Here is a 72,089-nt window from a genome sequence, read left to right on the forward strand (position 1 = left end):
TGAGCTACCTTTACCTTGAGCTTCAGGCCTAGGGCTTCATTAGTTAAATCATCTCAGAGGTAAGGCACGTGTCACTGGCCACAAACTTAACAACAAACATCGGTAGCATACAATCCCATCACCTGAACTATTTTAGATATTATTACGGTAAATATGCTCTAAACCTTTGAAATAGAAGCCAATAACTTTGATAGATTGCAGCTAGTTTATAATATAACCTTGTGTTTTAGCACCCCAGAATAATTTACAAGCATGGTGAGGTACATTTATTTCTTCAAATCATTGCCTGCTTTGCTCTCTCCTTTGCCTGGAAAGTTTACAGAGTTGATTGGCTATGTATGGTTGTTTTGTTCTCAGACTTGAAATACAGAAGGCATCAAGATTCTGCCAAGAAATTTCACACCAAACTAAAAAGGTAGAAGGATGAAAACTAAGTAAGGTCAGCTTTGTTCTGTTGTACTCATTGTAGATCAGTGCAGTTATATGCTGGATAGTGAATGAATCTTGTGAATGTGTGAATGAGTGAGTGAGTGAGCGACTGAGAGAATGAGTGAGTGCATTTATAAAATGATTCAAAATGATCACTTTTTTCCTCAGATTTCTAATCTGTGGAACTTGCAATATATGGTTTCACTACATGTGAGGTAGCTAGTGGTAAGTATGAGAAGAATTTTCACTCCTGCAGCCTTTTTATAATTAGGTAAGTGGGGTGTGTGGTGCCCCTCCATGAGCCTTACTTAGACTCCAGGGATCGCATCCCCCAGGGATGCATTTCATTAAAAAACAGGGGGGGGGGGGTGCATGGCCCCTCACACCGAGCCCTGAATAGGCTCTGGGTACCCTGGGTACCCTATCTTCTGAGGATGATATACTTATAGGAGGGGGCATGTGGCCCAAGTCTATTAGCTGGCCACCAGCCCTGCAGGACCTCGTTCCCAGGGCCTGACAGTGTACCAGGGAAACATCCTGGGGGCATTAAGAAAAAAGAGCTGCATGGGCCTTTGGGCTCCCTCCGCTGTTTCCAACGATGATGTTTTTTTAAACTGTGAGTATCACAGGTGGGCACAGGGTACACAAAAAAGCCAAAAAATTGAATAATAAATGAGTGGAGCAGGTGCCACTCATTTAATATTCACTGCTCCGGCAAGGAGCACCTCATAATACAGTGGGGCTTTTCAAAAGTACATATTTTTGCCCTAATGGTGCCCCTAGAAGATGTAGGGGCACTAGCAACCATTTTTAGGTCTCGGGACCATCCGGTCGGCAGACCGGAAGTCCGGAGATTTAATGTCATTGAGAAGAGGGGCTTGCACCCGCCCCTCTTCGCTCCTGTTCTCCATTGGCTGGCCTCTTAAATGCTGGCCAGCCACTGGAGAAGAGGTCCAGTCACTCCGTTGAAGCCCCGTCTTTTTCGGATCGGGGGGCGTGTTTTTTCGTTGCTTTTCGCAGGGCGTGTTTTTCTCTCCTCCAGCCAATGGCAAGAGGAGAGAAAAAGAAACACGCCCCCGAATCCGAAACCGAGGCTGCGTTTCTCCGAGGCAGTTCTTCTCTGCCTCGGAGAAAGGCGGTGGTGTCCCGGCGTTGCTCCCTCACCTTAAATTGATTGACGGGACTTGCAGCTCCTAACTCATTGTACATTACGCCACTTAATCTTGGAGAGAAATGTTCGTAAAAAAACTGCACAGCACACATGGCTTCAAGTTGAGGACGTGCTTTCCGATCAAGCAAGTACGGCACTCCGTCCCTATGCATTTTAAACCCCGTTTTAAGGAATAGACGTGGTTTAGGGATGTTCTGTTTTTTACTACAGCCAGCGCCGCGCGGGCATCAGCCGCTCTGTACCCCCGCCCCCTCCCGCAGAGCGGCGTCCCCTCCTACTGCAGCCCGCTGCTTCCCACGCCTGCCCAGGCCTCACGCCCTCCCTGCTCCAGCCAGCGGCAGAAGGGATCCCGCCGGGAGAATGGGCTCTCACACCGAAGCCATGGAGCTGAACGGCAGACACGGGGGCCGAGAGGACTTGGACACGCCGGAGGAGGAAGAGGTACGGGTATGGAGGGAGCGGGAGCCGGGGGGTGGTGGTGGACGGGATCCAGTGCATGGTGGGACAGGAGCCAGGGCGTGGGAAGAAGCATGCATTTATACGGCTAATCTCTTTAAAGACACCTGATCGCATTCCCAAAGTAGCTTCGTTGTTTACAAAATCTGCCCCTTTGCCAGTGAGAGGCGAGCTCCGGCGCGAGACACACTTGTGGGTGGATATTGGCACACCGGCTGCGAGAAAGAAAAGCTGGCTTGAAGCTATGATGACATTCGCAGGTGAAGCGCCCCCTCGCAGACACATTCCGGGTGGAGGATGATGGTCTGTGTGATGATGAGCGCGCTAGACAGTCTGTACACACAGCCGGAGCTCCGTGCACTTGTCACCGCGCTGCCAGTAAACTGCACCCTCTCCGGGACGCCTGCCTGCACGAGCGCCGGCACACAAGTGGCAGCGGGTCCTCTGCCCGCAGGACCATCTCTGTCTCGCTTTACAATGACTGTTATTTTCTCAGCCTCGCGGTGTTTTATTTTCCGCGGCTGTGCATGGCAGGAGTCTGTACCTGACGACACCGGTGTTTTGCCACAGGATGTCTGGTGTCCGCACAGCGCGCACTGCCTGCCGGGCATGCATTTTCTTATTTTCTCATAAGTTAGAGCATGAGGCGCCCACCATGGCACGTTCCCGGCGTTGCATTTGCGCACGCACCTATCTTCCCTCACCTTCACCCCACTCCTTTAAACTTGTTTGGTTTCTCCGCTGCGGCCGTGAGTGCATGCAATAAGAGAATCCTGCCTGCTCAGCTGCTATTATTCATCCGGATCCGGGATTCAGTCCGGTCACAGGGAAATGTGCAAACGTTGTCCCGGTGTAACTGGAAGACACTGGAACAGATTCAGCAGCGACCGCACAAAGTATGGGCACACCAGCAACCCACAGTGGATGAGAGAGGTTTCTTATTTCATTTTGAACTGGTTGCAACGCAAATGTCTCACTTACATGGCCACCTGTACTCCTCTTGGTCCTTTAGGCTAGGAGCTAGCTGGTGCCTTGTGTCTTGATGCCAGTGTCTAGGAGGAAAGCACAGACACTCAACCTGCTGTCTCTTCACAAGGGCTTAAGAGACAAACTATGATTGAGTGAGAGTCCGGGTTTTAACTTTTCCAACCCTCCGTGTACATGTAAGAGGTATACCTGCACTGTAAGACAACGAGGGTCACGGTGTAGGAGTCTCGTCTCATGCATGTTAGGAGGCAATGCATAGGAGAAACACAAAGTTAGGATTTAGAACGTCTGTGGGTTCTACAGACTATAGAGATTGCGAGTGCCTATACTAAAATCTATATTAATACTCAGAGCCGCCCTTTTTTGCAATTCGGAGTAATGAAAGATTTCGAAAAAAGTACAGTTCTTGCTTGCAGTTTCCTTTTAGCTCACTGATGTCTGTTCATAGCTCAGTGTGCTAAATATAATACAAGGATAGCACATTTAAAAATCTAGTTAACACAAGGGACTCTGTGACAAAAGGTGTAACCCCGTAGCTATCTACATAAAATACAAATCACTGTCCTGCATGTTGCACATTGTCCTTATACTGTTTTGGGGTGAGTCAAACCTGCACTACAACCACACAGATCTCTCCAGCTAGTGAGTTATCCACCAAAGATATCATACTGTTTCTATACCCTGGAAATAGCAGGGTACACTAACCTTTCTTCAGCAGGTTCCTTAACCCGATACGCTATTTTAAAATGCAGCCTGTTTGTAAGCAATTAAGTAAACCAGAACAGATTTACTGTCACATTTGTTGTCTTCCTTACAAATTTTTGTGTTGCAGTTTTTTTTATTAGATAAATGTATATTGACTAGACTATCAGACTGCGCCCCTCGTGACTCCCCCCCCCCCCCCTTTATGCTGACACACCTTGAACCTCAATGTATACGATTCCAGAGTACTTTTTATGTCTCGGCTGCGAAGGCTGCGCTTGCGCAGTCTAGCTCCGAGATTTAACAAGCATTTACAATGCAATGGTCTCGGCATTGGTAAAGTTAGAGCTAGTGGCATTGCTCATGACATTATTTTTGTTTATGTTTTTGTTTTTAAAACATTTAAAGAAACGGCATTGTCATGAGCAATGCCAATAGCTCTAACTTTAAAAATGCCGAGACCGTTGCATTGTAAATGCTTGTTTAAAATGTAGTGGGGGCCACGTTAGGAGTGCAGGAGGCCCCTAGTAACATTAGAAGACACACAAAGTCTTCAGGATCATTTAATCCAGGATTCCAGGAGAGCTTACCATCATTTCTTAAAGCACTGTGATCTGGAGCTGTATGCCTTTCAGCTGGATCACAGGGCAATCTTGGGGTTGCCCTTTGTGGCCTGAAAGATGTTAAAACAAGACTCAAAGACATATGTATTGCCCCCCCCCCCCCAAAAAAAAATGCTTTATTTAAAATAACTCAAGGCAATAACAATTAAACATTGCTACGAGTGAATTTATGAAATATATATTTGATGATAGTTTTAGTGACTTTTTGACAAAGCCAGTAGGTCTGCTTTAAATATGCTGGTCACACCCTGCTCCCATCAAAAACATATAAATTAATTGAAAAAAAACAAAGGGTAAAGTGATCTTATAGTTAGGAATTGTAATAATATCTTACTTTACATCTTTAAAAAACTTGTGCTCTTGCCATGCACTGCTAAATTCCACAGCTATCACATCACTTATGACATGTTCTGTGACATCATTGATAACATCACTGCAACATCTGAAATGACATTATTTTTAACAAGACTGTGCATGACATATAGTTACGTGAAAATATAAATTAAAACACACTGTTTTAAATTAACAAAACCTCTGAAATTCACCAGTTATAGTTCTCGCAAGTAACTATAACCCACGCCCCCATGCACAGTGTTGTCATCAATGATATAATTTCAGAATCTGCAGTGATGTTATCAATGATATCATAGAACGTCATGAGTGATATAATTAGCAGTGCATGGCAGAGACGTGAGTTATAGTTACTTTAGGGCATGAGTCATAGTTACTAGAGCTAGCTATACTGGTGAATTTCAGTGGTTTGGTTTGTATAAAATAGTATATTTTAACTACCGATCTTACCTAACTATACTGTCCCTTTAACGATTTGTGTTTTTTCATTGAATTTCTTCTAGGATATATGTATATTTGTATATCTATCTATCTATCTATCTATCTATCTATCTATCTATCTATCTATCTATCTATCTATCTATCTATCTATCTGCAGAAATAATGCAAGAAGAAGGGAAAGGCGCAAAAGGCAAAAACGCAAAAGCACTGAAAAAAACATACTGGCGCAAAAAATGACCGTGGATGAGAATACCATTGTCAACTTGTCTTCAATTACTCTCACTGAGGCAGAAAAACAGCTACTAGCATTAGGGTTGTCGTTCTGCCCTATCAGCGATTTTAACTACACTCGTGCCAGAGTTGACATCTTTTGCTTCATCCGTAAATTAAAATTGAAAAAGTTTTTTGTTATCAAAGAAGGGTTGAAAGAGACGCAATCCATACTGGACAATACCAGCGACCACAGCATGAAACTCCAAGCTAAGGATGTTTCTGCGTTATTGGTTTTTCATGACCTGAATGAGGTAGATTCAAACAATGCTTCAAGTAGTACTGACATGCTGCTCCTTCAGGAAAGATTATCAATGGCACAGATTAAGCAGCTTGGAGCTGGCATGAGTCCATTCAAGCCGAAGTCACATTTTATTCCGACTATGCCTAAGAATGCCATTGACATTTTTCATGAGGTTGTAACTGAGGATATTAAAATACTCCATCACCAAGTCAAACATAGGAGACGTCACAAGAGTAATCATGAGTTGCTATACACTAAGCTGATGAAGAAACTAAGTGAAAATCATGAAATAGTAATTACAAAATCGGACAAAGGAGGCAATATTGTCATCTGGCCTCAAAAATATTATAAAGTTGAAGCACGACGGCATCTTGACGACCAGTCCTGTTATAAAAGATCGGACATGAAAAAATATAATACAGCTAGAAACAACTTAAAATCAAAATTGATGCAATGGAAAAGAGATGGGTGTTTCTCACTGGAAGAATATCGTCTCCTGCATATAGAACATCCAACATTGCCCAGGCTGTATTTAATTCCTAAAGTCCACAAAACTACTACCCCTACCCCGGGCAGACCCATCATAGCAGCCATTGGGAGTGTTGGGGAGCATGTAACACAGTATGTGGACTATTTTTTTACAGGACTTGGTAAAGCAGCTGCCTATATATAAAGGTTGCAGGGGATTTTTTGGATACATTACGGAACATACAGTGGGCGGAGGATTTGTTGTTTATCTCTTTAGACATCGAATCCCTGTACACAGGTATAGAACATGATACAAGTTTAAATGCCTTAAAATACTTCCTGGATTTAAGACCCTTGGATTGTTACATCCATAACAAAATGCTTCTAGATCTAGCATTATGGTGTATTTTTAACAACTATTTTATGTTCGGCAATGATGTGTATCTACAAAAGAGGGGTGTAGCGATGGGGGCCTGCTTCTCTCCCAGCTATGCGTGCTTGCATGTTGGTTGGTGGGAGGAGCAGGTCCTCAAGCGTGCATTCCACTCTGATTACAGCAACCATGTTTTACATTGGTTGCGATACATAGATGATGTTTTTATTATATGGAAAGGTGATGAGAATAGTGCCTATGATTTTATTAACAGAATCAACAACAATACTGCCAATCTGAAATTTACTTAACAGATCAGTAAACAACACATGGAATTTTTAGATGTGAAAATCTACATAAAAAATTGAAGGATAGCAACAACTCTTCATAGGAAGGCTACAGCTGGCGATACAACACTCCATGCCAGCAGTGCGCACCCCAAGCATTTAATAAAAAGTATTCCATTTGGGGAGTTAATGCGCCTTAAGAGGATCTGCAGTACAGATGAGGATTTCACTATATGCAAGCAAGAGGCCTTAGAAAGATTTAGAGCAAGAGGCTATAGTGAGTCCATATTAACAGAGGCGGTTAATAAAATCGATATGAAATCTAGAGATTCTCTTTTATCCAAAGTGAACAACACAGAAAGTCCTGAAACTGCAGAAAGTGTGCCAAGACTAATAACCGCCTTTTAATAAAAAGGAAAGAACAATCAGGTCCATAATTAGGCGCAATTGGCCCATCATCATGACTGATGGGGTTATGGCTCCTAGTCTTCCTCCTCAACCTACAATTACATGTAGGAAGGGTCCTTCCATGACAACTCAAATTGTAAAGACCTATCCCGAACTAGCTGCGGCCAAACAGTGGCTACAGCCAAAGCAAGGGTTCACTAAGTGTTCCTCTTGCAGAGCATGTAAGTTCGGGGTAAATACTACCTCTTATTCGACTCCTTTTAGTCCGGACAAAGTTTTGATCAAGGGTAGTTTTAATTGCAAAACTGAGTTTGCAGTTTATGTTCTGACGTGCACCTGTGGCCTCAGATATGTGGGAAGCACCAAGCTACAGGTGCACATCAGAATATTGCAGCATTTACGGGCCATCGTAAATAATGATTCTACATACCCGCTGGCCCGGCATTTTAAACATATGCACAACAACAATCTCAGTTATTTGAAATACTTTGTCGTGGCAGCTATTCCCAAATCACGTAGAGGAGGCGATAGGGAAAAGTTGTTAAAGGAAATTGCAATCTAAAATGATATTAGAGTTAGACAGTAAAATACCTAATGGCCTCAAGAACACGGAGGACCTATATCACTTTCTGTAGTATATTGCATCCATAAGTAGACTTGAATATGAATTAGCACTGTTGTACATGTTTGATGAACTATAAGTAATGTCTATACCGCAGGGTTTTTTCGTCTTACCGGTTTTTTATTAGCTTTTTCATCAGGGTTCAAACCGAGTTACTAGAGTGGTTTTAGATTTTTTGTACTGTCAATGAGAAATAATTTTAAAAGCACTAGCACTTTAGAATGGTCATTTTGGATCTTATAGCACTTTTTTGACATATGGCACATTTTTGCAATTTTGCACATTTGAATTCAGCACAGTAATCGCTTCTTCGGTGCATTTAGGCAGGAAGAGAAGTACATATGAAGACTTGTATGCACATAGGTATGATTTTGCACATTTAGTGATCAACGAGTCAACTTCGCGAATTTTGCACAGTTAAGGTTTTTATAACAGCAATAGTTTCATGTTTTTATTCATATATTTATATATGTAACATGAATTAATGAAATTGTCAATCATGCACCGAGCCCACATATATTGATATTTATGTCTGTGGGTATTTGGATATGAATTTGGATTTTTACCTTTACCTGTGTTTTAATGAAGTCATTTTATTTAATTATAACATTGACAAATAAGTTATTGGATTTGATGAAAGTTTAACTTTGTTATTCATGATGTATGCATTTATGCAGTTATGTGTAATTTATTGCCTACGAATGGTGAACTTCACGAATGCTGACCAGATATGCTTAGAAAACAGACTTGTTTTTGCAAAGAAATTGTGCTGCCAGTATGTCTTCAATGTTAGTTATCACGTGGTGAAATCACTGAGCAATGCATATAAAATATGGCGAACAGCGTTTCCTATTGACTTGTGAGCAAGGGCACAAGGTGCCCGAAACGCGTCAGTTTCGAGGTTTTCAATAAATCTACATCTGCCTCATATCGTTGGATTCGTGTCTCTGTTCGCCGGATGGAAGTGCAGAGAGTTAAAGGTGTTTTACATATATATATATATATATTACCTACTGGCGGTCGCCAGTAGGTAGTTATAGTTAGGACCTAGTTTCCATAGGAAAAGCGTTTTTTCTTTTCCCAATAACTTTGGCGCCGGTTGACGAATCTTCGCGAAATTTTCAAAATTTGTGGGGCGCCCCAGTCAGCTCCTATATGGAAAGTTTCGGGGTGATTTGGCAAGCGGGGGCCGAGAAAAAAGGGGGGTCCCAAAATGTGTTTTCTACATGTTAATTCCCATAGGAAACTTTAGACACGACTACAGCCCGAACTGCTGAACGGAATTACACCAAATTTGGCAAAAAGGTAGCTCTTGGTTCAGAAAGAGACCTTATTTTAAATGGTGTAAATCCATTCAGTAGTTGCTGAGAAAATCAAAAAATAGAGGTAAAAAAATGCATTTTCCATAGGAAACTTTAGACATGGCTACAGCTCGAACTGCTGAACGGAATTACACCAAATTTGGCAAAACGGTAGTGCTTGGTTCAGAAAGCGCTCTTTTTTTAAATGGTGTAAATCCCTTCAGTTGTTGCTGAGAAAATTCCTAAATAAAAGTTTCGATATATAGAGGCGCGGTGGATCCGCGGACCCTCCCGACCATGAGCTTCATTCTAATTGGCTGTTAACACTCCAAACCAGGAAGTGTTGGCAGCCATCTTGTGACTCGGTTCTACCGAGTCACAAGAAAACAGAAACACTAACGCGCAAAACAAGAAAAGGGGGCAGGGTAGAAACACCCTGACCCCCTAGGCCTGCTCAGGGGGTCCCACAAGGACCCCCAGGGCCAAAAAAAGCATTTTTTTTATTTTGGGGAAATTCGTGGAGGATATCCCGCCGAAATTTTTTACAAAAATGAAGCGCGGGCTCCCGCGCTTCATTTAATTGAGCCCCCCGGGTGGGCCAGGTCCCGGGGGCATTTGCTAAAAATGTATGCGGGGGCCCTTGGGGGCCCCCGCAGCCCCAGGGACCGCCACTTCCCGGGGCTTGATTACAGAGTTGTGGGGGGGCATGCAGCCCCCCCCGTAGCCCCCTGCAGCCCTGGGGACCGCCACCCCCCCGGGGCTTCTTTTTTAATGAGTGGGGGGGCATCCAAGGCCCCTCCAAGCTCCGGGGACTGCCACCCCGGGGGCTTTTATTATTTATAATCGCGGGGGGCACACGGGCCCCCGCTGCCCCGGGTACCACCACCCCCTGGGGCTTTTATTTTTTTTTAAATGTACCTGTGTGGGGGGCTCGAGCCCCCACATGCCCAGGGGACCGCCACCTCCTCGGGGCACTAATATTCAAATTTGGGGGTCCGTTACGGACCCCCGAGCCTTGGGGACCACCACCTCCCCGGGGCTGTGCAATAGGTGGGAAGGGGGCCGCGCGGCCCCCCTCCTGGAGCCAGTGATGGCCACGGGGACTGCCACCCCCCAGGGCCAGCTCCTGCAGTGGCCCGGGGTGCCCACCCCCAGGACACTGCTGTTTGCAATGACAGGGCGGGTGCCTCGCGGCTCCCGCCCTGTCGCCCTTCATTGAAGCAAAAGCAGGGAAACCTGCTCTCACTTCAATGAAGCAAAGCAGATTGCTTTTCCACAAGGGGAGCTGCAGGTTAGCAGCTCCCCATGTGGAAAAGCAATGTCGGATCCTGCAGGACGCGGGGAGCCGGCAGGAGTGTGGGGGCATTGGGGCTCCCCCCACGTTCCCCAACGGAGAGGGCCAGCCCCGGGGTATGGGGTCCCCGGGGCTAGAAGTGGCCCGGGAGGGGGCCACGCGGCCACCCTCCCCAAAAAATAAATAAATAAAACGAGGCAGAGCCCCGGGGAATGGGGTCCCTGGGCCGAAAATGACCTTGGGAGGACCCCTTCCGTTTGAAAAAAAATCAAAAATCAAATTAGGGTGAGGCCCTGGGGGATGGGGTCCCCAGGCCCCAAAATATAGGAAAGGAAGGGGGCCACACAGCCCCCCTTCTAGAAAACCAAATAAAAAAAAAAACGGGGGCATCGCGCCGGAGGCCCCTCCCCCTCCCAGCAACACTATGCAAACACACCCTGTGGCTCGTTTTAAGTTGGGGAATTAATTCCCCTACAATCCTGAGGGTCCCTGGGGGCAACTAGCCCACCAGGTACCTCCAGTTAGCGCCACAGGGCTGCGTTGCAGAGAGGTGGTCTGAGGCCACGCCCCTTTTTACACCTCTCTGCAACGCAGCTCTGTGGCGCTTACTGGAGGTACCTGGTGGGCTAGTTGGACCCCAGGGACCCTCAGGATTGAAGGGAACTTAATTCCCCAACTTAAACCGCGCCACAGGGCGTGTTTGCATGTGGTGAAGGGAGGGGGCGGGGCCTGATGTGACATGTGTACAAACAGGCCCTATGGCGCGTTTTAAGTTGGGGAATTAATTCTCCTTTAATCCTGAGGGTCCCTGGGGGCCAACTAGCCCCCAATTTAAAACGCGCCATAGGGCCTGTTTGTACACATGTCACATCAGGCCCCGCCCCCTCCCTTCACCACTGTGCAAACGCGCCCCGTGGCACGGTTTAAATTTGGGGGATTAAGTTCCCCCAACTTAAAACTTAAATCCCCCGCAATGCACTGCTGATGACGTCACATATTACATCACTCATGACATGACATGGTCAGTGACATCACTGATGACATCACTGATGACATCTCAAATGACATCACTGGTGACATCACTGATGACATCATCCATGTGATAATTTGATGCATCTTCTCACACCCTAATATAACCTTTGATACACCCACTCTAAATTACAGACTGCCATTCTCAAAACCATAAACACTCCAACACCAATAACTACATACCCACTCACTGATTCTTAGGTTTACACACACATCCACTCATTCACCCGTACAGTCACTCATACTTATGGTCACTCAGTACAGGACTATCATATGCACTCATACACCTATATAGACGCTCACACACCGCCACTCATCCATAGAGGTACTCACACACCTAGTCAGTTATGCAAATAATTAGTCACACTGCCATCTATTCACCTATAGAGTTATACACACACCAGCTCAATTACTCATACAAATACTAGCACATTCTTAAGCTCTTATACAATCACTGATACAAGCACACACTCATCCATACATCCACTCTCACAATCACACACACTCACTTATAGCCAATTATATACTCCAACACACATATATACTGCCTTTCACATATGTAGTTACTCACACATGTACCACTGAGATATACATTCACTCACTAACACACCCAGACACACACTCACCCACCCATACAGCCCATCACAGATGCACCCTTGAAACCATGCACCCAGTGAATCACCCACTCACACATCTATGCACAAAGTCACACACACCCCACCCACACAAACACTCAGGCACCCATACAGATACTCAGACAACCAATCAATAACCCATATAGACACTCATGTAGCTATTCGCAAACCCATGCAGCCGCTTACACACCAACTGACAGACGGATACAGACATTCACACAGTTTAGTCACTAACCCATGTATTCAGTAAGATACGTTTACTCACTCGCTTATAGAGTCAGTCATGCACCTACTAAATCATCCATTCAGACACTTATACACTCCCTCATTCTTCAATACGCCTTTCCCTATATATATTAAACATATTTAAACTTTACAGAAACACACAGTCACTGGAAGATGTCATCAGTGATGTCATTTGAGATGTCATCAGTGATGTCATCAGTGATGTCACTGACCATGTCATGAGTGATGTAATATGTGACGTCAACAGCAGTACATTGCGGGGGCGTGAGTTATAGTTAGCTGAACTAACTATAACGGGGGAATTTCTCTGGTTTTGTACGAGTGAAATGTCCAACTAACTATAACTTTCCCTAAAACCTATGCTTTTTCAGTGAATATATATATATATATATATATATATATATATATATATATATATATATATATATATATATATATATTACCTACTGGCGGTCGCCAGTAGGTAGTTATAGTTAGGACCCTGTTTCCATAGGAAATCCGCAACATTCTATTTTGAATAACTTTGGCGCCGGTCGACGAATCCTCACGAATATTTCAAAATAGGTGGGGCGCTACGCTCCGCTCCTACCCTGAAAGTCTCGGGGGGATTCGTCAAGCGGGGGCTGAGATAAAAGGGGGTCCCAAAACGCGTTTTTCCCATGCATTTTTCCATAGGACCTTTAGACACAGCTACAGCCCGAACGGCTGAACAGAGTTCCTTGAAATTTGGCAGAGAGGTAGTCTACAGGTCAAGGAAGTGCCTTTTGTAGGTTTGGTGTAAATCTGTTCAGTAGATTCTGAGAAAATAGCCTTTAAATCAATATATATATCTGAGCCAGCTTACGGTGCGCTTACGGTGCGCTTACCGTACGCGTACGGTGACGTGCGCGAGCGCGATTCTGATTGGCTGTTAGATCTTAGTAAACATTCGAATCGGTCGAAACCAGGAAGCGGCGGCCGCCATTTTCTCTCTCGCACTCAGAGTGTGGATTAAAAAACAAAGGACAAAAACATGTAAAGGGGCTGTTTAGACAGCTCCAAAGCACCTAGCCATGTTGAGGGAGTCCCCAAAGATCCCCCAAGGCCAAAAACGGAATTTTAATTTTTTTGATAATTTCGCCGATTACGCTTACCGTACGCGTACGGTAAAAAATATTATTAAAAAAAAATTATCCACACTCTCCCCACCCCATGTGCAAATGGTGCCCGAAGAGCACCATTTGTGCATGGCATGTTACATATATGAAAAATTAAAATATTACCTTTCACAACGAAGCGCATCATATGTCCTCCATGTGCGCACGGTGCGCGAAGCGCATCGTGCGTACATGGCCCATCTAGCGTAACGTGGGCACGCGGTGCGCGTAGCGCACCGCGTGCCCACCGTGCGTGCACGGCACTAACTGCGTAAAGTGGGCACGCGGTGCGCAAAGCGCACCGCGTGCTCATTGTGCGCGCACGGTGCGCGAAGCGCACCGTGCGCGCACGTAACGAACTGCGTTAAGTGGGCGCGCACGCCACGAATGGCGTAAAGTAACTTAGCATTTAAAAAACCGTACAAATTCACTGAAAAAACCATAGGTTTCACACACGTTATAGTTAGGAATTAGCATTTAAAAAACCTTGCAAATTCACTGAAAAAACCATAGGTTTCACACATGTTATAGTTAGCGGAAATTTTACTGATAAAAAACCAATGAAATTCCCCCGTTATAGTTAGTGCAGGCAACTATAACTCACGCGACCGCAATCTTCTGCTGATGACATATGTGTCTTTATGAAAAAAAAATATTTGTAATATATGTATAGCTAAAAATTTATGGAAGAAGACATGGGCAAATAAGTGTCTAAATACAGTATTAGCATCAGCAGAGGATTGCGGTCGCGTGAGTTATAGTTGCCTGCACTAACTATAACGGGGGAATTTCATTGGTTTTTTATCAGTAAAATTTCCGCTAACTATAACATGTGTGAAACCTATGGTTTTTTCAGTGAATATATATATATATATATATATATATATATATATGTATATATATATATATATGTATATATATATATATATATATATATATATATCTCCTACTGGCAGTTACCAAAGTTGGTGATGCTATCGGTTTTGGATGAGCTCAAGCTTGCGGCCGACAAGAAGAAGCCTTGTGCATTGATCCTGCTGGACTTAACAGCCGCTTTTGACACAGTGAATCATGGCCAACTGCTGGCTCGTATTCAGAAGTTGGGAGTCTGTGGTGTGGCGCATCAATGGATCTCCTGTGTCCAGTAAAGGTGCACTGTATTGCAGTTTCGCAGGGCTCTGCGCTGTCCCCACTTCTTTTTAACATCTTTCACCAGCCATTGGTGGCAGCCTTAGCTCAAATGGACTGTTGAGTGTTTACCTACGTGAATGACACTCAATTGATCCTTCGGATTGACAGCTCCCTTCAAGCACAATCCTGTGTACAGAACATCCTTAGGTATACAGTAAACTGGATGACCGCCAACTCGCTCAAAGTGAACCCGGACAAAACAGAGGTACTAGCCATCACCATGGGAGGCAACCCCTGGTCTAATCTCTTCTGGCCACAAGAGTTGGGTACTCGACCCACACCGGTCACTGTCGTGAAGAGCTTAGGCACTAAATTAAACGCTAAGCTTACACTGTCAAATCAAGTGTCCACGGTAATAGGGACCTGTGTGGGCCTTTTGAGACAACTGAGGAAACTGGCACCCCTCCTATCAATCAATCAAATCAGTCTTTCTTCGCTTAAAAAGTACAACCATAACAGCATCCTAAAAGTAAAAAATCTTCACATTTCATCGCAGTGTATACATTAAAACACATGGAGATTTGAAAAGTTTCTACAATAAATGAGTATACATAAAAGACATAATACCATAAAAGCATAAAAACCATCACGGGAGATATTTTGTACATAAAGTGCCACATGCATAAAATATAATATGGCAGCAAAACTACAACCCTGAACATCATTAATCAATATGCATCCTATCTTCTTCATAGACAAGGGCCTCGAGGTGTGAATTGTTTTTCCTTATTCTAATTGCCGACTGAATGTAGACCACCACTGCATTACAAACCCTGTCATTTTCTAAATTGCAAATAAAATCAAAAGCAATTTTATAAGTAAACAATCTTTCCTTTAAAAATAATTGACGTGAAATGCTCTTCCTAATATGTCTATAAAAATCACAAAATAAAATAAAAAGTGCAAAGTTGTCTGATCTGATTTTTCATCGCAGGAGCACTTAGGGAGATTTTGTTTCCATTTACCCATTGTTGGAAAAACGGTTAAAAAGTGGGATATCCCCATTTTTAATCTTGTAAGATAAAATCTATGTTTTGTATTCAAGACCTGGATTAAATACCATTGTATCACTGGTCCAATAGGCTTATCGCAGTATGCCTTGGTCAACTGCTTAGCTTGAACTTCCCTTAGCCATTCCCTTGATTTTAGAAGTCCGGTTTTAGGTCCTTTTTACTATAATCAAGTATTAGCAAGAGATTGTTAAAATCAATATTCTCAGCGCATTCTTTTAAAAGATTATTAATATACGTCAGCCAGGATTTTTTTTTACCAAACTCAAGGGCAAGGCAATCCTTAATGATTTCCTGGGTACATTTTGTACCCTCCTTACTCCATATCCCATACCAAACAGTAAGACCTGCTACGCTTATGAAATCATTAATATAAGGTGTAGCCAGCTCTTTTTGCACACTATATATAGGAGTAGAGTTGGGGAAAGCTAGCATTCTTCTTAAAAAAATGCTTTCTTGAGTCTGAAGGATAGAATGGTTAGCCGCTCCCCAAAGCGCAGCATCATAGCATGTTCCAGTAAGGCACTTAGCGGCATATTCTCAAGGATCTATCGCCAAGTTATCGGCACTTTATCGCAGCCAAAGTTGCGATAAATTTATCGCCCCATTCAGAAGCTGGTGCTAACAGCCGATTCCACCAGTTTACCTGCGATAGCATCCGCAAAAACATCGCCACAGATGACCCCGGCAACTATCGCTAATGAGATGCAGAGTAGGCGTTCCTGAGCAAAAAGCCGCAACAACACCACACCTCAACATTCTCAACAACCAGCCAGATCGGTGATAAGACCACAGAACAGGCGATAAGGGGCGTTAGCAGCAGGAAATTAACATCTGCTCTGACCTGGTGCAAAGTCGGACGACAACCTGCACCAGAAAAGGGAGCCCAGCCCACAGCCACACCTGAAGACCAACAGATGCCATGGAGCCACTGATCATGCAGCTTGGAACCCCAACCGGGCCACAACACCCACCGCCACCAACCCCAGGACCGCCACCCCCCCTAGGCCCCAACCCCCAACTAACAAAGAGAGAACGCAGACAAAGATAGCAGACCTTCAGGAAACACACTAAGCCTCACAGACCTAACACCAGACAATGTCATTGCCCACTACAGGCTCAAAAAGACAACCATCCTCCGCATCCTGACCATCATTGCCCACAGGCTGACGGTACCATCACAGCGAACAACCAACATCCCACCTCAGACAAATCTGCTGGCTGTACTGCACCTGTTGGCCTCTGGTACCTCCCAACCAACTACCACCAGAGTTGGAGGAGTCTCAAAGCCAGCCCCATCCAAGTTCCTCACACCTGTCCTGGATGCCATCATCAGCTTGGTACCCCAGTACCTATACGTCCCCCACAATGCGCAGGAATAGCTGGAGACCAAGCAAGGACTATAAGCCATAGCTGGATTCCCGCACGTGTTGGGGGCAATTGACTGCACACATGTCCTACTTGTGCCCCCTGCTGACACTGCACACAATTACCACAACAGAACGCACACGCATTCCATCAATGTGCAGGCAGTAGTGGACCACTGGGGACTCTTCACCAATGTCGTCGCCAGTTACCCAGGCAGTGTGCATGATTCCTACATCTTCCGACAGTCCATTATCAACCAGCACTTCGAGGATGGCACCTATGGAATGCACTGCTCGTAAGTACCAAATGAACACACCACACACCTCAACTCCACAATCATGCAACTCACAACTCTGGCAATGCACATGTTACAAAATCACATGCAACATGCCAAACAACATGCCCACCCACAGACATGACATGACAACTTACTGTGGCAAACTGGGCTAGCCATGTACATGAGTCATCAACGGCATGGCACTTCAGCCACACAATAGCGAGATGTGGGGAGAGGTGGGAACCAGGCATGTGCGAAGGGGTCAAGTGACCCATGAATGAGAATGTACACATTGCCAAGTGTGGTGGAGATGTGCTGGACAGAGTGCAGTCCGCAGACCACAGACATATCCATGTCTACATGCACTGCTGGTGTTTGGAGTGTAGTGGACAGTGGACGCAACCATGTCACCCCAGTCAATGGGGTAGATCGCGGAAATGTAGCTTCTGATGTCCCCCCCTGTAAGCGTGTGCGGAGTGGGCTGGCCCGGCGTAACCAGGCCAGCGTAGGGGTGTGAATAAAAAGCATGTAGCTCTGTGCGTGTTTCTCTCACGGAATGACCAACGTGTCTGCCAGGGTGGCGCCTCCCACCGCGCCACAAGGCCGACGCCGTGAGCAGTGTTGCCTGCGATCCTGTGCGCCTACTGCACCCCGGGCCGCTGGTCCTTGAACTCATCTTGTCTGCCCCTGCGCAGGCAGGCCTCACTGCTCACCTGCCGGCGTGTGTCAAAGAGGGCCCACCCTGTGCCTGCGCAAGCTCCAAGCCCGAGGCCTGCGACCTTGGCAGCCTCCTCAGACCATCATGGCCTCCGCGACACAGGCCCGCTGTACTCCTTTCTCGTTGACGTACTCTACTGCTACCTCCAGCCTACACTACGGTCTAGTAGGTCCCACATTTGGAACTGAGTCTTGATTATACAATGGCCGAGTACACATATCAATGCAGAGTTTAAATCGCTATACTCCCTTCGATGTAGTGACACCAAGTCTGTGCATAGCATCCCAACCACACGTGTCTGTGGGCCCTTGATGACTATGCCTTCGGCCTACACTGCAGTCCAGCATGCCTCACACCAATCCATTCCAGTCCGTACCAGGCAGGACACCGCATTGTCAACCACAAGTCATCCCCGCATGCCATTTCAACGTCGTGTGTTAGAGTTCCAGGAGGAGCTTGCTTAACAGCGGTTGGCCCACGCTGACCACTGCCTCCGGCCTACACAGCGGTCAAGTAGGTCACACATGTGGAACTGAGTCTTGATTTGTGTATGGCAGAGTTTATATCATTGCACCCAAGGAGAGGTGTACGTGGAAGACGCGTTTGGGTCTGGAGGAAAAAAGGCTCATTGTTACGGAGGTGATCGAACACTGCCAACAACTGCTCTGGTGTCACTAACTGCATTGCGAGACAACGACACGTGGCTGTGGGCCCCTGCTGACCGCTGTCTCCGGCCTACACTGCGGTCGAGTACGTCACACATTGGGAACTCAGTCTTAATTTATTTATGGCAGATTTGATATCATTGTACTGGCCTCATCGCAGACTGCATCCCCTTTCAGCTCTGGTGCCACTACGTCTGTTCCCTGACATCCATGGACACTTTCTGGTTGAACTTTGGTGGCGACTGAGTCTATGGACTGGGGGTTGTCTTCATCATCATGTCGGTGATACTGACTTTATTGCAGAAATGAGGCTGTAGCATTCCACTCCTCCATTTGCCGTTTCCGGGTGGCTTCTGCCTTCTGCATCATGCCCTGGAGGACACCTTCCACTGTCCCCCGCAACCCTCTGCTACATTCCCCTTCAACATCGACGAGGACCGGCTCAGCTCGCGTGGCCCTATCTCACTGCACCGCAAGTTACCGTCCCGTGGCAGTGTGCCTGAGCCAGCCGCAGTGCATCCGGGGCCACTAACTCTGTGCAGTTCAAGTCATGGACCCTGTCTGATAGCATATTGGATGGCCTCTGGGTCGATGGACTGGGGGTCATCAAGGCCATGTGTCTGTGGCCCTGCGCTGTCCGCTGCCTCCGGCCTCAACTGCGGTCCACCTAGGCTCACACATCAAATCGAGTCCTGACCTGCCCGGACGTCGCATCACAGCAGGATGCACACGCCACCACCGCCAGGACCAACTGCAAACAACATGTGCCAGTGTCGGAAGTGTCTTACTGCCAGACTATCAGAGTTGCTCACACCTGTTGTGGATACCATCATCAGCTTGATACCCTGCTCAGCTCTTCAGGTGCCACTAACTCAGTGCACCACAACTATTGGGTGAACACTGTACTTTCTCCGGCTACCACCATGATGCTTCACAGTTGTTTCTCTTATGCAGGTGTTTTCTGTTTCTGCTTTAATTGTGATCTTTGTTCAAGTTGTTGCCAGCACCAACGACTCCATGAGGGCTGGCTTAGACTCACCCCACACACAGCCAGCAAAGGCATCAATGTACATGTGACCCTGGCAATAAAGGTGTCAAGCGCACGTGCCCGTAGCCAGTTCAAAGAACTATCTGAGTGTGTCCATGTGCTCATGATGTATGCATTAGAGCCCCGGGCCATACAACATTACATTGTGCCATGTACAGCGGACGCAGCCATGTCACCGCAGGCAGTGGGTGAGACCTTGCACATGTAGCTTTGTCGTCCCCCACTCAATACGTAAGAGTGAACTGGGCTGGCATATGCCAGTCCAGCGTGGGGGTGAGGATGATTAACCAGTGGCTCTGGGTGTGGTTCAATACTGGAAATGTGCAAAGGCATATGTCTCTGTCGCAGTGTGGGTCTCTGTTGAGGAGTGTAGGTGGTCCCTGATGGGACTTAGACACCCACGTATGTGATCTAGTTCGGCTTCCATGAGGTAGAACCCCACCCGCACCTGTTCGGCCACCCCCTTCTGGCAGTCTGACACCTGGCCTCTGAATGCGATATGTGCTTCTGTGGGCTGCTGGGAGCCAGCCGTGGTGATGGGTGCGTCCAGCTGTGTGGTCTATGCAAGGGGTGGGGTATCCTCGATGCAGCTGGGCTGCCCTGCTCCTGGAGGTCGATTGCCTAAGATGTTCATGAACTGTTGTAGGGCGTTGGTATCAAAAGTGTGGAGGTCCTCTTCAGCATCACTGTAGAGTTGTCTGGTCTGCTCTGCTGGAGGTGTTGTTTGTCCCTCTGCAATGTGAAGGGGAGATGCTTGTTGACATTGTGTTGGCATGTATGTTGACACATTGTTCAAGTTTACATACAGACTGCATGGCAATGTACATTGTGACTGTTTGGGAGGAGCGTACTTTTTGATGCTGGACAGGGGACATTTGGACTACATGACGTAGGTGAGGTTGTACACGTACATTTTCATCTCACAGTTTCCTGCTATGTCATATGTGATTGGCCATTTCCTACGCACAAGCGGACCCAGTTGTGTCCTCTGTTCTGCAGTGTAAGTGTTGCACTGTGTACCACCTTGTCGTCCATGTGGATGTGCTGTCATTGCTATTTGTGTGTGCTGCATTGTGGGAGAGTCGCCCCTGAAACTTTGATTTTGCTGCCCCTTATCCCTTGGAGGGGGTGTGCCTTTGAATTTTGTGCTTTTAAGGTGCTGTGATGTTGGCGACTTGGGTAATTAGTGCTCTTGGATGTTTTTTTTGCTCTTGTGTATTGTTTGCCTGCAGATGTATTGTTGACGTCAGTGGTTGTTTGTGCATGTGGATGTGTCAGAGTGTGACCTGCTCCTTTTTGGATGTGATCCACACTCAGCCACCTCAGTCTCGTGGCGTACACAATGTCATGGTGATTGTACTCCAGCCATGCTGCTCGTCATGTAGTGTCACTTGCATTGTCAGTGTGGCTCACAAGTACGCATCTTTGCTGTGTTTCGCACGGGTGCATGTGTGTGTTGTGGAGTTGATGATGTGTGGGGTGGGACCCCTTTGGGCACATGGTGGACGGGGGCCTACTTGATGTTTGTATGTGTGCTGCAGTGTGCCACAGGGATCAGGGACATGACCCAGGGTCATTGTGGGTGTGCGGTGTGCTACACGTCGATGTGCATGTGTGCCATTGTGCCCGCCAACCCCCGTCCCCCCAGTCCCTGTTCGTTATTCACCTGGTCATGTCAAGCAGTGTCGGACTCCCGACTCCTTGCACCGTCTCCACACTGATGACTGTGGCCACCATTTGCTCCAGCTCCTCCTGTGGCGCAGGACTTCCACCGCCATTCGCCGTTGCTGCCTTCCTGTTAGCAGCAGGTTTCTGCTTGGTTTGGCTCTTCACATCATGCCAGCGCATCTTGGCCTCCTCGACACTCTGACTGCATTCATGATGGAATGCCATTTTACCGTCTGTGTTGCCAATGACACAGTGGAGGTGACGGACAGTTGTTGTTAGTGTTCTGTCACCTCCGTGACGGCAATCCGGTTGTCATGCGGATTGTACCCCGTCTTCCTCTTTCTCATCTCCTTGGCCTTCCCCGACTTCAAGGCTCCTTGCTGGTGGTCTGTGAGGCTTGTGGGGTTCGCGTTGACCTGGGCACTCGGTCCAGGTGCATCCATGTTGCTACGCAGTTTATTTTGTTTTTGGTGTGTTTTTCTTATTCTGCTTTTATAGTGCATTTTCCCGCATGACGCGTGGGAATTGCAGGCCTGTCGCTGGTTTTTGCTGATTTTTGTATCGCGATCGGCCTCATCGCAACTTTTTTCCCGTTTTGCATTTTTGCAGTGTCGTGTTGATTTTAACGCGGTCATTTGACGCGTTATCGTGGGACTATCGCATGGTGCCACCGGGTTGAGAATATTACGTGAACACGGCGTTGTTTTCCCGCAATAGACTGCGATAGGCAAAGTTGCGTTAAGCTAATTTTGCAATGATTAACACAAGTTCTTTAGAATATCCCCCTTACTCTTATACAGGGTCAAAATTTCCCTGACCGGTTTATTCCTCATTTTTTTTTTTTTTAAATCAATCCGAGTAAATTTTAATTTACAATAGTCAACGTGGGGTCCCCAATGTCCATTCGCTGTGAATAACAGTCCTAGATATTAAAATGAATGTGTTGCTGCAATAGGAACACTATTTCCATGGTGGGCCCTAATCTTTGCTTTTCCTTTGCTACACACCATCATAAATGTATTTTTCAAATTAAGTACCAGGTCCTTTTACTGCACATATTCTGCAAATTTCTCAAGTAGGCACCATAGCCCATTAGCTGTTCTGGATAAAATAACTGCTTCGTTCGCATAGAGCAAAGAGGGAACAGCACGTTTACCAACTCTAGGGTCATCAGCATTTAACTTTTGCAAATCTTCATCTACTTCATTTATAAATAGGGAAAACAGGAGTGGAGCAAGAACACATCCCTGCCTTATATCCCGTGTTACTCTAAAACTGGTAGTGCACTCTCCTTCTGTCCCATATCGTACTCTTGTATTCAATCGTTGATATATTTGTGACAGGAATACATACCATCACCACTTTATTTCGATCATAAAAGATCATTAAAGTACACAACACATACATTGTACAATAAAGAAAAAAGGGTCAAATAGATAAACATAAATAAGATCAGTTCATATAAATTTTTTATAAAAACACATAAATTAAAGGAAATTATAGCATCACTTGATCTGTGGTGCTTATCGATTTTTGACAGATCAAAACCCATCATATAGTGCATTTTATTTGCTTTATCCAGAGTGCATGCCAATATCTGGACAAATCAAAAACCACAGCTCTGCGTGTATTCGTGCTCAAAATTCTTAGCACCTCTAAATAGTGGCCGGGGCCAACTAATTTACAAAGTGGCATTATCCATTTTCTCCTGAGGAATTTGCAGTTAAGGCAGAAAAATAGCAGATTCTTGATGGAGTCAGGGCTTGCGTTACAGACAGGAAAGAGGTCATCCGTAAGAACGTCCTTACACCAATTTTTACTAAAGAATTTCGTAGGTATGGTCTTATACCAATACTGGAAGAATAGTTTGCGGGCCAGGGGCGGGACGATTTCAGCCAGTGTGTCCTCGAAACAGGAGATACAGTTAAAATTAAGAAATTTGATAGTCAAACGGCCCTCTGCTTTTGTCAGGACTTGCATTAATATTGCTTCCCAAAACCTTTCCTTCAACTTCAATCTGGATACAGTTGCCAGGCTATCTGGGTCAGGCCAAAACCCCTCCATCCCAAGTCTCCTTAGTAGCTCTTTTAATACTCTAAACCAGGGAATCGAGGTGATTGACGGGGACTTTAATAGCTTAAAGAGGGGCTCCTGATATGGCAAAAGTTCATCCACAGTCCACAACCTGTGCCAAAACATCAGGAGTTTATAGCTTACTTTATGTGCCAGCTGCCTTTGCGCAAGATCCAGGAATAGAGGCACCAGTGGGGTGCTGGCAGGTAGATCTACCAAGGATTTAGGGAAGCCGATTTTCGATTGTGGACAGACAATTTTTCAAACATGTGCCCCACAGTTCAGCCCCATAGAGGGCACCACCTAATACTTTTGTGTTATAAATTTCCAGAGCTGGTGCAAGCTGTCTTGACAATGTTTTCCTGTGTATTTTGGTAAAATTTGCAATCTGATGTATAAGTTGCATCTTCACCTTCTCAATATGTGCTGCCCAATTAATTGTTAGTGTCAGGCAAACGCCCAAGTACTCAAAGGCATCAACACACTCCAGATTTCTATTACCAACTAACACAGGTCTATTTCTGGGCTTAGCTGCTTATTTTTTAAAGATCATGTATTTGGTTTTAGATTCATTTAACACCAGCCCTTGCTCGTTGCAAAACTCGATAAAATAATTTAAAAGCTGCTGTAATCCCTGTAGCGACTTGGAGATTAAAAGTGTATCATCTGCAAAAAGGAGAGCGGGTACTCTCTTTCTGCTGATTTTAGGGGCATCGCACCCATCTCTATCTAAAAATTTAACAACATCGTTGATAAAAAGAATGAATAGTGTGGGGGCAAGGACACAGCCCTGCCTTACTCCACACTGGACCAGGAAGGGATATGTGACTTGTTTACTCTCCTCCCACCCCACCTGTGCTGTGTTTGATGAATGTAATCTGATTAAAATATCTAAGAGATCGGTTGGTATGCCCTGCTCCTTTAGGATCCTCCATAGGTTTGCATGCGGGACTAGGTCAAAGGCAGACTGTAAATCTAAGAAAGCCACAGAGAACTTTCCTCCCTTAACTTACTCTTCCTTCCAGTAGATGCACAACAGGCAGAAGGTTTGGTCCAAGATGCTAGTATTGGCTCGAAAACCTGCTTGAAGGTCACTCAGGATACTGGACTCTGTGATCCAGTTCTGTATCCGGCCTAAGATTTGCTTACAAAAGGTCTTCTGCAGCGAGTTAATAAGACTAATTGGCCTATAGCTCGATGGTCTCGCTTTGTCCCCCTTTTTGTAGATAGGGACGACCTCAGCATTTTTCCACGAGGGGGGATAGGTGTGTCCGTAAAGATTGAGTTAGTTAGTAGGTTTATATAGGATCCCAAGAGTGCTACATCCTCCTTATAACAATCATTAGGGATTCTATCTGGTCGAGGGGCGAGGCCTGAGGTACAAGAGCAAATTGCTACTTGCATTTCTTCTATAGAAAAGGAAAGGCCTTCACCCTCCTTGCCCTCATTACTGAGCCTTTCACCTAAGGTATACAATTATGTCATTCGGTGCACCCATGAGAATCAGAGTTTGCCATAATTTTCTGCATGATTTACTAGGTCAAAGGCACTTGTGAGGTCAACAAAACAAAGATGTAAATGTCCCTTTTCTGCAATTGTGTATTTACTGATTATTAGATGCAGGTTAATACACTGCTCAATTGTCCCTATCTCCCTTCTGAATCATACTGTGATTTTGTAGGGATAGAGTTTTCAGCTGCCCATATTTCCAATCTCTCCAGAAGGATTCTACTCATCAATATTGACGTTGTGTCGAGAAGGGAAATAGGGTGATATAATTTAGTGTCACATCTATCGCCCTTCTTAAAAATCGGGACTCTAATACTTTCCGTCCAAATTCTCGGCACCAGACCACCTGCTACAGCATTAAACACTTTTTGTTAAATTGGGGCCCAGAGATCCATGTCCGTTTTAAAAATGTCTAGTGGGACCCCATCGGGACCTGGTGCCTTCCCATTGTCACATCTATCTAGAGCCAATGTAACCTCATCCAGAGTAATAGGGACCAGATTGGGGGAGTCAAAAGTAATACAATCTCTGTTGTCTAATGGTGCTGGGATACCATTAAGATCACTTTTATCTACCAGTATGGGGAATTCATTATCTGAATTAAAAACCTGTTCAAAGTACTTTATCCATTCTGAGGGCTGGACCAAGCTCTCAATTTTAATTGCAGAATAAGCTTTAAAATAAGAGTGGTTAATTGTCTTCCAGAATAGAGGGGGGGGCATCCTTTTTATTAGTGGCCTGAGTTAATTTCTCCCATGCCTGATCTTGTATCTTCCTTTTCCTTCTAGTAAGGGTCTATTTATATATCGCCCTCTGCTTTTTGATACTTTCACTATTTCTAGGCCTAACCTTAAGGGCATTTTTTAAAGTTTTATTAGCCTTGGCGCATTGGCAATCAAACCAACTAACTCTTTTAGGGACTGTCTTCTTATTCTTGATTTGTAGTCCCCCAGAGATTACAGAGGTAATATTACAGAAGGCTCCAATGATCTGACAGTCAGAGGAATTCCCCCTTGTTACAGATCTTGATATCATATTTACAATCGTGCACTAATCTATCCAAAAATCTGTTTGGATTAACACCAGACCATTTGATAGTGATGTCATTCTCTCCTTGTGTTGATATGGAAGGGGCTAAGCAAGGACCCTTCTGTGGAGTCTTGTTAAGTCTAACAGTTAGGAATAGCAGATGATTGACACTAGAGCAACTTTCTATCACCTCCATTTTCACTATCTGTCCTCGTCTAAATTCAGAAATCAATATAGGATCAATGATTGAGTACTGTCTTTGACCTTCGTCAGTTGGTAACTGGGGGTGTCCTTCTGCAGTCGACTGATCCAGTAATTCTAGGTTATATTTATACATTGCCCTATTAATAGAGTCACCATACAAATTACGTGGAAATTGGAAATAATTTTTACCAGACTCATTCCCATATCCACAATATTTCCCTTCTTGGATATCACATTTCTTACCATTAAAACCCCCAACCCAGATAAAAAAGCAATCACTTCTAATGTATGTTATAAATAAGTCTAGCTCCTTCTCAAGTGCCAATGAAACTCGGTTTCTAGTATTATCAAAAACATTATTGTAAAAGTTGATTATTACAAAACACTGATTGTCAATAGATAAAAACCACAATAATTGAAAATAGTGTGAGGCAGTATAAACTTTCTTAAGAGTTAATGGACATGTAACAGAAACTAAAACAGCTAGTCCTCCTTTGGCTCTTCCATTTCTGAGAAGGAGTCGCTGGTGTATCAAGCGTTGATAATCCATCAATATGGAAAGTTTCCATATGCCAAGTTTCTTGCAAGCAGAGGATTTGGCGATGAGTTATTAATTCAAGCCATGCTTCATCATTCAGTTTGTTTTTAATACCTGCAATGTTCCATGTTTCCAACATCAGGCTCTTAAATTGAAAAATTATTGTTGAGTCTGATACTTGATCAGTTAAAGTAGTGAAACAAGAATTATGTTCAACAACCTGATGTAGTCAGTTTAACTCACTGCATCTTCTGAGGGGTAAAAATCCATTGGTCAATGTAAGTGGTGTATACCGGTCCACTGGGGCTGATCCATTAACTGGATAGCTGGAATGTTCCATACCTGGTTTATAGAAAAACCATATTGGAACTGCAGTAATGGCATCGTTTTGAGGCCTTGTTGGCGTTGCCCCTCTAGTGCATAGCTCTTCAATCAATGCTCTAATCATTTCTGGATATCGAAAAGTTACGACAATGCAGTCCCCTTCACAGAGTTTTAGAGATTTCCCCACCCAATTTATTCTTCTTACCATGATGATATTTTGAGCAAGGGAATTCGAGTTATAATAGCAGTGTTTAGTGAACCAATGCACAACCTTGTTCTTCAAGTCCCCCCAGTCCTCTTTGGCCCCGTCTAAACTCTGTCACATTTTTCAAAATGATGGTGTAGGGTGTAGCCTCAGGTGGTAAGTGTAGGGATCTCTACTGGTTTCTTAATGATTGTTGGGTGGGAGGAAATTTGTTCATATTTTTATTTTTAGTTGTTGTCGATTTAGTGTCCATAATGTTTTTTCTTGACACGGTACTACTAGACCTGATAGGCCTGATGTGCCTGATAAGATGTCATTAGGCGTAGCTCGTTGGTTGTGTTCCGTAACTATGCTACCAATTATGGCCTTCGAATTGATTGCACTAGAGGATTTCTCAGGTAGTATTGAATCTGTAATTAATTTTACAATCTGGGCTACATCGCTCTTCATCTTTATAATTTCAGACAGTAATTTCCTTTCGATTGTGTCAATTTTCCCGTGTAATTTCCTAAATAAGGGTTCCAGGTTGTAAGTATAGTCAGGACTTGATGCACTCAGTTTCTTTCTTAGGCAGTGGCTGTTTATAAGGCTCTTTAGTTATAGCTTTGAATGGCTGTTTACTTTTTTTGCGGGGGAGTGATCAAGTCTGTGCTATCTGTTAAAACTGATATTTCTAATGGTATGGGTGATATGCAGGGTGCTTTACTAATATTTTGTGTTAAGACCCTTGTGCCCGGCGAGTTTATGTTTAATTCTGATTCCAAGGCTACTACGTCTGATCTGGTTTCTTCCGTAACTGCAGTTAGGGCTGCCTTTGTAGCTGCTAAACGTGCCTCTAAATTAACCATCTCATTGTTAATTAGTCCCATTGCGGTGTTTAAATAATTAGTTATAGGGGTGCTTAGTCTGGCGTTATTGTTTCTGCAGCCTGACGAGATGACTGCAAGTATATGTTTTCCCATGATTAAAAATGAAAAGGAAAACCACTTAAGTGAAACAAATAGAATACTCTTATCATGGCTCGGGAGTCGTGTTTAACAGCTTAGAGGGGTGGACCAGTCTCTGCCAGCCGTGGATGGGGACAGACGGGCCCGACTTGGCCCGGCTTTGCCCGGGCACACCCTGAACAGCTTTTAAGCACCTCCTGGCACAGAGGATGAAAGTGGGCAGCTCCTGCTGCAATGCCTGGTGGGACCTGTGGTCCCCCCAACAAAAGTGCAGATTGCAGCAATGATGGGCAGCTGCGCCGCCGGAGCTCTGAGCAGCTTTTAAGCACCTCCTGGCACAGAGGAAGAATGGGAGCGGCTCCTGCCGCGATGCCTGGTGGGGGCTGTGGTCCCCCCAATGAAAGTGCAGAGCGCAGCAATGACGGGCTCCTGTGCCGCCGGAGCCCTGAGCAGCTTTTAAGTGCCTCCTGGCGCAGAGGAAGAACGTGGGCAGCTCCTTCTGCGATGCCTGGTGGGGCTGTGGTCCCCCCAATGAAAGTGCAGAGTACAGCAATGAAGGGCTCCCCTCCTGTCAGTCTCAACTCTGCGCACTGTGGTGATGGCACTGATCATGTCGAGACTGGACTATGGCAATGCTCTATACGATGGGTTACCAGATAAGCTGTTAGGTAAACTGCAAGTAATAATGAATGATGCAGCGAGACTGATTTTTAAACTCCCAAGATGTTCACATGCCACACCACTTCTGCAGCAGCTGCACTGGCTCCCAATTAAGCAGCGTACCAGGTTTAACGGCCTTTGCACTGCAGATAAAGCTCTCTTTGGGCAGTCACTGGAATACATCAAGGACCTCCCAAGGAGTTACGTGCCAGGATGGGACCTCCACTCATCTGAGGCAGGCTTGTTGTCCTGCCCACGGTCTGAGAAAGCCACCATGGGCGGACGAGCCTTCTCAGTTCTGATACCCCAACTATGGAACAAGCTACTGGAAAGTCTGCGTAGGGAAGCCTCTCCCCTTCCATTCAGGAAAGAGCTTAAGACTCTGTTGTTCAGACAGGCTTGGGGACAAGATGAGCTCTGACCTGGTAGGAGCACTGACAGGTAACAGCTGGTAGGGTTTAGTTATTCTCTCATAAGCACTAAGAGACCGTTGGTGATTATACGCTATACAAATACCAATCCCAATAACAACAATAGATAGTTATAGTTAGGACCTAGTTCCCATAGGAAAAGCAATTGTTGTTTTGCCAATAACTTCATGAAGTTTTCAAACTAGTACGCACCTGAGTTGAGCTGCTGTCTGGAAAGTTTCAGGGCGATCTTCAAGCGGGTCGAGAAAAAGAGGGGGTCCCAAAACGCATCCCAATGCAATTTCTAATAGGGATTTTTGACACAACTACAGCCCGAACCACTGAACTGAATTACACCAAATTTGACAGAAACCTAGCTCTTGGTCCAGAAAGAGCCTTTTTTGTGATTAGTTGAAATCCGTTCAGTAGTTTTTGAGATATATAAGAAAAAACAAATTTGCATATCTAGGGAATCCTTTGTGGATCTATTGCGGCACTCTGTGAATCCACGTGCCAGCAGCAATGCCATGGTTGGCTGGCAGGAATCTAAGTGGAAAGTTGTGGCTGCCATTTTATATACCAAGACACAGTAATAGAAGGGGTCAGGGTAGAGGTACCCTGACCCCATGGGTGCAATATAATTATCTCTGAGGGACCTCTTTATAGGCAACAAATTCCCCAAAATGATTTATTTTCCATGCAAGGATTTGCAAATATGCCATGATGCAAAGCTTATCCCCACTTGTAGAATTTGTGAATTGCAACCCAAAAAAATTAACCCTGGGCGGACAACTACGCTACGCTCGCGAAGTTTGCGTAGTTTGTGCTACTTCGCGCTACGTGAATTGCACGTAGCACAGTGCAAAATCACGTAGCGTAGTTGGCATTTTTTGCTCACTCGCGGTCCTCAATGTCGAGTTGGCGACCGTTAGCGAGCAAAATGACATCCCGGCGAGACTTTTTCCTCGTTTGCGATCTGCAACATCAAGTTGCCGATCACGAGCGTGGTAAATAAACCTCCCGGCGAGATTCTCAACGTGGGGAGGTCAGGTTTCTCATTGCGAGTGGTTGCGTATGCTCGCAACCGCTCGCAATGAGAAACTACCAGTCTGCATTGAGAAAGCTGCCGCTCGAGTAAGAATCTACTCGAGCGGCAGAAAATGACCGCTTGCACTGGGCAAGATGCAGTTTACAATGATTGCACAGTGCGGACAAGCATCCGTCACTGTGCAATCATCGCGAACAGTGTACTACACAGTTCGCGTAGTGCTACGCGTATCTCGCGTAGTGCGAAGTGCACTTCGCGTAGCTACACGTAGCGGTACTAAGCTAACTACGCGAACTACGCCCAGGGTTAAAAAATACACTCACTCAGACACTAATGCACCCACTCACAGACCCAGACACTCTCACATCAATAGACAGACCCACTGTCAGACGCTCATGCACCTACTGGGAGACCCAGTCAGACACTCATGCACCTACTCACACACCCACACCCATTCACAGACACACATGCACCTAATGGGAGACCCACTCAGACACTCACACACCCACTCATAGACCCACACAGACACTTACACACCCACTCACAGACCCACACAGACACTTACACCCCCTCACAGACCCACAAAACCACTCATTCACCCACTTACACTACCTGAAAACTACTCACACATCCACTAATACATCCATACAGACACTCACACACCCACTTACAGACCCATACGGCCACTCACACAACCAGTCACCAACCCATACAGCTACTCACACACTCACTCACAGACCCATACAGGTACTCCTATACCCACCCACATACAGCCACTCACACACCTACTTACAGGCCCATATAGCCACTCACACAGCCCATCACCCACAAAACCCCTCACATGCCCACTCACAGACCTATGCAGTTACTCACTCACCCACTCACCAACCTATACAGCCACTCACACACCCACACTCAAAGTGTACAGGTTTCAGCAGGAAATAACATTTGAAAAACCTTCAACATTCACTAAAAAAACAGGAACACTATAGGTAGGCTCAGATTTCACATGCACAAAACCATAGAAATTCAGCAGTTATAGTTACTTGAGCTAATGCCCCAGCAGTGCACTGCTTCTGACCTCACATATTACGTCACTCATGACATGGTCAGCAAATTCACTGCTGGCATCACTGATGACAACTCATTACTGATGACATCACCCAGTGAGTGTAAGTTTTTTGGTAAATGTTCCTGAGATTTAAAGATATATACTAAGCTACAGCAAAAGTTAATTTACTAATCTTTCTGTACTACCAATGAGTGATACTATTTCTAACATTTGTCATCAGAGTGGGTGTGTGATTGTCTGTATCAGTGTGTGTGAGAATAACTGTCAGCAACGAGCAGAAAGAGGCAGAATAAAAGTCATGAGCAGAAAGAGGCAGAATAAAAGTCAGAAACAAGCAGAAAGAGGCAGAATAAATGTCAGCAACAAGCAGAAAGAAGCAAAATAAAGGTTAGAAACTAGCAGAAAGAGGCAAGATAAAGGTGAGCAATGAGCAGGAGAAAGCAGAATAAAGGTGAGAAACACAACCCTCCACACCACCACCTACATTGGAGGTGGCTGTGGGAGCAGAGAACAGAGGGGCACTGTAAGCCGACGGACGCCTGCTAACTCGATGCAGGAAGCGGTAAGCAGTGCCTTGCACAGATCAGGGGCCCCAAGCATTGTTAGCGGGGGCTTCGGCCAGAGTAATCAACTGACTTCCCCCGTAGATGGTCCGCCGCTCCCTCGCTGATCTCCCGCAATTGTCAGAGGCCTTGGTGCAGCGCCCGGCGGCCCTCAAGTATTCGTCAAGGCCCAGCAAATAAGGCCGATCCTAGGGCCTGGATTGGACCGGCAGAGCGGCAGAGAGTGCAAGGGGCCAGCAACCAAGCGGACAGGCGAGTGCAGCGGGCGCGGGCGGCCCCGTTGCTGGGGCCTCCTCCCCGATGGCGAATGGTAGCCTGGGGCCTAACGTAACAGCGGAGGGCCTGGCGGTGGGAACAGAGGCAGCGGGAAGCTGAGACCGAAACAGGAGCGGGACCTACGGGTGCACATACGGGGCGTTAGCAAGCTGGTTTGGCTGGCTTTGCGGTGGTGCGCCTGTGCTGTCCCCGGGGGCCCCGTAATGCCCCCTAATGGACGGGCGAAAACACGAGGGAGGCCACATCTAGCCGAAAAACGTGACAGGGAAAGAAGGCCTCTCATAGCGGGGAGAAGTGAACGGCCACTGGCGACCCACAAGGGATCCTCCATCACCAGGGCCCCTGCTAGCACTATTCCGAGGCAGATTCCAGGCATGCTCACCAACCGCGGACTGCAGGCCCCGTGGGGGTGCCAGGGGAGATTTCCACACGGTCAGACTGAGGGAGCCCTTCGGCCCAACTAGTAACTCCACGGAGGGAGAAACTCAACACACGGAGGAGTCCATAGGCACAGAATCTTAAGGGAAACTGTCTTCTGAAGCTCCCTAGCTAAGCTGCGACAGAGGACGAGAAGTGACGCACGAAGCCTTGAGGTGGTCAATGGGGATCCCTCTATCCAAACGGCAGCACAATAGACCAGTGATTCTACCACTATCACCGCCCCCATCCACTAGCCAGCTGACGGAGGGATCCCGCAAGCTGGAAGGACATCAAGTGCAGAATCACCCGGGTACTTACTCCCCACTACTTCTCCCCCTGCCACAACGGTAAAGGAATAGCAGTGCACGGAAATATTGACACAGGCATAGGAGGGGACTCATTACGCGTCGCGAAGCGATCAACTGGTTCTGCGGGAGCTGTCAACCCAACAGAAGCCATGTCAACACAACGGGGGAAGAAGGAACGCACTCTAAAGGAGATGCTCTCCAAAACACCCCAGGCCAACGCTGAGTACGACGAGGTAGATGCCCCTTTCTTGGAGACCTTATTAAACACACTCCACGGGGATTTCCATACAGTGAAAAGCGAAGTGGCGAGGGAGGTACGCGAGCTCTGGCGGGAGGGGGACACCCTTGGTGACAGAGTGGCAGCCATAGAATACCAAGAACAGGCTAAAGGCGAGGAGGTCTCCCAATTGCAGCGAGAGGTAATCCGTCTGAAGGACCAACAACTTGATCTTCCACCCCACGCTGAGGACCTCGAGAACCGCTCCCGGCTGAATAACATTCGAGTTTGTGGGGTACCTTCTGAAGCAGAGGGGACTGACATCACCCAGTACCTGCAGGGCCTGTTCTGCAAGATTCTGGCAGTCCCCTCCTCCGAGACGGGGATACGCATAGATCGAGCCCACAGGGTGGGCCTGCGGCGCAGACCAAATGCACCGCCACCAGATATACCGGCCTTCCTTCCGGACTACCCATTGAAGGAGCGCATCATCCGAGAAGCTAGACTACAACAGCCTGTTCAATACCAAGGCAAACACACTACTTTGTACCAGGATCTAGCGGCTAGCACCCTACAGAAAAGGAGAGAGTTTAAGGACGTTACGGCACATTTGCGAATGGGGAGGCATACTCCTGGGGGCACCCCTTCCGAATAATATTCAAATGGAATGGCATACTTCACCACATTCGCTCGCTCTCCGAGGCCTGCAAGCTTCTGAGACTGCCGCATCAGAGCCCGGAAACGGAGAATCTATCGAGTCAACGCCTGTCCCCGGCACGCTGGCAGACAGTAAGGAGAAGGCGATCTACGGGAGCCTCTCGAGGTCCTGATTCAGAGGCCATGGCGCAGGTGCTGGAGCAGGGTTTTCTGTTGAAAATTTATCGGGTTTTAAGCTCCAGTTTTGTCTATAAGTCGTGACTAAAATTATTAATCGATAATTATTGGTTTTGTGCGAAAACTTTGATTAACCAACATAACTAACTAGAGAAACTACACGTGGGAATGCATATATGTTGCTTAATAATAATGTGCAGGTTTAATTAAATGAATGTTGCTAAGTGCTGTTTGTTTTAAAGCACAAAAAGCTCTTGAATAACGTGTACTAATGCTTTATTGTGTTGCAAAAGGCTAGATAATTACATACACATAAGGGTATTAGTGGGGTTAACACTGTTTTATCATTATGCTGTGGTAACGTTGTTTTTGTCTCTTTTAATTAAGATGGTCCGTTTTGGCCTAGAAAAAGATGGCTGCCTTTTACAGCCTGCACTCGAGTGATCGAATTTTGATGAGAGGGCCTTACTGAACATGGTCGAGAGTCACCTGACCACAGCCTTTGCCTGGTTTTGAAAGTTTCCGTGATGACAGCGACTCCAGGCAGGCATCCAAATGTCCTTGGAGGAAAAGAAAGCCACAATGAACTTTGTGATTACAGCGGTGGCTTCGCTATGGTTCCGAGGAAATGCGTTTATGAAAGTAACTTTTGCAAAACTCGAGTTTCCTTCTTCCGTCTTTTTATTTTTGTGATTTTTCTGAGCGGAGGTTCTTACAAATGTTGCGATGCAACATCCTTTCCTGCTCGTTTCGCTTGGTGATTCAATGAACATTTAAAATTTTATATGTTGCTTTATTTTGCAAGTTATAATATAAATATTGTTAGACTAGGGAGGGTCTAAGGCCACTTCTTCCCAAACCTGCGTTGGTGAGGATCGATGCTGTGAGGACGGCGACTCGGGAGATTTTACTGAGAGACCTGTCCTGACCCTTTATGACATTTAGCTAGACTAGGTAATTATGAGAATAATGATTTGCTAATGATTGACTTTCATTTGAACTAATTTTAGATAAAATATAATTTATGAATTACAGTGTTGGTGGTTATTTCTTGTCGATTATTGAGTACTCTAATGTGATTATTTGTGTTTAGATCATGACTCAGGACGGTAACAAACTGATCACATTGACCTTACTGTAGATACAGGGTGTTTAGGAGTTTTCTCTCTCCAGGTTCAGTGCTGATAGAGTAATCAAGCGTATGTTAGTGAAATGGGCCCAAGTGTGTGATGAGTGCGTGTGCGTGTGTCTGTGAAATTACTCTATCCGTGGAAGTAGGGAGAATTTGTATGCTCTGATCTGCAGCACAGGAAAGTAGAGAAGCGCTTGCAACAGTCGTCAGATACGACCTCCCAAGATGGCGTTTGAGACAGAACAAGGGGATGTGCATATTTTCAGGGCTTGAGGGGCGGGCGGGGGGGACGGAGGGTCTTGCGAAACCACTCATGCCACAAGATACCCTGGAACACCTTTATTCACCACGAGCACACTGCTTTCTTAAGTGGACTCGGGACAATTTGGGGGGGGGAGTTTTTGCAGTTGGGGTTGGGGGGGCGGGTGGGGAACTGGTGTGCTAACAGGGGAAATGGTAACAGGTGGGACAAGGTCACAAAGGAGGAGGCAAGGATACATTTCTCAGCCAGTGGCCACGAGCTCAGGAGCAGCTTGATAATCTCCCCTTAATATGCCAGAATCAGAGTTAACCATCCTTACCCTTAACGTTAAAGGCCTCAATAGCCCCAATAAGCGACGCTCAATGCTGTCATACTTAGAAAACTCAGGGGTGGACATCTGCCTGTTGCAGGAAACACACCTATTGGCATGCGACTGGCATAGAATGAAGGCTAGAGCATTCCCCTATCAATACTTTTCCTCAACACAAGATAAAAAAGCGGTGGTAGCAATTTTTGTGTCACAACGCTTTGAGGGGTCAGTGGGGGACAAAATAGCAGAAATCAAGGGAAGGTTACTAGCACATTGGTTTTGGATTAAAGGTTTGGCTTTAACAATAGGGGCTGTCTAGGTACCAAACACAAGTCAAGAGGCATTTCTTAAAACTGCCTTGTCAGCAGTCTTAGAGACGCAAGATCGCTTCATACTGGTGGGGGGGAATTTGAATTTAGTAATGGATACACGCACAGATAAATCTCGCAGCCGGCATTCACAGACAAGGGAGATGTCCACAGAGGGCAAGCGATGGTTGCAGGAGAGGGGGCTTGTGGATCTATGGAGATCAGTATTTCCTCATACCTGGCATTTCTCCTATTATTTGCACGTACACCACACTTATGCCCGACTAGACCACCTTTTAGGCTCCACAGAGGTACAAGCGAAGGTAAAAGACGTCCACATAACAGCGACGGCACTTTCAGATCACGACACGGTGGTGGTGACACTGGAGGTCCCCCGGGTAGCTAGGCCAACGGGAGGATGGATGCTGCGGGAGGCTATGATATACAAACCAGTAGTGAAGGAGCAACTTCTTAAAAGCATCACGGACTACCTAGCGGTCAATGACACTCCGGATGTTTCCATTGCCACGTTATGGGGGCACTTAAGGCGGTAGTGAGGGGAGAATTAATCACAATAGCCGCTGCAGAGAACAGGGAACATAGAACGAAACATGAGGAACTCACGGCCCAAGTGCTGGAATTGGAGAAAGCCCATAGTCAGACGGGAGCGCCTAGAATTTGGCGCTGATTGAAGAACGCGCGCACCCTGCTGGCGGGGTTCAACTTGGATAGAGCCGAGTATGTGGTCCTTCGTCTAATGCACTCATACTACATAGGGGGGGACAAGGCAGGCCGTATGCTGGCTAGTAGATTGAGAGTCCAGGAGCTACAGGCCAAAATAAGGGAGCTCACGGGACCTCAGGGTACTAAAGTCGAAGACGATGCAGAGATAGCAGAGACCTTCAGAGATATTTATGCGTACTTATATACAGAGGACCCCCCAGCTGGCCCACAGATTGATACCTATCTTCAAGGTGCGCATACAACGGCGCTTAACCAACACAATGCGGAGACACTCGATAGCCCTATTCGCATTGAAGAGGTTATAGGAGCAATCTCCCGCCTCAAACCACTGAAATCTCCAGGCCCGGATGGATTCTCAGCTGGGTTCTACAAGGCATTTTGCACAGCTATAGCGCCAATACTCACCAGGCTCTTTAACTCTTTCACTGGCCCGGGCACAATTCCATAAGAGATGCTCACAGCATCGATAGTGGTGCTGCCCAAACCGGGCAAAGACACCGCCAAGTGCGGCTCCTATCCGTCAATATCGCTGCTTAATGTTGATCTGAAGTTGTTTACAGGCATCTTAGCGGCACGCCTAGGACCCCTTATGCCGGGTATAATTTATCCAGATCAATCCGGTTTTATACAAACACGAAAAAGTAGCGATAACACTAAACGCATACTCCACCTCATAGATAAAGCCCAATGCGCTAAGATGGACGCTCTCCTCCTATAGGTAGACGCTGAAAAAGTGTTTGACCGAGTGGACTGGCGCTTCCTGGACAAAACCTTGATCCACTTCGGTCTAGGGGAAAGGTTTAGAGCGTGGGTGCTGAGCTGTTATACTAAACCTACGGCCACTATCAGAGTGAACGGGGTAACTTCCACGCCTTTTGAGATACAGAGGGGGACCCGACAGGGATGTCCGCTGTCACCCCTCCTTTTTGCCCTATACGTTGAACCACTGGCTCAGAGAATCCGAGACAACCTGGAGATAGGGGGCATTCCATTTTGGGGAGAAGAACATACCATCAGCCTATTCGCTGATGATATTATAGCCTCCTTGGAATCTCCAGCACGTTCGGTCCCCGATTTTCTGAGAGAGCTGGAGGCTTTCAGCCACATCTCGGGCCTTCAAATCAACGTGGGGAAGTCGTCGATCCTTAGGTTTCAGGAACTGTGAAGTTCTTCCCCCCCACACAGAACATCATACGGGGGAATACCGACATATCCCTCCATCCCTTATTTGGGCATAGAACTAGCAGCGTTTATGGCCCAGACACTACATCTTAACTACTCCAAACTTCTTAAGCAACTTACAAAAGACTTAAACGACTGGAAGCGCCACTCGCTCTCTCTTCTGGGTAGGGTCGCAGCGGTTAAGATGTCCCTTCTCCCCAGGGTGCTTTACCATTTTCAGACTATCCCGAGCTGGCCACCCCCAGGAGCCTTACAAACGTTACAGAGGGCCATCAACCAATTTATATGGGGGGGAGAAGAGACCCCGGTTACGCAAAGACTTGAGTTATTTGAGGCTGGACGAGAGAGGATTGAGTATCCCCAACATCCTGGAATATTTCCACGCCGCGCAGTTGCGCTACTTTGTAGCATGGAAACGATCTGAATCTGAAAAAAGATGATTATTGCAGGACAGGGCACTAGCTCAAATAGAATTACGGAAGGTCCCATTCCTCAAACGAACGGATAGACCTCCTAATCTACGGGGCTCTCCCATCTCACGGACTGTACTGAGGGCATGGGATGGGGTGGCAGAGCGGCGAGGCCTGACAACATTTCCCTCCCCCATGACACCCCTATTTGACAAAAACGAATTCCCCCCAGGCACGGAGGTAAGGGCATTCTCAATCTGGAGGAAATCCGAGTGCACATCGGCTGGTCATTTCTTTGACCTAGAGGGCATACTCCCCTTTCAGGACCTAAAAGCAGAGTATGGGCTCCCAGAAACAGAGCGCTTTCACTACCTCCAACTCAGACACTGGCTTCTCCACGCCGAAGTCCATCCCAAGGTAGCAAGGAAATTAACCAAATTTGAGAAATGTTTATATACCTAAGATCCCGACAAGAAAATGATTTCCGAAATCTATGATATGCTTCGACCAAGGGCCCCCACAGAATCAACTGCGGGCCAGCGGTGATGGGAGAAGGAACTAACGAGCAAAGAATGGTCAGACATTTACTACCGCGCGAACCACACCGCCCGCAACACGGCTAGTAGGTAGGCAGCAGTTAAGGTGGCTATGTACTGGCATCTGACCCGACTCGCTTGCACAGAGGAAACCCAGTGTGGAGCCCACTCTGCTGGCAAGGCTGTGGCAAAGAGGGCACTCTGGTGCACTTACTATGGGGCTGTGAGGAAATACAAGACTACTGGAGTTGTATCCTATACGACATCGACCACCAATTCGACACTGCGATACTGCGCTTCCCAGTCTATATAGTGCTGGGCTTGCCCGACCCCCTGACATACCCTCTCCGATCTCGAAGAGGAAGACAAATGGGATTAGCTCTGGGAGCAGCAACCCAGAACATCCTATCACACTGGGGCTCCTCAACGAAACCGACACGCCTAGGGTGGCTACATTAAATTATGGTATACTATTGGAATGGAAGGCATACAGGCCTCCCTATCTAACGCTATGTCCAGCTTCACAGATTCTTGGCAACCACTGCTCTCCCTTCTGGCTCTAGACATGAACGAGATCACATGCCCTAAATATCTCCGACTCCTCAGCTCAGATGCACCGACATGACGAACGGAGGACGCCCACTAACTCACGCTCCATATGATATACCCTAGCACAATACCAGCGGCACACCAGTTCAGGGTAGGGAGGGGGAAGTTGAAAAGGGGGAGGGACTGGGGGAATGTTAATTTTGTTTTGTAAAAGGCATTGCAATACTAGATATAGCCATTCATTTAGCTCAGAGGCAGCTGATTTGGCGGCATAAAAGGGACCCCTTAATGGCTATGATCGAAGAGTGAACACCACCAGATGGACTGGGGCTTATACATGCTTATGGATAAAGTGCCTTACATATGCTTATATTGATTATTGAATGTACAGTTTTGCTGAAATTGCCAATAAAAACACAGTTAAACTTAAAAAAGGTGAGAAACAAGCAGAAAGAGGCAAAAGAAAGTTAAAACAAGCAGAAAGAGGCGGAATTAAGATCAGAAACAAGCATAAAGAGGCAAGATAAAGGTGACAAACTAGCAGAAAGAGGCAAAATAGAGGTCAGAAACGAGCAGAAAGAGGCAGATTAAAGGTCAGAAATTAGCAGAAAGAGACAAAATAAAGGTCCGAAACAAGCAGAAAGAGGCAGAATAAAGGTTAGAAAAAGCAGAGAGAGGCAGAATACAGGTCAGAAACCAGCAGAAACAGGCGAAATAAAGGGGAGAAATGAGGAGAAAGGCAACATAGAGGTCAACAATGAGCAGAAAGAGGCAAAATAAAGGTGAGAAATGAGCAGAAAGAGGCAGAAAAAAGGTTGAAAGGAGCTGAAAGAGGCAGAATTAAGGTAAAATACTAGCAGAAAGAGGCAAGGTAAAGGTGAGAAACTTACAGAAAGAGGCAATAAAGTGGTCAGTAACAAGCAGGATGATGAAGAATAAAGGTTAGAAACGAGCAGAAAGGCAGAATAAAGGTGAGCAACGAGCAGAAAGAGGCAAAAGAAAGGTCAGAATGGAGCAGAAAGAGGCAAGGTAAAGGTGAGCAACGAGCAGAAAGAGGCAAAATAAAGGTGAGTAACGAACAGAAAGAGGCAGAATAAAGGTGAGCAAGAAACAAAAAGAGGCAGAATAAAGGTCAGCAATGTGCAGAAAGAGGCAGAATAAAGGCCAGCAACTAGCAGAAAGAAGCAAAATAAAAGTGAGAATGGGCAAAAAGAGGCAAGATAAAGGTGAGAACAAGCAGAAAGAGGCAAACTAGAGGTCAGAAATTAGCAGAGAGAGTCAGAATAAAGGTCAGAAGGGAGCAGAAGGAGGCAAAATAGAGGTCAGAAACCAGCAGGAAGAGGCCAAATAAAAGAGGCAAAATAAAGGTCAGTGACGAGAAGAAATGGAAGTGATAAACGAGCAACAAGAGGCAAAATAGAGGTCAGAAACAAGTAACAAGAGGCAGAATAAAGACCAGGGGCGAACAGAAACAGGCAAAATATTGGGCAGGACGAGGAGAAAGAGGCAACATAGAGGGCAGAAGCAAGCAGAGAAGAGGCAGAATAAAGTTCAAAAATGAGCAGAAAGGCAGATTAAAGGTGAGCAACGAGCAGAAAGAAGTAAAATAAACGTAAAAAACGAGCAGAGAGAGGCATGGTAAAGGTGAGCGACGAGTAGAAAGAGTCAGAATAAAGGTCAGCAACTAGCAGAAATAAGCAAAATAAAAGTGAGAAACTAGCAAAAATAGGCAAGATAAAGGTGAGAAACTAGCAAAAATAGGCACGATAAAGGTGAGAAACAAGCAGAAAGGCAAAATAGAGGTCAGAAACAAGCACAAAGAGTCAGAATAAAGGTGAGAAGGGAGCAGAAGGAGGCAAAATAGAGGTAAGAAACCAGCAGGAAGAGGCAAAATAATAGAAGCAAAATAAAGGTCAGTGACGAGAAGAAAGAGGCAAACTAGAAGTGATAAACGAGCAGCAAGAGGCAAAATAGAGGTCAGAAACAAGCAACAAGAGGCGGAATAAAGACCAGGAGCGAGCAGAAACCGGCAAAATAACGGGCAGAACAAGGAGAAAGAGGCAACATAGAAGGCAGAAGCAAGCAGAGAAGAGGCAGAAAAACGAAGAGAAAATTAGCTGGGGAGCATCAAAACCAAAAGCAGCAGAGAGTAGCCCATGCAGGCAAGCTGGACAGGAGGGCAATCACAGGGGGAGCTGGCACACGGACCTGCTCTCATGTGCCCACTACTTTTTTTACAGCACACCCACTGACAGACTCACTCATGCACTCACACACCCACTCACAGACCCCCACTTACACACTCATGCACCTACTCACAGACCCACTCAGAGACTCACGCACCCACTCACAGACATACTCAGACACTCACACACCCACTCACAGACCCACTCAGACACTCACACACCCACTAACAGAACCCCTCAGACACTCACACCTACACTCACATTTCCACTCAGAGACTCTTGCACATTCTCACTGACCCCCTCAGACACTCTTCCACTCACTCACAGACCCACACAGACACTCATGTTCCCATGCACAAACCCACTCAGAGACTCACAGACCTACTCATAGATTCACACAACCACTCAGAGACTCACTCAGACAATCACACACACACTCCACCCACTCGGAGACTCACACATCCACTCACCTGCCTATACAGTCACTCACACACATGCATTCAAATATTACAGGTGACAGTTAGAAAATACAATTTAAAAAAATAAATCACAATTCACTGAAATCAGTGAAGTCATTTGAGATGTCATCAATGATGTCATCAGTGCTGTCAATGACCATGTCATGAGTGATGTAATATGTGAGGTCATAAGCAGTGCATTGTGGGGGCACAAGTTATAGTTAGCACAGATTACTATAACCACTGAATTTCAATGGTTTTGTACAAGTGAAATCTGAGCCTAAGTATAACATCCCTGTAACATTTGTTTTTTTCAGTCGATATATATGTAGTTATTACAATATTCTGCGCTGTCAATGCTAAAGAGATGAAGGGGTTACAAGTTGTTGAGGGGGTTATATTGAGATTGGTGATTTTGAGCTATGAAATAGGCAGTTTGCAAGCTGGTACTTCATGGTTACTATATCTACCACTTCTTGAGCCACCAAATCACCTACCATTACTTCATTATGTAATTTACCACTGCTTCAATCCTCCTGCATTGAGCGTCATCTACATTGACTACAAAAATAAGCCTTTCCCTATCAACACCTCTACCATTAGGTTTTAATACAATACAATTACATTATATATATCCTTAACCTAACCCAATGACAAACCCTAAGTGTAAATTAAATTACATTAAATTAAATTAAATTCAATGCAATGTATTCAGTTCAGGTCAATTCAAAAGTAACCATGCCCTTATCCTCACCCTAAACAAGTCCTAAATTAAATTTAGAATTAATTACATTTTCAGGATCGCTTGAAAGAGGAAGATGGCATGGGGCATTCTAATTTGGAAGTTCATAGTCATCTCCCAGAATGACCAGTTGATTTTTTCTGTGTTTCCAATATAAGTGGTAAAGTGGTGCTAGTGACAATCTTTCGTCACATTCAACACTGTATTAAGGGTGGGCGGAATTTGCGAAATTGACTTTCGCAAATTATCACGAAATTGCACAAAATCTCCGCGAGCATGCAAAACTTTCGCGAAGATGCGGAGATTGCTTTTCCCGCCCGTTCGCGTTGTGTTTTTGCGTGCTCGCGGGGAAATATATCTCCAACTTGCCCATGCGGTCGCTAATGGGCGCGGCCATCTTGCTCGCGATGCTTATTTCCTGTTCGGGATCGCAATGACGTGTTCGCGATCGCAAACCCTCGCGGGATAGCGCGACCAGCTACCAACAATCCAACATCTTGTGGCGTGCGCGAACGGATAGGAAAACTCGTCGGCGAACGCAGGGACCCGGTAAGTCGCGATCGCGCGCGCGAGAATGCATTTTTAAAGCACGAACAAGAAAAAGACTTCAGTTTCGCGGCAGGTTGCGAAAGTTTTGACATTTTCGCGCTCTCCGCGGAACGCGAAAATGTCAAAATATCGCAAATTCCGCGAACGGAACAAAATTTACCGCCCAGGCCTACACTGCATACGTTTTGTTGAAACTAGCATTCACAAAAGGTCTTGAAGCTGAAAAGGTAACTTTTTAATTGACTTTAATCCGGGGACGGAAACTAGGGTTTCCTGGAGCCATACTTTTTTCATCTAACCTCTTGGTAGCAAGTACATGCCATCTTTCGCTCCCTCTAAAAATTGTTCAGTAGTCACTTACTTTTCAAAATGTAAACTCAGCTAGGAATGTCCGCTGACCCCCCCACCTTCAGCTTTCTGCTCAATAAATTAAAAGTTTACCCACTTTGTTAAATGTATTGCAAATAAGCTCAAAAATACGAGTAGAACGTAAACCTCATTACTAACTCTCCTTGCTCTATAGACCACACATCAATCATTTTATCTATCTTGTTTATTAGGTGGGAGGAGCAGGGTCTATTTTTCTCAACTTATGGGAAAAAAATGTTATACCATGAAATACGGAAGTGTATGTAAAGGTTTTTGAGTGCTTATGAATGTTACATGTGAAGCCATTTGGAATTCCATATGATCATAGGTTATTAAAGTTTCCATTTTGGAATGGAAAGCGAAAATGTAGTTCAGCTGCTCAAGGGTTAACTGTGATTGGATTTATCCCACGCAGAGTGCCTGGAGCGGAAGCCGGAACAGGATTGGCTACAGGCCAAAGTTAGCACTGCGGGCACCGGCTTTGTTTCCTCTGTTGAGAACAGGACCTAGAGCTTGATTGCTTTAATTCAGCAATCTTTAATCATCGTGCGAAAATCGAGCACCTATAAACCAATGTTAGAATTAAAGGGATGTTTTCACTTTCCAGTTTTTACTGTGAAGGCGGACACATTAGTTTGCCTTGGTAACTGTACCAGGGCTTAATGTGACACTTCAGTGAAGTGTGGTTGATTCACCTGTCCCCTACACCCCGCCTTCCTGTACTGCCCGCCTGGTGCGCTGCTTATTGTGCACTCATGGATTTATACACCAACACTACCAATTGTGCCAGAGATGCCCCAAACCTTTTTAGGTCTCGCCTGACCCAGCGCATGCGTTGGTCTGGTGAGACTTTTTGTGAGGGCTCAAAAAAGTGCTACCATGGCCAGCCTAGAGCTACAGTGCATGTGCGCGGGCGCGCGCGCTGCGCTTGATCGCTTCACTTTCACTTTCGTTGCCACTTTGCGATCGCGATCACTTTCGCGGCCGCTTTGATGTTCTCCGTGAGCCAATGCTTGTTTTAGTTGATGTTGACATGATGAAAAACGATTTACTGTAAGCTCTAGCACCTACTCTATATGTTGCATCTATACAAATACAGACGGTTATGCCTGTGCATCAGTCGTGTTTCAAAAATCAAGATAAAGTGTAAGTGATTGTAAGTTCCTGCAATTCCGCTCCACTCAGCATTCCACCCAGCCCAGGCTGATAAAATCAGTGCTATTGATCTCGATAACAAATAAACATTCGTCATCGGTAGCTAATGCCAAGAGGCTATCTATGGTGTAAGAGTTTGCACTACAGATACATGTGTACCTTTGTTATAAACCCCACCTGGGTGACTGTCATGCTAGGTAAATCTGTTGTGAGTTTATGTAGCCAGTATTGGGGTTACGTTCATACATTTTGCGTGAATATTTGTAAATCCTGATGGAACATCCTCTTTACAGTCCTTTCGATTGGCTGATTTGTATCCTTCAATTGCTTTCTTTTAGCGAATTTTTTTTGCTTTTTTGTTGCAAAATTCCGTGAAAATGGAGGTGTTTTCCAGCTCTCTTCCCTTGTGTGCTTTTCTCCTGTCAAATACATTACCCTGCGCTCATTCTCTCTACCTTGTGTGCAACTTGCTCTCTCTCGTGTGCTTCTCCCCGCCAAACTCCTCCCTGTGCTCCTTGTTGCTCACCCTTGTGTTCTTCTTCCCCACTTCCATGTTGCTCTCTCCCTCGTTTGCTGCTTCGCTCTTTCACCCCCTAGTCCTTTTTTTTTAATTTTCATTTTTTTGGGGGGGGGGCAGGCAGCAGATGGCTACCCTACACCATACAAAAAGAGCTTTTGGACAGGATATATCTTTTATATATTTATCAATTTAACTTGTTGCGGTAAATAAAAAGAAAATGCTTCCCACTTTATTTTGCAGGCACTTGGATTGGGGGTGACGCATGCACACACCTATGAAATGATAGCTGTAGCATTCTTTTTTTTTCTTCTTTTGGCCGATGACACCCAGCATTAGCAAAAAAAAAATGTTTTCAATGCTATTAGGTTGGAAAAGCAACACGTATTGCCTTTACTAATGCTGGTTATCTAGAGCATTCATGTTATCAGTCTCACAAGTGCTTATAGTCTTAACTGGCAAAGACTGTCCATATATCTCCCTGAAGATAGGTATTGCAAATGCCGATTTTGCAACCAATACAAATTGTTGGTAAACTATGAACTTGCTGTCCACCTGAAATATGATTGCAATACTATTTATAAACATACTTTATAATGCTGCTGCTGCCTGTAGTACTGACTTGTTTGGTTATAAAATAAATATTCTAAAAAATAGAATACAATTGATATTTTTTTTTAAAGTATGAACAATTCTTCCAGCCATATAAAAGCAAAATTCGGGAGGCAAATCTTCATCCTTCACTTAACATATGGCTATCTGGGAACCTCAAAGGAATTGCAGCTACACAAAAGCTGCATTATGAGCCACCTTTTCATTGGTATTATGCATATAGCCTTGCTGGTTCTACCATTTGGACGTTAGTTTGCAACTCCTCTCAGCAACTGGTGCACCTCTTTAAAGACCAGAAACTAACCTTATCTGGACAACTGCATTGTGTCAGTAAACTGAAAAACTTGACTAAACATTAAAAGATAGTGAAACTGTTCCATAGTTTGGAGCCTTCATTCAACTAGGAGAAATCAAGATCTGATTCCAAGAATATGAGGTTCCGGGGTGCAGTTTTTAATACCATTGTGGCAAAAGGGCTCTGTTTTGAAACCGTGATGTATGAATCATTAATATTATTTCACATCAGTGCTCTAACTTCAGCTATTTCCCATTGCATTTAGGGAGTGTTGGGGATAGATTTGTGATTCTTCTCCCTTTTCAAGTTTTTCCTGTTTATTTATTTTTTTTAACCAGGGGCTATACATGTGGTTTAATACCATGTCTTCCGTTCCACACCTATTGTGTAGTACTTTCAATGTTTAACTTCTAGTGAAACATATTTCCTTATTCCACTTCATTTCGTGCATCCGGCACCATTCATTTTCCCTCCCCCTCTAATTCAGCAGTACAACAGGAGAATCATTTTGTTGAACAATAATCCCCAAAAATTCTTCTTTCAGAGGACTGACTGAGGCCATTCTCTCCTTGTATCACTTGTTGAGGGCAAGTTGGGTTTTATTAGTGAAGATAGTGAATTCCTTTCTTGGTCTGGCGGTATTTTCCATATTCCTGATCTGCAATGCTCACCTGCACATAAACCTTCAGTAGTGTCTTGATAAACAAAAGTAAGAGAGCTTGGACAGGACAGTTCCAGAAAATCATTTATCTCTCCCTCTCCATAAGTTGGTTATTAGCATGAAAGGTTTTCTCTGTCTCCCTTTTGAATGATCCTAATCGAAAGAGATGGATCTCGCCAAAGCCTCCATTTGGGAATGGGGAGCTCACTTTGTTTCCCTGACTGTAAATGCCAGTGGTCAGAAGCTAAGTTGATGTCCTATATCGGTCGCCTGTTTGCTTTGCAGGCAAGTTCTTTTGCGGTGCAGGGATAGCAAGAGTCTACAACATGAAAATGTAATGGTTAGATATTATGTCAAGATCACAAAACAGGTTTAGCAAGCACAATATCTGTGGAGGCTTTGAGAAATGCACACATCCCAAGACTCAACAGCAAGGACCTCGGCAACGCTGCACAATAAGAGAAAAATTATAAGCACCAGTCATATCTAGTGAGTTAATTTTTGCCTACTGTGTAATGACCTCTCGGTCACATCTTCTCCACTCTTTAATGTCCATCAGCAAATAAATATAAACAAGCATTGGCATAGCCAATAGGTCTCGCCTTTGGGACCTTATAAGTGTTTAGCCATGCAACACTTAATGTTGTTGCAGTAAGGATATTGTGCTGCATAACTAAATACTTATAAGGTCCCAAAGGCGAGACCTATTGGCTATGCCAATGCTTGTTTATTTTTCCCTGCAATCATTTCAGGTGATGGGGCAAAGACTATCTATGTACTTCTCGCTCATCTCCGCTCCGCTGCCAGCTCCTGCATACCCCCTCATCCTCTTGTAGGTACTGACCTCACTCACCAGTCTAACCAACACTACCCATCACACTCTCACATAACCCAACAGTGATGTCAGCACTACACATCACACTCTCAAATTACTCACCGCACTCTCACCACTACCACTCATGACACTCTCACAGCACTCAACCCAACCTCACCATCGCTATTCATCACTCTCACATCACTCACCAGTATCATCACTAACAGCACACTCTCACATAACCCAACAGTGATATCAACACTGCACATCATACTCTCACATTACTCACCGTAGTCTCACCACCACCACTCATGACACTCTCACAGCACTCAACCCAACCTCACCATCGCTATTCATCACTCTCACATCACTTACCAGTATCATCACTAACAGCACACTCTCACATAACCCAATAGTGATGTCAACACTACACATTACACTCTCACATTACTCACCGCAGTCTCACCACCACCACTCATGACACTTTCACAGCACTCAACCCAACCTCATCATCGTTATTCATCACTCTCACATCACTCACCAATATCATCACTAACAGCACACTCTCACATAACCCAACAGTGATATCAACACTACACATCACACAAACACATTACTCACCACAGTCTTGTTGCCATCACCCTTAACACTCTCATAGCAGGCAACACGCCATCACTATCCATCACTCACCAGTATCATCATCACTAACATGACACTTTCACATTGCTCACCATTCTACCAACACTACCCATCACGCTCTTACATCACTCAACACAGACTCAACATCGCTATCCATCACTCACCAGTTTCATCATCGTGAATATCACACTCTCACATTACTCACCAGTCTTACCAATGCTACCATTTACACTCTCACATCACTCATCAAAGTCCCACCATTGTCACCCACCACATCTCACAGCGCTCAGCATCACCATCACTATCCATCACTCTCACCTCACTCACCAGCACCATCATCGCTTACATCACACTCATGTTACTCACCACTCTTGCTAACACTAACCATGCATTCTAACATCACTCAACACAGTCTAGTTATCTGTTACTCACCAGTATCATCATCGTGAACATCACACTGTCACATTACACACCAGTTTTACCAACACTACCTATCACACTCCCACATCACTCGCCACCGTCTCATCACACCCACCTAACTGAAAGGGGCGTTCCATGGGTGTTGCTGGGGAACGCCCCCAGCAACACCCATGGAACACCCCTTTCACACAGTTTTCTGAGTGAAAGGGGCACATATTTATAAGGCCATGAAAAGCCACGTAACGTGGCTTTACATGGTCTTATAAATATACCAGTGGCCCGGAGGCCCGGAGTTTGTGAGATTGAGGCAGTAGACTCCAGCCAACAAATTCCTGTAGCTCATGGCATAACTGCTCATTACAAGACAGGTTTGGAGGCGGGGATTCAGTCATTTATGTCTTTGAATCCGGACATCTGCAAGAAGCATGCGGCCATGTTTAAGTTGGGTGCTCTACTCAACACGACGTGTCAGTATCATCAGACTGCAGCAGTCCCAGCATGCTGTGCATGCACTCCCGGTAGGGGTGAACCTCAGAAACCCTATGGTCAGGGAAGAGAACATACATCCTGTCAAAGCCATATCCCCTGGGGACCTAAACCACCACTAAGATGAATTCTGGGAACTTACTAATGGATTCCCAAATGGACAGGGGAAAGGCTAGAAGTCTCCTTACTGTAACAGTTAAATAGGAAAGGTGGGCATGCCTTTTCTAGGTAGAGTGTAACCTCTGGGTGTAACGACCGGCTTTCTCTAGTTACGCTTTTGGCAGAAAGTGGCCTGAAGGGTGCTTGAATGTGTTTCTTGTGATAAGGCCATGCAAAGGCTTTGGTGGTGTTGCAGTGTTACACTTCCTGAAACAAACCAGTAATACTGTATTCCAAGACTTAGTCACTGCAGAGACGTTAACAACTGAGGAAGGTTAGGGTTGGTAGCAACACGTCAGTGAGCAGTTGTATGTATTTTCTCCTTACACTCCACCCCTGGTACACAACCCACAGCTCTTCATGAATATTGCCTCGTCACCGCCAAATCTGGCTCCCATGACGATGAAATTGTAGAATCGGTAATCTGTGGGGTGCAGGAAGGGTTGCATTTTGTGGTAGAAAGAGGATATCCTCTAAGATTAATTTACAAAACACTGCACGCTGACAAACTAAAATGCTCAGTAAAGCGGTTGTTGAAGAATTGCTAACTAAAATGCTAGCCAATAATGCTTGTTATTGTCTACTATTTTATGTATCTGATCCACATGCAATTCTGCATCAGGAATGCTAGAAGTAATATCTACCAGTATTTACCTTCACCAAAATGAAAAATCTACCACCACGTGACTAACTTAGCACTGTTAGCATGACCAACCATGCTTCAGTCAAGTTTCAAGTTTATTTTATTAGCATAGTTACTTAAAACCATTGCTACAGAATATATCGTAAACATTTCCATTATAAATTGTGATTTTAAGATAAAAGTAAAAAGGAGTTTAGTAAAAATCAGTTTAAATCAGTTAATCTGTCATTTTCAAATGCGAATTGTAGTAATTGTTTTGTTGATTTAGCAGCTTTTGACCTCTTTACGTGTGGGCAGTGCTGTCGCTCTGCCCGATGTTAGTGCTGAGATGTTCCTGTCGCAATTCAGTCAGTTGTGAGTAAGCTTTGTCTGAGGGTCTCCCCTATTTCCTAAAGGTTCCATTTGGCATTTGCTGCTGCCTAATAGGCTATTATGCTATAAATAGTCCAAAAAGTGGGTTGATAGATAATATGGTTTCTGTATACTTGTATGGGTGCTAGGCTGCATAGCAATAGTTGAAGCATACAAGTGGGTGAAACTGAGGGTTAGGTTTTTGTAATCGTTGCATGTGAGTTGGCAGAAAAGCATTTACTCTCCCTACAGGCTCGTTATGTCTATTTCTCGCAGTATATCATTTGTTAAAAAAAAAGTGAGTGACAAAGGTCACAACATTGCTTACTGATGCTAACGGGGTTGACAGGCATCCGTGTGTGAAACTCCCCTGTGCTGCCTGAAATACTGAGGAAGGTAGCAGAGAGGACAGGCCACTGGCAGGAGCAAAGGGTCAATATTCTGCCATCCGGTCTCTAGTTCTGCCTACGAGGGTCTTTTAGAAACCATCTTTACTTATCTTATCTTATCTTATGCTGTATTTATAGAGCGCACTGACACCAAAGGTTTCCTGGCGCTATGATTGAGATTGGAGGTGGGAATCATAGTTTACATGAGTTTTGAGAAGAGCCATGTTTTTAGGCTCTTTCGGAAGCTTAGTAGGGTACCAGAAGTTTTTATGTGAAGAGGGAGGGAGTTCCATAATTTGGGTGCCAAGTAGCTGAATCTACAGCCGCCCAGTTTTTTTAGTTTGGCCGTCGGCGTGGTGAGAAGATGAAGATGGGCAGAGCGGAGGTTACGAACCGGACAATGAGGGTTCAGAAGGGATTCTAAAAAGGCAGGGCCCTTGGACTGCCGGGCCTTATATACCAGGCAGCCAATTTTAAAAGCAGCTCGCTGTTCGATAGGCAACCAGTGCAGCTTGGCCAGGAGAGGCCTGGCGGATTGCCATTTGGGAGTTTTGCAGATAAGTCTAGCTGCCTGGTTCTGCACCAGCTGGAGGCGATGGAGGAGGGACTTGGGTAGCCCCCAGTAGATTGAATTAGAAAAATCCAGGCGGGAGAGGACGAGGGAGATGACAATTTGCACCAGGGATTCGTGGGAGAATAAATGGGAAATCTTGCGAATTTTGCGTAGCTGAAACATGCTGGCAGAAATGCTGGTACCAACATGAGTTTTAAGAGAGAGATCAGTGTCGATGGTAACGCCCAAGCTTTTTACCGAATTCGAAGGTTTAGGTGGAATGCCAAGCTCCTTAGGCAGTAGAGGATATTACACACATCTTCACTTAGCAAACTTAGTTCCTTTTCACTTTGCAGTCCAGGTCTCTAACCCACTTCCTTGATGCATTGTGGTACTTGTAGTTTCCTTTATTTTCAGACGCTTCCTAAATCACGTTTTGGTGGTGGTTTCCTGGTCACTAGCTTGGTTCTTGGACCCTACGGTTATTCAGACCCCTTTATATCTACATTTTGGACTTTTCTCTGTCTTGTCTCCAATCCACACACCGTTCCTGACTTTCCTGTATACAGTATTGTGTCTCCTGGTTTTGCTTGTCTTCCCCTTTCAAAATGCCAGTTTAGCCTTTCTTTCACTAAGGATTATAACAACTATACTTTATGATAGGTTGTTTATTGTTTTCCTTTTCCCCCTTTGTTGTAGTATTAGCGTTAATCTTTTTGTTTTCCCTGTGCAATTTTTTCATTTTTCTTCACAACCTCTTTCAACTTGTCCAGTTTTCAGCTTCTGTCCTTCCTTTCTTTCCAGTGCTTAGATATTTACTTGCATATGTTTACCCCTCCTTGTGAAAGTCTTTACCTTGCAGAGAGCACACCCACGTTATTCAGTCTTGTTCCAAAATCATTCATACCCCCTGTCATCCACTAATGTCCCAAACTCGCTTAGCTAGTCCCCTGACACAAAGTTCTGATGCCGGGGAAGAGCGAGCTCATACATCTCCTGAAGTGAGTGTGTGTCAGTATACACATCCTGTCCCAGCTCTCTCTTGATTTATGACGTCACCGCCCCACCAGCCATTTGGGTCCAAGGAAGGTAGGCGTGGAGGATAGTGGCAACAACCTACACCATTTTGGTTGGATATCGGACCAAGCAATGTTGGAAGAAGTCAAAAGTGTCTCAGTCTACCCAAAATAAGTGCAGGTGGTGCCAGACTGGCAACCACTCACACACATAAATATAACTCACATGCACAGTCAATGGTGAGAGACAGAAACATTCACGTAATCCATGTTTGGAATATCAGCATCCTTGCTGCTTGAAGGGGCTTTGTCTTATGATTCACACAGTCGCAGCCCGTGCAGGTAAGCATGGTGGGGCGGGGCAGGGTGGGGGTGGGTGGGTGTAAGTGACGATGCGGCGAGCGCAAGGTAAGTGTTTTTATTTATTTATTTTCCCTATTCCGTCGTTTGTCACTTCCACTACCCGACTCCCCCACCCCGCCCCATCGTGCTTACCTACACGGCCCGCCACTGGATTCACATATAGCCTGACTCATTAACAAGGAAGAGGCATGTTTGTGATGTGTGCACATTTCTGGGTAACACAGCAGACAGGAAGATGTACCAGATTTTATCTCCTGCAACTAAAAAGGAGTTACAATGCCGGTGACAGATGTCCATTGTGAGGGTGATCTTGTGAGAACTGCCGCCCATTCTGGAATGGCTCTGTCTACTGCTTGGATGCTGCCTGCTGCTTCAGGCTCAGATACAGAGGTATGACATGGACCCCTTCCTTTTTAAGGCTGGTTACTCAAGGCCAGAGCCACTGGAATTTGCTGCAGAGGAGGACCAAATTATGCGGCACTGTTGACTAAATTATATGCCAAAAAAAGGCAAATTATGTGGTGTCATTTGGCCCATTTTGTGTAGCCGTACTTCATTATTTTTTCAAGTTTACACATGTTAATTCTGTCTGGGCAAACGTTTCATCTCAGTACTAGTTTAACAAACACAGCAATAAATAGCAGTAAGGTGACCAGTCAACCTTTGCAGCAGATAATAGATTATTTGGCAAATGCAGCAAATCGATAAATATTTGGACAATACTTGTGCTGCAAAATTGCATAATTCCAGTGGTCCTGCTCATGGCCAAGGACAGGCAGTAACTGGGTGATATATACGTTTCTCATTCAAAAACGGTTTTCTGGGTTGATCGCTATACCATATTTTAGAAGAAAACTGCTTTGTTCAATGTACACTCTCAGCTCGCTCTCTCTTTCTCGCCATCACTTTCTGTTTCTCTTTCTATCCCACCCTCCCTCGAAGAGAGACAAAATAATCTCTCAATGAAAGCCCTTTTTATCAGGGAAATTTCCTGAATCTTGGACTCCCATAAAAATAATATCTATGACTTACAAGAAAAGCTGATCTATTAATTAGTTTTTTCTGACCTAAAACTTGTTTAGGGTACAGATATCCATAGTTCATCTAATATGAAAGGCCAGGTGTGTGTGTGATTTGCTCAAGGTCATCTTTCTCACTCTGCCAAAACCAGTACAACTACACCACTATGTACTTTAGTGGCACTCGAAGACTGCATTAGGGTGAAGACCAATACTTGTACATCATTCCATTTCTTCCCATCAGTATTCTTCCTTTACCCTTCTCCCAGGATCCTCGGAGGAGTTCTTTGTGACATTCATGGGCACACAAGTCAAGTTGTGGTTGTCCTGGGTATATCCACCATGTACATGCTGTGATGTTGGCCTTTCTCTTTTGGCCTTGAAGATTTGTAAGACTTATAAGTAGTTGACCCACTACTTATAAGAGCGCCACAACCTGAGACATTAACTCAGCCTTGCGCCTTATAATTTTGTTTTTACTTAGGGTAGGAGACCCCCTGATTAAAGTTTTTCTTAGGTACTCCCAACCCTATTTTATTTTCACTTTCAACATCTACACACACAAGGTCCCCTCACCTGCACTTCACCAACCGGCTGTTGGAAAATGATCTCCGATAAAGTGCCCCTATTATAGGGACTACTCTGATTTTGGGTTTAATTGGTAGGGCATCCACTTTGACTTTGATGTTATGTGAGAAATGTTTGATCTTACACAACTCACCAGAAAGCACATGTGGGCATTTGTTCATTATTTGGTCCAACTCATTACATTGTACAGTTAGTACTTGTTGTTTGGTACCTGGGTTAACCACCATTACAAACAAATCTTGGGTGAAAACACCCCAAAATGTTTGAGCTCTAATAAGCGACATAGATCTTTCTAGCTATCTTCCTGTCTTCAAATTCCAAAGTGTCTTCTATAAACCCTGTTAGTTTAATTTTTCTTCCTTCATAGGAGACAACTGATCAATCCGGTAATCCTAACAGTAGTTGACCCACTACTTATAAGAGCGCCACAACCTGATACCTTAAATCAGCCTTGCGCCTTATAATTTTGTTTTTACTTAGTGTAGGAGACCCCCTGATTAAAGGTTTTCTTAGGTACTCCCAACCCTACTTTATTTTCACTTTCAACATCTACACACACAAGGCCCCCTCACCCGCACTTCACCAAACGGCTGTTGGAAAAAGATCTCCGATAAAGTGCCCCTATTATAGGGAGCCCGTCGGGTATTGCACCACCGACCCGACGAGGAGCAGCCCGATGATGAAGCATGACACCCGGCAGTGTGGAAATTTAGCTTGTAACTGAACATTATCTGCGCCATCTTGCCTCTCCCCAGCGCCACGCACAGCGAATGCACGGCCGCCATTTTAGGCACCCCACTCTCTCCCCGCTCATTCTCGATCTCCAGCGCTTTCCCCTGGCGCTGCGAGCATCCCCCGCGCGCCGGCCACTCCCGCTCTCTCATACACGGGCCATAAACCCTCTCCTTCTGCGCGACCCTGCCATGGAACCACATCCCACGCCCGACCGACATCCCATACATGGTCATGCATCTCTTTGATAACCCCCTTCCTCTGCGCCCCATTATCCGAACCGGTCCCAGGCCATCACCTAGCCCTGCGGATGCAGTTTATTGCCCCTACTGTAAGGGAAACACCCCACATCAAAGGGATTACAGTGGATCAAAGCCCCTACCCCCTGAGACCCGGCCGGTTGCACACACCCCCGGGAATTGGCGGAATGTCCAGCTGCGTGATAGCCATCTCCTACTGTAGATGGGGTGGGGACTTCTACTGTAGATATGTGTGGGAACGAGCTTGAAGTGGGGGTTCCAAGGATGTCTTTCCGTACATCAAAGTCTCAATAAGAATGTACCATGTGTAATAAAGCAATAAACCTGTGTATAAGAGGCCAGGCCTCAAAGACGCAGTTAGAGCACCTCGTGACGATACCTTGCTGTCTGATCTGATGTGTTCTGCTCCGACGGAATAAAACTTTGTTTCCTGCCTTCCAGTCTCCGGCGCCTGCCTCTTGCATTGGTAAATTATCGAATGGTATGAGAGGCGATTAACGCTGGGCAATACTTGAAAGGTTATCGACTGAAACTGCCGCTACCATTTAACAATTGGCGTCCCAAGCGTGGGGCCCATCAGAGACACGTGGATCCAGTGGGAGAGGTCCTGACGACAGAGTGAACGACTGCAACGATCGGGAGAGCTCCTGCCCAATAGACCCTCGTCTGGCAGCCGATCATCCGAACTTCACTGGTTCCGAGCAGACCTCTCTCGAGTGATCTACGGTCCTGACTGGGAACCATCAGGAGTGCCGCGGCAAATACAGAGAGTAGAGGACGATCGGGCGCTGGAGGCAGAAGACGAGAAACTGTCCACGCGGTCCGGGTAAGGTCGTGATACACGACAAATTGCGAAATAATTGATTGATTGTTTGAAGTTTTGAAAATACTAGTATTGCTCATTGATTGTTCTCTTTGAGATATTCGCTGTCTACAAACGGGGAGGAGTAGAAATACTCTCTCTCTCTCTCCCTTTGCAGATAGTGAAGGGTAGGTAACGCAGACTTTTGTCCCCGTTGAAACCCGTCGTGCCTATCTTTATCTCCCCACTGATTGATTGTCCGAACATTGATTGTTTTGAAGAATAGTGCTCTTTGAGATATTCTCTGTTTGCAAATAACGTAGAATAGAAATATTCTGTCTAGTCTTTGCAAATAGTGAAGGGTAGGTAACGCAGACTTTTGTCCCCGTTGTAACCCGTCGTGCCTATTTTTATCTCCCCATTGATTGATTGATTGATTGTCCGAACACTAGTTGTTCGATATTGGTTCTTTGGAGGTATTCTCTGCTTACAAATAACGAGGAATAGAGATATTCTGTCTAGTCTTTGCAAGCAGTGAAAAGATAGGTAGTGCTGACTTTTGTCCCCGTTGAAACCCGTCATGCCTATCTTCTCCCCACTGATTGGTAGTTGGTTCTGCCCGGACCGCTTATTAGAGGTGAACCATCTGGCTCCACTGGAGGGCACCCCTAATAAGGACATGTTCACTAAATATGGACTAGTCGCCGTAGCTTATAGCAAACTATGGCATAAATATACAAGGAAGGACCCCGAGAGTCAGTGGCCACTGATTGGATCCTTCGACGACCATAAGATAGAAGTGCTAGAAATGGCTCTGCGTAGCAATAAGACGACGCCTACTATGCTTGACAGTATCGGCATGTGGCGCAAAGAAGCAGCGCAACGGAAAAAGAGGGAAGAAGTAAAGGCAGAAAAGGAATTACGAAAGGCAGCTCACCTTGCCGCTAGAAAGTTAGAAGAAGAAATAAAGGAGAGAAGGGAAACTAAACTAAGACAGGAGCCCGAAACCTCAGGCCAGTACGCTGTTAGGACCCCCTCTATGCTCTACCCTGAGTTGTCCTCTAAGCAACGAACGAATGACGAATTACTATTAGGTCCCCCAATCATTTACATGCCCCCTCCATACGCACCCTCCCAATCGGTAGTGCAACACCCACAACCCCCAAACACGAGCGAAAGCAGTACAGGGGCCTCGGTCCTCACGGCCTCCGCACCGACCGAGCCTCTTGTACTGAACACAACGTCGGCAATGACGTTGGATGACCCTGAGATAAGAAAGAAAGATTCCACCAGAATGAATCGACTAACGAAGGATGAACGAGCAGGAATCGACAAAATAGTAAAGGCACTGGTGGGATCCTTTTTGACCTTACAAAACTAAAGTAGCGCTAGAAGATAGCCCTTTGTGGGATATATGAAACCAAGGGAAGGAGCCAAGCTCACGGACGAGACGGCCACGAGGTAGCCCGACTCCATTACTCTCGCTACCTAAACATGTCTGCCCTACTGCCCACCCTGCCCAATAAGCATGACAAAATCCTGCACAAACGGAAGCCTGCTGACACCCACCATCGACGTCACCAAACTAGGGCTAGATCGCGCTCAATTGGGCTATGTTATTTTTCCAATTACACAGTAACATCCTTGTGCTCGTTGCCAGATTGCAAATATGTACAAACACTCCAACGAAGTAGTATAGTTATAACATTTTAATAACTTATAGATATAACAAACACACCAACAGGGTAAACAGGTTAAAACACGTTTTTAAACAACTATTTACATGACAGTCTGCTGCAACCTCCATCTCAAAGCCTTAACGTCCACGTGACACCGTCCTCACCTCTCCTTCCTCGAAATTGCAACATTGGCCTGTTTTGGGCGGTCCTTTTAGTCAGCTCTGGGCTATAAAAAACCATGCCAAATCCATCGACATCAGTGGCGGACGATTGTGCGAATAGGCCGGAGGCTATACGAAGCGCCAAAGCTCTGACAGCGCCAAGATGGAGTCTGCCACGCTGGGCGGATCTTCCCATTCTTTTCTTCTTTCTTCAATAACGGAGGGGTGCCCTGGCCGGGGGAAGCGCCGCGGACAGGCCTCCCCCACCTCCCCAGGTGGAGGCTCGCCAGCAGACGAGGGCACCCCAACCGTCGGATCTTCCCATTCTCTTCTTCCTTCAATAACGGAGGGGTGCCCTGGCCGGGGGAAGCGCCGCGGACAGGCCTCCCCCACCTCCCCAGGTGGAGGCTCACCAGCAGATGAGGGCACCCCAACCGTCTTAATTCGCCGGCCAACTGAGCTGCACCCTGGCGCTGCACGCGACCACCGGACAACCGCCCAAGCACGGGTTCACCAGGATCACCACTAGCGCCCGACGCGAGGAGTGGGCCCCCGCAGCCAAGTAATCGGGGACCCACCCCGGTGGCGATACCATCCAAACTGCTGTCGTTGCTGCTACTGGAATCACCCCGGTGGCGATACCATCCGAACTTCTGCTGTCGCTGCTACTGGACCCACACGGTGGCTGTACCGAAGAGCTGCTACTGCTGCTGCCTTTGGACTCCGGCGGTCGGTTCTCCGGATCCAGGCCTAGCCCACCGTGAGGCGATTCTGGACTCGAAAGCTTGTCTGCTTGGGCGTGGGCCCCACCCTTAACAAAACGCCCCCTCAGCTTTGCAGGGTTTGTGGGAGTCATTGACACTCGACTCCCGCGGACTTCCGGTAAGGACAAACCGCCGCCATTGTTCTTTGCCCCGGGCAGCAGCCACCTTGCCTCCGCTTGGTGCAGTGAGAAAGACTGATTCAAGACGTCGGCGGAAGAACCCGCCTGCTGCCCCGCCCCAAGAACGAACCACGGCATTGCTACAAGATCGCGGTGACGCCATGCTGACGCAAAGCTGACACTAACGAAGGTTCTCGAACTACCGAAAGGAATTCTGGTCCAACAGCTAATTCATGGAAAGACTTAGACTGTACACTGGCCCGACCTCGCCCCAAAATGGCGCCGATGTAGGAGAGGCCTACAACTCCTTGTGGCGTTCCAGTCACGTGGCATTTGTGTTAAAAGGATATGAATGTGATGTTCCCACACATGATGAGCAGAGGGACGGGAAGGGTACTGACCGAGCATACGTACAACCTTACTGATTGCTGACCTACCCATTTTTATTTTTAGCTAAAGATAGTATTGCTCATGATATTCGACGCCTCTCACGCCGTGGCCGGCCTGAACGGTTGTAGGCCCGTATTTGTATACTACCATTGTTTTAAATAAAGGGCCTCTTGAAAGAATTACGGAATCAGTGCCATGACTAATCACATAGGTTGATAAAGATTTCTTCTTTTGAATAAATGATTGTTACTCCCAAGCAATAGAAAACAGATAATGCAGTCCCCATTTGCCTGAATCTTTTTGATTAACGGAATTTGTACCCATCACACCTACCTTTTTCCAAGAGTTGTCAAACAATGGTCAACCATAGCTTAAGATATATGCCGAACGCAAGGTATGGTATCTTGCACCTTAATACACGACCGATTGAGAAATGCATGTATGACAAGGGAACCCGAATTTAGGAAATGAATAACTTAGAGCATCTTCGTCTCGGACAAAAAGAATAAGAGGTCTGGGGTATTACCCACTCCTGCGGCTAGCCTAGTACGAGGTAAATAGAACTTTTTCGTGTCTACACGCGCTAAGGTACTTTTGAATACTGCACATCCCCTCCCCTCTTTTTTCCCCTCTACAGGTCACGACGAAGCTCCGACTGAGGAATGAAGTGGACATGGACCGCACCATGTTCAATATCAGGAAAAACATAGACAAACGTTGTGGGGTAGTGCGTAAAGTGCAGACCACCATTGGGAACATGAAAAACTGTATGATATGACTGTGCGTGTGTGCTACGATTATACGGTATGACTGTGTATGCATTTCATGCTTGGGTCACTTGAAGAGAGCGTCACCGTATGATTGAAGTGCTCGTCCATCGACCAAAAGGGAGGAGAGTAAAAAGGTCCAACACCCCCCCCAAGATAAACTACAAAAATACTGAATATACGCAGCATGCTTAGGAAAGAGGACAGGAAAGGAGAGGTCCCCATACTCAGCGTAGCCCTGAGTCTCCGTCTTAAGTTTCTGCGCTTGATGCATGTGCTGTTGCACCCTATCCGGTATTTGTGTGTACGTGATCACCGAATTTATGTCTTTCCCCCGCTTGTGTTTCCTTACATAGAACAGACCCATGCTACTCCATGTTGTGTGTGCACAAAGTGGCCTATTTTCGTACCCATGTCTCTCTCTCTCTCTCGTTTTGTGTCGTACATATGCCAAATAGCCTACTTGATGCACACGGCTCTCTCTCTCTCTCTCTCTCTTTCTCTCTCTCTCTCTCTCTCTCTCTCTCTCTCTCTCTCTCTCTTTCTCTCTCTCTCTCTCTCTCTCTCTCTCTCTCACTCCCTCCCTCACTAAAAAGCCTTCTTACCCTCTTTCTTTTTGAATAAATTAACGACACATACCTCCTCGGTAAGTGTATAATTGGCCTGGAGCACGGTGGTGTTCGAACAAATTGACTGAAACAAAACGACCGAACTTTGCCACGTTACTACCTCTCCTTTCTACAAATATTGAGCTTAATTGGCTGAGAAAAGAAAGGACAGGTAAGACGACTGAGGTCTCCCAATTTGGCCCTCATCACGGGGACTATATGTCAGTGGTTTCCGTTTTTTCAGAGCTTTAACAACACCATCTCCACTGCCCAGAATTACCCCCGCCCAATTACCCCGAAATAGAATGTCTAAAGCACCCCGTTCTCCCAAAATAACCCCAGCCCTATACTAGCCGCCTCAGAGTATTTCGAACGAAACAGCTGATGACCTTATTCTCTAATAATACATCGCCTAAACTGATAAAGGGTTACCTATTGTCGCCAGCAAAAATAATGCTTAGCTTATGTTCCTCCCCGAAATGGATACTCGTGAACCCGTGACAGTAGCACCTCGCACTTTCTTTTCATGAACTTAGCAGTCCTCGGAAGGAAATATGTATTAACAAAACTTGTGTTGAGACGAACGAGTCTCTGCCGGAGAAGCCGGTTCGAATTTTTAATAGACTAGAAGGTTGACAGATGTCAGGCTTCCTGCAACCAGTATCGGGCGCAGGAATCGGCACCTAGAGGGCCAGACGATGGACAGGGACACCCACAGAAACTTGCACCACAGCAATGATTAATAGATTAGTAACGCACACACTAACATCAGAGTTAATAGACACCAATCATACAGCAACCGATAAAAGCATGTCCGCAACTACTCGGTGGTTGGGAGAGAGGATGAAGTATGTAAATGTCTTCCCTGCCAACTCTCTAAGATTTTTGTTTCTTGTACCCATTCAAAGATAACCTGCGGCCATCGGAAGAGAGGGGTCGGACGTGACGCACAGCCTGGCTGCGGACCATGGAACATCTATGGCATCGACCAAGGGGGAAGCATCGAAGCAAAAAGGGCGTGAGACGAGGCACCAATATCAGGATGATAAGTGATAGAACGAAGGGCTATATCAAGGCCCCCTGCTCACTGACCAGCGTGCCTGAAGTCCCAACCCATCGGGCCCGATTGATGAGCCCAGTGCTGGAAGATTCTGCTCTCCTTGGTCCGCATTTTGATCCGATCCCACTCCACCCCCTCTTCCCTCGGCATCCCGAAGCACGTCACACCCTTCTCTCTCCCTCTCCCCCTTTTATATGGATTATGAATTTGACTTAACTACAGAAGAACAAAAATGCAGGTACCCTGTCTCAAAGTACCTATGATGAACTGTGTTAAGGAACAGGACTGTGATCAGAGAACAGCGAATGGTCACACCCTGCCACGTGAGAGATTGGATTTGAGCTGGACCTTAGCTCCACCGCCGGTGCTCAACAGTGCCAACGAAAGAAAAACAACAATAAGAGCTTACCAGTGATGGCTCTTCATAATAGGACACTGGAAAGAAGAACCCATGTTAAAGTTGAAAAATCCTCTCCCAGCCACCATTTTATATTAACTATCTTCCTATCGAGTTTTCATGATGTTGCATCAGTCACTTCCGACTGCACACTGAGAAGTTTAGAAAATCTAACTTTGTATAATGACATTCATACAACACCAGCCATGCACACGACTATACTGACTATCTTTTTGATCCACACGAAGTCTGGGCCATATGTAATGTACGGAATATCCCTTGCTTTGCCAGAAACATTTTTTTGCTTTACAGTATCCTATTTGTGCTCAAACAAGCTCACATCTTCCTACCCCTGGGCCTGACATGCGGCGCAACTGATGTAACTTTGTATGTACTACCTCCTCGCCTACTTTATCACCTGTATGTAACTATGTACAAATGTGTCAGATTACTCCTGCCTGCCCTAAAAACTCTGTATCTTTAAGGAATGTACGACAGACATTAACGATATTATAGCTGAAGGTTAACGAAGGTGAATGTCGGCCAGGCAAGCTGGCGAGATATGTTAAAAGGGAGGACTGTGGAAATTTAGCTTGTAACTGAACATTATCTGCGCCATCTTGCCTCTCCCCAGCGCCACGCACAGCGAATGCACGGCCGCCATTTTAGGCACCCCCCTCTCTCCCCGCTCATTCTCGATCGCCAGCGCTTTCCCCTGGCGCTGCGAGCATCCCCCGCGCGCCGGCCACCCCCGCTCTCTCATACACGGGCCATAAACCCTCTCCTTCTGCGCGACCCTGCCATGGAACCACATCCCACGCCCGACCGACATCCCATACATGGTCATGCATCTCTTTGATAACCCCCTTCCTCTGCGCCCCATTATCCGAACCGGTCCCAGGCCATCACCTAGCCCTGCGGATGCAGTTTATTGCCCCTACTGTAAGGGAAACACCCCACATCAAAGGGATTACAGTGGATCAAAGCCCCTACCCCCTGAGACCCGGCCGGTTGCACACACCCCCGGGAATTGGCGGAATGTCCAGCTGCGTGATAGCCATCTCCTACTGTAGATGGGGTGGGGACTTCTACTGTAGATATGTGTGGGAACGAGCTTGAAGTGGGGGTTCCAAGGATGTCTTTCCGTACATCAAAGTCTCAATAAGAATGTACCATGTGTAATAAAGCAATAAACCTGTGTATAAGAGGCCAGGCCTCAAAGATGCAGTTAGAGCACCTCGTGACGATACCTTGCTGTCTGATCTGATGTGTTCTGCTCCGACGGAATAAAACTTTGTTTCCTGCCTTCCAGTCTCCGGCGCCTGCCTCTTGCATTGGTAAATTATCAAATGGTATGAGAGGCGATTAACGCCGGGCAATACTTGAAAGGTTATCGACTGAAACTGCCGCTACCATTTAACAGCAGGGTGTGTGAGGGCACTAAAATCCAATACCATGGATTCCCAACTTTGAACCCCAGTGGTCAGGTTAGTTCATAATTCCCTGTGTTTCGGTCTCTCAAATCCATAGGAACAGCACAATCTTCTTGTTGAAACCATTTTGGACGCAACAATATTGACATCAGTGGCATTGATATTATAATAAGTGATGTGTCAAATGCTCAAGGAGATTCAAAGTCTAGCAGTATTTCAAGACGATGTTTTGATTTTTGCCTCAGACCATGAATCTAATGATATAATATTAGAAGTCTGGAGAAGATTTTAGATGTATGGAGTTGTCCTGAGGTGGGGTAAATGTGTATTGTTTACTGATAATGTTGAGTACTTACGTCATTTGGTGGGTTCATATAAATGATTAGCACCAAAACCTAATTTGGTAGGGGTATCACTGAAGCCAAATATCCTGTAGATAACACAAGTCCCAAATCATTTTTGGGTCTGTGTGAATTTTATTAACGCTTCATTCAGGATTATGCATCTCACTTGAGACCTCTGCCGAACATGTTAAGGAGGAGTGTTCTCACTTGAACACTATGACCCTGAGCTACCATGTATCTTAACTGTTGATGTGAACCATGTATGTTATGGGGAGGTGTCCTCACAAAAGAGAAATGACCAGATATGTACTATTGGATATGCTTCATGTGTGTTAACCAAAGCTGGATCACATAACTCAGTTATTGAAAAGGAACTACTAGCTTGTTAATGAACTGTTTCTGAAATTTGCAATTACCTGTGGGGCAGAAAAGTTGTGATTCAAACGAATCATAAACCTTTAGTTTTTATTCTCGATGGGAAGAATGTTTGTCGATTCATAGCCAGGATAGCTAGACTTTCAACTAAACTGCTACAGTTTGATTTTATTCCAGAATATATGGAAAGAATTTTTGTGTGCTGAATATCTTTATTGATTTCCAGTTGTAAATGGTACTGTGGAATCTTTAGGTGGAAGTAATGAATACGATTTCAAGGACTGTATTGTAGCACTGGTAGATGTGTCTCAAGTTAGTGCATTCATTGAAGAGGAATGGAGATCAACTTTGAGTGAAGATTCCACCATTTGTAAAGGTGTGGACTTTATTAGGTTGGGTTGGCACAAAGAGAGAAATGTTGATCCCTGTTTGCAACCTTTTGTGAAGATCACAGATGAGATGAATGTGGAGGCTGGTTTGGTGATGAGGAATGACAAACTCCTGTAAGTCTGAGGAATGGTATTATTGGAAATCACATGTGGGACACTTGGGTTGTACCATGACAAAAAAATCAATTTGATTGCTCTTCTCCTGGCCTTCTATGAACAATGAAATTTACCAGATGTTTAAACATTGTGTTATTTGTTGCAGCTGTACTAAATCTACAGTCTTCTATGTGAGAGCAAGTAGGTATAGCTATTGTTGGTCCGTTGACCCTTTGGCCTGGAATTCAGCTTTTTGCTTAAGTTATAATGGATAATTACAGTTAGTTGCCAGAGGTGAAGTTTGCTGGTGAAGTCACGCCTAAAACTATTATTGATTTCCTGAATGATGTATTCCTTATGGAAGGATTTCCTGCTATAGTTGTGTCAGTGTCAGGTCAATGGTACATATCATCTTAAAAGTTCAGTTTATCATCACCAAACCAATGGGTTAGTGCAAAGAATGAACAGGGTATTGGGTAAATGTATTCAGGGGCAATTGCATGCAGGTGTCTGTGGGTAATGCCATTAAATCTATGCTGTGGTTTTATAACACTACACCACACTCTTCTATAGATGTGTCACCATTTGAATTGCTGCATGGAAGCAAAGCAGCTATTTGTTTTCCCCAGCATGGATGACAAAATGGATTAAGGAAAATAAAGTTTCATTTTCTGATATGAAGATTATGTCAAAAGTGGAAGCTACTCAAAGGAAAAAAAGAACATTATGACATAAGAAAAAGGGTGAAGCCCGTTGTAATTGAAGTGGGAGATTTGGTAAGTGTCTCTGAGTCAACTCATGTGAAGAAGGGTGAATCTAAGCATGGTTCACCTGTCAGAGGCGTGGAGGTCAAGGGAAGTGATATCAAAGTAGGAGAACAGTGATGGAACAGTGAACTTGTTGTAAAAGTCAGATGTAGGAGCTGTGATAGTGGAGCTGAATTTTCGGACACAGCATATGGTTCTATTTCAGAAAAGACTATGATGAAATCCACCAACTCAATTATTAAGAATTTTTCTCAGTCTCGGTTGTGTCCAAGATGGAGTTCTAAACAGAAGAGTACACATCAAAGATTTCAAGATTAAAGCCTTTAGAACTATTTGTGTTTTGATTTTCATCTTTTGTAATATTTTATGTTGGTCGTTAACTTTTGTAAAATGTGTTTTTCTCTCTTTTCTCTTTTATTTATAAGGTTATTTTATTTGGATGTTTTCTAATCATTATGCATTGTTATTTGTAAAAAAGGAAAGTCATCTATTATTCTGTGATGGTCTGGCTGTGTGGAATGTTACACCCCAAAGTCCTAAATATAATGTACTTGTTTGAATACAAGTACTCTCTATTAAATTTACCATTGTCTACTTCGTCTCTAGCACCATTTCATTGGCTCTTTTATTGCCTGTGAATGACAGGCAGCTTCAGTTTTAGCCAATTAGCAGAAGAGGTTGGAGTCCAAGTAGGAAAGCCAGAGTTTGCCTTAACCTCACGCTCCTTTTGACTTTCTACCCTCTGGTACTCTTTGTGCAGTCTTCTTCAGCACATGTTCCAGCCTGTGCACTGCTGTCATTGCACGGCAGCACACACTTTTACTGGGCACAGATATCTCCTTCCTGCACCCACCCTGGCCTGCTGCTCTTTGTGCGGGGCCCTAGCATAGTACAATTGCAGAGCCCAGGAAAAGTGTTTATTGCCTTGCAATGGGTCTTAGCTCACCCCTTCATCCTGCTCCCAGAATCAATCAATCAATCAAATAGGAATTGTAAAGCGCGGCTAATCACCTGTGAGGGTAGCCATGCGCTGAGAGCCTTTCTGCTTGGGAGGGTTCAGTTAAACAGCTAGATTTATGTGAGGGTAGCCAAGCGCTGAGAGCCTTTCTGCTTGGGAGGGTTCAGTTGAACAGCTAGGTTTAAGTCCTTACCAGAATTCCAGCAGAGAGGATGATGATTGGAGGTGAAGGGGAAGGTCAGTTCAGGACTTTGAAGTGAGGTAGGAGAAGGAGCGTCCTCCACTGTTGCTTTGGTGGATGTTTAGGGGTGTGAGTGAGGGAGAGGGAGGCAGAGCACAGGTGTCAGGATGGTTGGTGGAAGTTCAGGGTGGTGGTTGTTGTATGCTGGTCCTCGGTTGTGTAGGGCTTTGTGGATCAGCATCTTGAATTGACATTTCTTCTGAATGGGGAGCCAGCGGAGCTTCTTGAGGTAGGGGGTGATGTGGGTCCAATTTGGAAGTTCGAGCATGAGTCTGGCCACTGAATTCTGTATGGTCTCCAGTCTCTTCAGGAGGTGCGAGGTGATTCCTATGTAGAGTGCGTTGCCGTAGTCCTGTCGGCTGGTGACTAGGGCTTGTATGAAAGTTCGTCTGGTGTTGATGGGGACCATTTGAAGATCTTAAGGAGCATTCAAAGAGTGAGGAAGCAGGTAAAAGAGACTGTGTTGATCTGGCTTTTCATGGTAAGCTTGCTGTCCAGGATGATAGCAAGGTTGCTGGCATGGTCTGTCAGAGTGAGTGAGGGTCCTAGTTCGAAAGGCTACCAGGAGTTGTCCACAGACAGGTGTTCCCTAAGATCAGCACTTCCATTTTGTCTGTGTGAAGTTTTAGGCAGTTGTCTTTCATCCAGCTGGTGACGTTCGTGGTGCACCTGCAGAAGTTGGCCATCATGGTGAAGGGTCTTCTGATAGCAAGAGGATGAGTTGGGTGTCGTCGGTGTAGGATATGATGTTAAGTCCATGGGTTCTGACGATGTTGGCCAAGGGGGTCATGTAGGTGTTGAACAGTGTAGGGCTGAGAGACGAGCCTTGAGAGATTCCGCAGATGATGTTCTTAGATTCTGAGGTGAAAGGTGATAGGCGGATTCTCTGGGTTCTTCCGGTGAAGAAGGTGGCAATCTATTTGAGGGCATCTCCTTGGATTCCAATGTCGTGAAGCCTCTTCATAAGGGTGTGGTGAGATACAGTGTTGAATTCTGCTGAGAAGTTGAGGATGATCAGGGTCACTATTTCTCCACGGTCAAGGAAGATTCTGATGTCATGGGTGGCAGCGATCAGGGCAGTTTAGGTGATGTGGTTATTGTGGAATCTGGATTGGGAGAGGTCCAGGTGTTTCATGAGTTGGCGGTAGATGGCCTTTTCAAGAACCTTGGCGGAAACAAGGGAGCAGAGAGATGGGATAATAAAATCGGCAGAGACTATAGAATAAAACCACAGAGTAGCAGAGAACTCAGAATATTCCACAATCCATGACCAGGGAATATAAGTGGGGTTTGGGACACATATAATTCTATGTTGTGATGTGGGAATGCAAGCAAATTCGTGCTGGAAGAGTACAAGTGTGTGTGTGTTTGTGCATGTGCTTTTGTGTGTGTCTGTGAGTTTTCTGTCGCATTAAGGTTTCCCATAGTGTATGGTGACATTGACTGGCTATAATAATGAGTGCGGTAAATCATAGCATTTACCAGATTATTTGGAAAACAGTGGCACATCAAGCCATTGGCTGACAAATACGGGTGTAGTAGGTGCACAGGATGGCAATGGCTGGTATACAGGGAAAACAGCTGAACATCAGAGAAATAGGCGATTCTTTGGGAATATGGCCACTGTGGCGTGGAAGAAAAAGATGCTCATAGACCAAAGTAGCTATACCAGAAGCCACTTTATTCCACTGAAATATAAGAGGTCCAACGGTGATATCTGATCCGGACTACAACACTGGATTAACTTACCAGTAGCAGACCTGACTGTTCTAAACATAACATTCAAAAAAATTATATATGTAAACAAAAAAGCTTGTGTGTGAAAAACATTAAAATACTTCACTTCTTCCTTCACGAAACATCAAAAATATGAATACAAAGAATGCAATGAGACTGAACTACTACATGCTCGTTATCAATTTCAGCAACTATATACATATATACATTATATAAACCTAGGATTAAATAAGTGAAAAAATATTAACCATAAAAAAAATTTATATTTATATTTTACATATGTAGTCCTTCATTTTGGCAGGAAATATCTGCCATCACTGGCTTCTTTCCTATCTAACTATGAAGCCAGACTTACTGTTCTAGGATCAAAATTAATATCACTGGGTTCCACTGAAACTCGTCCTAATGTTGCTGCTCTGGTTTACATCTCCTACTCCTGGAACATCCAACGTTATCATTTGCAGAATTGGAAACATTTACCTTACTCTGCTCCCAAACTCTCTCATCACACAAAAACACCCCGTAAAAGATCCATTCCGCACATCCTTTAATTCTGACAGTGTTTGAGGACTTCAATTACTTTGACATTGTCAGAACAACTTGCTATACTTTTCTAGAGCCAGACACCAACTTCACTCTCACACAATCACCCAATTTCACACAACCACGACTACTTTTCCTCGCTCTCTTAAGGCCCATAAAAGTCTTCATCATATGTCTGTACATATTTACAGAGCTCCTGACCTCATGATAATTTCGAAACTCTTACCATACTTATATTTCAACCACCAAGGTACAAACTTTCATCCAGCCTTACGTCCTTTTTTTAGTTCAAATGTTCAAATGTATATTTAGGTTGGTGACTGGACTAGGAGTGATCCTGCATGTGAGAAGAGTGGCTTATAATGCTTTCTTCAAATCCTGTAATGCTTTCCTCCAATCTTTAACTCCTTTAACTGCTAGCTCAATAGCTTTCTTAATGACTCTGTTAAATCTTTCCACATGACCATTGTCTCAGGATGGAATACAGATATTCTCTTGTGTACAAAACAACATTTCAATGAAGAAAATCTTCTGTGTACTTACTAACAAACTGGGGACCATTATCTAAGACAATTACCTCAGGTAATTCCTGTCTACAAAACAGCTCATCCAAAAACTCAACAAAAAATCTACAGTGATTTTCTCCATCATCCTCACCTCTGTACACTTAAAATAATAATCTACTATAAGTATGCAATATGCTTCTTGCCTAGGGAGTACAGAACTTTTACCACAAATATCAAGTACCTAGTTTCTTTCAAGGTCAATCAGGTAACTCAACCAAAAGGCTCTCTGCAATAACAGACCATGCCTTCAGGAGTGACAGTGTTGTCAAATATTTGGATTCATCCTCTAGACCAAGCTGATGATACGCACTTGCTAGATTTAATTTGGAAAATATGGATGCTCCTACTAGGGAGTCTTCCCATATTTTATCATTAAGGCTGCAAAGATCTATGCATAACTTTAGTTCCCCAGAGTTTTTCACAGACCTTACCACTGGGGAAACCCAAAGAGATGATTCTACAGGTTCAGCTATTTCTTTGCTTACCAAAACAGCCAATATCTCTTTGTGCTTACTTCTATAAGTTAAAGGCACATTTCTTCCTTTTATGTTTAATGAGAATGGCATTCTCCTTTAAAATTATTTTATGTTCGAAACCTTCAAATTTGCCAAATTTATCACAAAAGACAGAACTAAATATCTCCTTTAAATATGCTAAACATTCATCAGAATCTAAAGTACCACGCTTACTGTTGGTGTCAACCGAATTGATAATGTATACAGGAAGATCAGTTTTAGGGTCAAGTGTAATACTCATTTCATCCTGATGGGGCCATTCTCACAATGACTGTGCTTTTTCAGAAACCTAGATTTTTCCCCTAGTGCTTCTCCATGAAAATTCCAAATAAGTCCAAAAATAACCAAGCAAATTGTTTTTATGCCCAGTATACCCACCGGAAGAGACATTGGGTGCAAGCAACTTCTTATTGCGCCCGTTGTCATCAAACACATCCTTACTTAAAATGGTCAACCAAGCACACTAATCTACAAATAACAAAATGGGTTATCAATTAATGTTTACAATGCAGAGGGTAAACTCTTGCTCTTCTGCAGTTTGAATATCTTATCAACACTGAGAACCACATTGGCCTCAAAATAACATCCTGCTGTAGCAATTTTGTCTTCCTCTTCTTCTATTGCAAAATGTATTTTCTTGATGTCCATACTCTAACACACCTTTTTCGTACATAATTTTTTTTTTTCTAAAGCTGGACTATTTTTAAAATTACCTATATGTGTTTGGCTTACACGTCTATAACAAAAAAAGATTCAATTTCTTTCTTCTTTCTCTCCCACAGGCTGTTAGGTTTTTTAATATTTTCCTCCACATTTTTCTTTGAAACAATATTAACTTGGACTTTGGGATCACCTCTGATTTCCTGAACAAAAAGTTCAGAATGTTTAATCCTTTTGCTATTACTAAAATGGTGTTAAGTGTCTGGTCGACTGTTACTCATACCCTTTCTAATACTTTTTATAATTGGCTTTCATCAAGATTTGGTCACATACCACACCCTCATAATTAATATGGTCAAAATCACAAGTAGATGCAAGTGACCTTGAGACTGAGACACAATCTTCAACTGATTCATCATTACACTGTTTTCACGAGTAACATGTATTTTGCTCCCTAACTACATTGGTTTTCTCCCCCTGGCGTATTAACATTGGTTTAGAAGCATAAACATAAACATCTATATCACCTGCTCCAACCAAAGGAGGAGGGTTCATAAATTCCTTTAAACCATATCAACCTGAACAATGTTTCGAAAACAATGTCTTTGTATCTGCAGATGGGTGGCGTAGCATTCAGATGCATCTCCACAGCAACACCCATGGAACGCCCCTTCAACGCAAAGTGCTGCGTGTGAAGGGGCCGAATTTACAAGGAGAGGAAAAGTCACGCAGGGTGTCTTTTCCTGTCCTTGTAAATATGGAGGAGCTCCCTGCACCACCAGTACGTCACGAAAAGTGATGTACTGGTGGCGCAGGGGGCTTGTAAATCTGCCCCAGAATATTTTGCATGGCACCCAACACCTCAGAGTTAATGTGCTACTGCAATCAGTGGTTATCTTTTTATAATTAGCAAGCATTGTACGTTGGTCAAACATTGTTTAAATTGCCCCTCAATGCTCAGTTGCTACCACAAGGCACCACATCTTCTGGCCCCAATCCACACAAAATTCCTAACATACCTTCACCCCCACTGGTATCACCCGTGAGCTGCCTCCCATGTCGGAGGAGCTTAATCCCATGTTGGGTGTATCTCTTTTTCTGGGAGTAATGCAAAACAGAAGTAATCAAATGAATGGTGAAGCATCCAACGGAGGCGTGTCAAGTGGTGGGCACCTGTATTTGGCATCAGAAGTCTAATTTTGTATTGACGGTGAAGAGAGACAAAAGGTAAAACATAGCAGTAGATAGAGGACT

The sequence above is a fragment of the Triturus cristatus genome, chromosome 10, assembly GCF_964204655.1.
Source record: "Triturus cristatus chromosome 10, aTriCri1.1, whole genome shotgun sequence".
Classification (NCBI taxonomy): Eukaryota; Metazoa; Chordata; class Amphibia; order Caudata; family Salamandridae; genus Triturus; species Triturus cristatus.